The sequence below is a fragment of the Rhodnius prolixus genome, unplaced genomic scaffold, assembly GCF_049639745.1.
Source record: "Rhodnius prolixus isolate KJV_2025 unplaced genomic scaffold, Rpr scaffold_5, whole genome shotgun sequence".
In the NCBI taxonomy this organism is placed as follows: domain Eukaryota; kingdom Metazoa; phylum Arthropoda; class Insecta; order Hemiptera; family Reduviidae; genus Rhodnius; species Rhodnius prolixus.
This window is the reverse complement of record NW_027411624.1, coordinates 2,173,645-2,238,990: the sequence shown is the minus strand read 5'-3', so window position 1 is coordinate 2,238,990 and position 65,346 is coordinate 2,173,645. Positions and strand designations below refer to the sequence as shown.

The 65,346-nt window shown below is 36.1% G+C and overlaps 2 protein-coding genes across 3 annotated transcripts; both read left to right on the top strand.

Moving 5' to 3' along the window:
- Positions 1 to 10,461: 10,461 nt before the first annotated feature.
- On the top strand, positions 10,462 to 13,909 carry LOC141458988 (uncharacterized). The gene is made up of 5 exons (XM_074137629.1): positions 10,462 to 10,932; positions 12,148 to 12,289; positions 12,374 to 12,500; positions 13,013 to 13,112; positions 13,262 to 13,909. The coding sequence occupies exons 2-5, from the start codon at positions 12,169 to 12,171 to the stop codon at positions 13,439 to 13,441; spliced, it is 528 nt and encodes a 175-aa protein (XP_073993730.1). The 5' UTR covers positions 10,462 to 10,932; positions 12,148 to 12,168; the 3' UTR covers positions 13,442 to 13,909.
- A 17,145-nt stretch (positions 13,910 to 31,054) lies between these two features.
- On the top strand, positions 31,055 to 55,267 carry LOC141458299 (odorant receptor 47a-like). 2 transcript variants are annotated; one of them, XM_074136075.1, is made up of 10 exons: positions 31,055 to 31,364; positions 48,342 to 48,600; positions 50,647 to 50,788; positions 50,877 to 51,069; positions 52,144 to 52,336; positions 53,515 to 53,738; positions 53,962 to 54,061; positions 54,145 to 54,252; positions 54,335 to 54,490; positions 54,915 to 55,267. In XM_074136075.1, exons 2-10 carry the CDS (start codon positions 48,589 to 48,591, stop codon positions 54,972 to 54,974), a joined length of 1,188 nt encoding a protein of 395 aa, XP_073992176.1. In that variant the 5' UTR covers positions 31,055 to 31,364; positions 48,342 to 48,588; the 3' UTR covers positions 54,975 to 55,267. The 2 variants fall into 2 exon arrangements, with proteins under 2 accessions (XP_073992176.1, XP_073992177.1); XM_074136076.1 differs by lacking the exon at positions 31,055 to 31,364 and having other exon boundaries at positions 47,407 to 48,600; positions 50,931 to 51,069; positions 54,915 to 55,246.
- The last annotated feature ends 10,079 nt before the right edge of the window (positions 55,268 to 65,346 follow it).

The following is a 65,346-nucleotide window of genomic DNA, read 5'->3' as shown; positions in this document are numbered from 1 at the left end:
GTAAGTTTAACCGTGTACATGACCGTGAGACAGTCAAAGTAACACTGAGCCAAAATTTAGTATTACCTAATTGGTTTACTTACTGCAGTATCCCTCCCACTCTATCACCAATTTCACAAACATTCATCGATTGGAAATAATTTTTAGTTAAATATTCGTTTTATTTGAATACAAAAAACATTATAACGCTTTCTTAAGATGATTTTAATTTTTAAAATTTGTTTTTGTCCATTACTCTTATATAATACGAAGAATTTCAAATAAAATATAATATACAAACACAATGATCTAGTATGCAGGTGGAGTCAGTCCTCGTTACCATAGCAATGGAACCGTTAAACAACTCCGGTTCCAGCTCCAGCAATTTCTATTGGCTAGATTCAGTGAACGAAAAAATGGAACGAGTCCGGTTTCAAAAGGATTTAAATCACTCCGGATTCGACTCCACCAACTCCAGTGGATTTAACCAATGAAAATGCTAGAGCTGGGCCGGAGTCGTTTAACGGTTCCGTTGTCATGGTAACTACGACTGACTCCACCTGCACACTAGATCATTCTGTGTTTGTATATTATATTTTATTTGAAATTCTTCGTATTTTATAAGAGTAATGGACAAAAACAAATTTTAAAAATTCAAATCATCTTAAGAAAGCGTTATAATGTTTTTTGTATTCCAATGAAACGAATATTTAACTAAAAAATATTTTCAATCGATGAATGTTTGTGAAATAGGTGATAGAGTGGGAGGGATACTACACTAAGTAAACCAGTTAGGTAATACTAAATTTTGGCCCAGTTTTACTTTGACCGTCTAGCTGACATGTACACGTTCAAGCTTACGCCAATGAAGATGAGAGTAAGAGTGTCCAGCGCTAAGTTTAAGATTAAGCACACAGCTTTTTCTTTTTGTAAAACAATAAGATAATATTTTAAAAGCTTGATATTCAATTCTTAGTTAATAAATATTATGAGTAATTATAATTTTGAAGGGTTAGAATTTTTATGGAATAATTTCCTACCCATTTCCGTTTCTCTACCTTGAATACTCTTGAAGTAAGTTAACTCCAGTCTTCTAGTGGTCAAGCTAGATAATGACAAAACTGCATTGCTTTAATTTATATTTGACTAGCCTATTTTTGTGTTAATATTTGTATTACGTTGTTAATTTTATATTTATCAGAGCAATTGGAAATTAGGGATAGTACTCAATGTGTGTTAAAGAAATATAGTTTTGTTATTAACTGGGAAAGCTAACATTTAATGATATAATAATATAATAAATTGCGTGACATTTGTTCTTATGTTTAATCGTTCCAAACCTTCTGCTGCCTCATTTTCATTTTTATTTGCCTAAATTTTTTGGGGCGGGGCGGAATCACTTTTTTTAAAAATAGGGATTTGAATCAACTCGTTCCACCATCGGACTCGTTCCAATGGAACGAGTCCGCTCAAATAGCCCATCACTAATAAACACCATTTGGGCAGAGTGGTTTGTTCAGCTAGGTGCAACCGGATCACATCTTCATTTTAAAATGGGCAAAAAGGAGTAAAACTGCATTGGCAATATCTAATCCAACAAGAAGTCTCAGGATGAAGATTTTTGTTTTGTATGCCTCAAATTCTAGATTGTTGGCTTTTTCTCTTTAAGCTGAACTTTGCATCCATGCAAATTCAAAATTTTTTAAGAATTTTTAAAAAGAAGTAGTGCTGCTATAGTGTAATTCCACCGTTATTTTATGTACAAGCACTCTACAAAGTATTAGCTCTTCTAAATTTGTTCATAATGCCTAGGTGAATTTAATTGTGTTTAAGTTCACACTTATGCGGCATTTTCTTAAAAAAAAGAAGAAAGGTTTATATACTCACACGACATTCCCTTGCAACTTAATTAAATGTTTAAGCTCCTGTCTACCACATGTTCTTCCAACTTCATACAATTTAAGATTCATTAAGTTTTGCTACCATTATACACTTAATAAAACGTGCTTTTTCTGAAGTTCAATCTTACAAAAAAGCTACTCCAACTAACCACGAGAATCATTTAAAACGATTTTTTTTTCTTGATAAATTTTAAAAGTAATAAATCTATGTGATGTAGATCATAGCGTTTTACCAGGAGCCATTTTCCAGAAAAAGTACCATCCATTGTGTGAAAACAACACCTGTAGACGGGTTTTCTTCATCAGCCACTACTTAAGAAACACGTAACAGGTTATAAGGTTAAATTAAGAAAGACTTTTTTTGCAACATCCAGCCCTATGCTAGTAAATGGTTATTTCAGATTAAAAATTTGTTATTTTCTGACGACCTAGGCCTAAATTCAGAATTTTCCTACTAATAAAACAGTCCTTTTTTCGTTAAGCAAGTTCAAAAATCGGAATGCTGGCGAAGACCCAATAAAACAACTAATTTTTTATTAAATAACCATTAAATTGAACAAAGCAGGATGTGTCACAACAGATCGCCTTTTTTTCCATAAGAAAAGTTAAAAAAAAACACTGGAAAAAGTTGAAATACTGGCCTACATACCGCAAAAGAACTGATCTTTAATCTCCAATATTGATTTATTGAAGCGGGCTGGCTGAAACAGACTAGGTCCTCCTCTTTCCACACTACAAGTTCAAGTAAGTTGGAATACTGGCCTACATACCGCAAAAGAACTGATCTTTAATCTCCAATATTGATTTATTGAAGCGGGCTGGCTGAAACAGACTAGGTCCTCCTCTTTCCACACTACAAGTTCAAGTAAGTCGGAATACTGGCCTACATACCGCAAAAGAACTGATCTTTAATCTCCAATATTGATTTATTGAAGCGGGCTGGCTGAAACAGACTAGGTCCTCCTCTTTCCACACTACAAGTTCAAGTAAGTCGGAATACTGGCCTACATACCGCAAAAGAACTGATCTTTAATCTCCAATATTGATTTATTGAAGCGGGCTGGCTGAAACAGACTAGGTCCTCCTCTTTCCACACTACAAGTTCAAGTAAGTTGGAATACTGGCCTACATACCGCAAAAGAACTGATCTTTAATCTCCAATATTGATTTATTGAATCGGGCTGGCTGAAACAGACTAGGTCCTCCTCTTTCCACACTACAAGTTCAAGTAAGTTGGAATACTGGCCTACATACCGCAAAAGAACTGATCTTTAATCTCCAATATTGATTTATTGAAGCGGGCTGGCTGAAACAGACTAGGTCCTCCTCTTTCCACACTACAAGTTCAAGTAAGTTGGAATACTGGCCTACATACCGCAAAAGAACTGATCTTTAATCTCCAATATTGATTTATTGAAGCGGGCTGGCTGAAACAGACTAGGTCCTCCTCTTTCCACACTACAAGTGCAAGTAAGTCGGAATACTGGCCTAGATTCACTGAAAGAACTTATTTTTAATCTAGAATAACTAATTGGTGGGGCTGGGATGGATGTTACACCTTAGGTCGTCCTTTTTGCGTAGTGCAAATTCATAAAATTTTGGAAAAAGTCGAAATACTGGCAAAGATTCAGAAACGGCATTTTCAGAAATTGTTGTTGTTGTTGTTACCTTTTTTGTAAACTGCGTAACGCCTAAACGCGTGAATCGATTTTCATGAATGAGGTGTCATTCGATTCGGAATTTTATGTAGATGTGCCTTTTGGGGGGTCTCGACGCTGTACATCGAATGGGAGAGGAGTTAGCCCCCTTTATGTAAGGCCCCCTTCAAAATTATTATTACTAATTACTCTGTAAATGTTGGCCCGATTTTGATAAAATTTGGTAGGATGATAGGGTTAGAGCTCCCCTAGGTAACATTAAAGCGACGACCTGCTCTTACACTGGTTAAGGGGAAGTATAGCAATTGTTTCAAATTATCGACACGTCAACCGATTTTCATGAAGTGTCATTCGAATCGAAATTTTGTACAGATTTGCACTTTCTGCAAAACTCTCCTCATAAGAAGGGGAGTTTGCCCCACCAAAGTAAGCCCTTTCTAAAACTATTACCAATATTTCTACTATAACGCTTAGTCCGATTTCGATAAAATTTAGCACGAAGTAGTGATTAAAGCTCCTCTACATGGCTGTGAAGTGCCATCATGCTCTTACACTTACTAAGAGGAAGTACTGCAATCGTTAAAATTATCAATGGGTGTACCTATTAATGAATTGTCGTCCTATTCAAAATCTTTGCTTCTTTGCCTTTTAGGGAGAAGTACTGTAATCGCAGTTTATTTTTCTTACTTCTCTTAAAAGGAAGTACTGAAATCGCAGTTTAATTTTGCTTTTTACGTAAAAATAACTTCCTATTTTATTCAAAACGCTTTCTCAAAAAAATGGTTATTGAGGATGGCAACTATAAACATTCTTTAAAAAGATCTCTCCAGTGGTAGTTACGGTTCCGACTTAACACTTTATCAGGTTATAATGATAGAATTGCTTATTCCAAATTTTAAAAAAATCTGTAAAGCAGATTCGTAACTTTGCAAAATAGATAAAAAGGAAAATCTATCCAAAAGGTACAAAAATCTCCTTAATAAAAACTTACAGTTTAAAATGTTAAGTATAAGGGTTGATTAAACGCCAAAAGGTACACAAATCAGCAAGTACCCAACATTTCATTCATGTTTAGTTTATATAACCTGTTAATTTAAGTAATTTTGCTGCAATAACTTTTCCTTCACATTTTTTAGAATTTATTAGATGTCACAGACCCTTATGCTGGCCAGTTCATTCATAGTATTATTTTGTTATAATTATGATAAAATGCATATTATATCTTCGTTTGTAAATGGGTACTTTACTTTAAATCTATTCAAAATTATTCTTCGGATTTATCTTTATTATGCCCTTTATTCTGAGTAGTCACATATACATGCATGTTAATGTAGAAAAAGACCAAGTCAGAGTCGGCTACTGTTTAAATTTGAATCACGGATTTAACAGAATATTTCAGTCTTGAATTCGTCTTACCGAAATATTCGTGAGCACAAATAACACACAGTTAATAACAAGTACATTATTCAACAATTATTTATTTCTCAATAATTTAATTTAGTCCCCTATTATTTTACTATTTTACTTATAGTAAAATACTGTCTCAAAAATATGCATATGTTATTTATTTTATATTACATATATACAACTTGTGGGAAGAACAGCTTCATTGAGAGTGTAAATGAAGAAAACTATATTATTTGCGATAAAGCCAGATAATTATTACCTATTATTATAAACGTTTGACTACTACATAAAATAACAATTACTTTAATCGAAGAATGAACTTAAACCGACGATTTTTATTTAAAAATAAAATAAATAAATAAAATAAACAAAATCATTGATGTATGTTGGTGCAAGCATTTTTTAAAAAAGTGAATTTTTTTAGCCTTATAACTTTTTTTATTTTTTATAACGTTTTCTTTTTAACCTGTAATTAATAGTTTGACTATTATAGATTAATAGATATTTAAGTCAATCTATAGTGCTACTTGAACAAATATTTTGTAGATGAAAATGGCCAACATAAGGGTCTGTGACATCTAATAAATTCTAAAAAATGTGAAGGAAAAGTTATTGCAGCAAAATTACTTAAATTAACAGGTTATATCAACTAAGCATGAATGAAATGTTGGGTACTAGCTGATTTGTGTACCTTTTGGCGTTTAATCAACCCTTATACTTAACATTTTAAACTGTAAGTTTTTGTTAAGGAGATCTATTTACTAGAGTAGGGGTGCATGTTGAATACTTAGTGTAATTTTTTTCACGTCCGTCAAGTTGAAAAAACCGAGAAAAAGTCAGAATATTGACCTAGATACACTAACTATATGAACTGATTGAAGTGAAAAACCAAGACCTTGTCGGTTACATCCAGCCCTGCTCTAGTCCATTTCTTCTGTCACAGACCAAATTATGATAAAGATACCGGTAGGGAGTATCATTGTTCCAATTAGTAATGCCATATCCAGAGTTAGTAACAAACTACCCTAACTGATTTTAGTTTTTAAAAAATCTACTAAAGTGGATATTTTTGCACTATGTAGACTCTTATATGGGGATACCCACATAGCCTAATCTAAACAGATGATCTTTCCAGAGCTGTATTCCCACTTAGAAAATAGAAGAGGCCTAACTTAACAAGTACTGAGGATAGTTTATTTTGGTCATTTCTGTCAAAAAATGAAATATAGTAATATGGGGAGGAACTCCGCATCCACGAAATGTATTAAAATCAGAAATAGACAATACGAATGATCGCTGCTCGGATGTTTACTACAAGTCACTGTTCATATTTACTGAAAATATTAGTAACTTCCTTCATTTATTTATACTGTTTTTAGGAAAGCTATAAGACAATGCAAATCCAATTTCCTTTCTGTCGCATAAACAAAGCACCGCAGCTGTTTTCTGAATGTTATCATTTCATTAAGAACAATTTCAATGTTTTGTAACAGTTTTTTTTGAAATGTTTTTGTACTTTTGACGAATTTTCAGAACACAAGTTGGTTAAGAAAAAAGTTTTATTGCATTGTGTTTTGTAGACAAAACTTTGAATTGAGTAAAAAGGAAGCAGTTCCTTCATACAGAATTAAGTTTGCTTGTAATTCTACTATAAACTAATATTTTTCTTCAAGCTTTTGTCTAGCTGTAGTTGTCAGTTTTGAATTTTTAAAAACAGAAACATTTATGCTCATCTCAGGTCAGTTACAGATAATTATCCCTGATTGCATTCGTAACCAGTAGACCAGAGTAGTCCTAAATAGCGTGGTTTCTCTCGCAGCGACACTCTTTACGTGCCAAATTTTTGTATTTTGTTGTGATTTCCCCAGTGGGTCTCTTTCTATATTCCGATTTACTCTGATTGCGAACAGCTGTAATTGTACCCTCCGGGAAAATGAACAAAAAGAAACTGGTATACTTAAAAAACGCATGGATGAGATTTACACGTTTGGTTTATTAACAAGTTATTATCCTTCTTCATACTTATTGCGTTCCAAAAATAAGTAGAAAGTATTGTTAACATAACCCAAAGTCAACAAACTGACAAGGAAACTGGTAAATTGGAAATAGTGCCTTTTTTACCAATCTAAAATAATTTAATGCTAAATAATATTTGCTTATGTAGGGAAATTGGAATGTGAGTGGCCGCCCGGTTGAGGGTATCTGAGAAGGTATGACTGCTAGGGGTGGCAATAAAGTTGCAGGTAGCAAGGGACATTCCTTTTTCTATTCCATTACTGTGTGTGGTGTGTTGGGCCTTGTGTTGGCGTTAGAATCTTATGTCTTATGTGAATAAACTATACTTATGATAGATTGGTGCTTATTTCAACCCTTAGATATTTAAAGTATTAATTTGTGTTTTGTTTTCTTTAGTTTTCCTTTAACTCATTTTACGAGTATATTCTACACTTAAGATAATTATAATTTACATGTAAATAAATTTCGTTAATTCATTTTTATAAAACAAAAAAATATAATAAAATAATAAGACTAAAATATGAATCCAATTATTTACATACAAAAAGAACTTCAAATTGAAAGCTTGATGGAAACCCAGAAACTGCGGCATGAGGTGCAGAACCTTAACAGTTTGCATATCAGTCTCAAGAGTACTTTGCTCTCTTAATGCGAGAGCTGTCATATCATATCTACTCAGAGTATCCGGTTTAACAGTGATTGGAACGTTAACAACTTCTTTTACCTCCACTGGCCATAGTACTGGCCACACTGCTACCAAATTATGTGATAAATCGAAAACTTTTAAATGAGGAATTAATAAGAAATGCAATTAAACACTAACGTTTGTATATGGAACTCACACGGAAACTAATTTAATAACTGAACGAAAGCGGAACACTAATTAGACATTCATACACTTAGGAGAAATATTGATTGAATTTAGTTAAATAATAAAATAAGACTACAGATGTTTGGCGGGAACCAGAAGCTGTACGAAAAGAAGATTATACGAATGTTCAGTATCAATTTAAAGATCACAGAAAAAAAATTATATCATGCCCAAATATTTTGAAAGTAAATAGATAAATAAACTAATTAACGCTAAATGAAATAGGGTGATCCATTTAAAACGCACCAATCACTAATAACTTTTTAGGAAAGCAGAAATCCGGAAAACCCCTTTAAATAAACCATATGTTTTGTTTAGTTTTCAAATTTTCCACCCTCGATACTGTTACCCTACACTCCGTTGCCCCGGCGTAGCTTCCGTGGAGACGGGGGTGGGCCGAGGTGTAGACACACACAAAAAAATATAAACCAAGAAAAGTAAAATAAGATCAACAAAAACAAAAAAAAGAAAATATATAGGTGTATATGTGGTGCTTGGGCGCCACGCCGTTTAAAAATAGACTTCCGCAGCAAACGGCGAAATCCACGGGGTAAGGGGACGAAGGTAAAAAAAACAAACAAAAAGGCAAGTGGGAGTAAGTAATACGTATAATAACAAAAAAAACTATTAAGCATAAAAAAAACAAAAATAATGACAAATGCAGCTCTGTTTACTGGTTCAGTTCGAACGTTACGTTAATTACGTAACTAGGTACTTAATAATCTATCTGGACACAACAATCTTACTCCCTAAATAAAAAAAAAGCATATTTACAAAAAAAACGTATTTACATGAAAACTGTTATTTATCATTGAAAAAAAAACCTTTCTTAAGGAAAAAAACACAACCGGAAGCTTCCTGAAACTTTTAAACCAATTAAAATGAAAAGAAATTACAAATAATAAAAGAAACTACTTTTCTAAAAGAAAAGCCTAATATAAAAAAAATTATATACAACAAAACAATAAATCAAACTAGGAAAAATGATACAGAATAAAACAAAAGAAATAAAATTCTGTATCTATAAATAGCCTGTAAGAACCCTTCTCCTACACGGGAAATTATCTTATTTAAATGTTCAAAATAACAGAAAACTCACCCCAAGCCTGACTTTTTTTCTTTAATAGAGTAAAGGACTATTTACAGTGTTCCGAAGCGCCGTCTTCTTTCTTCGGGATCCCACATGAAGATTTTCCTGTGCTTTTCCTTCTTCCCTTTCCGTTGTTTCTTCCGTAGAGCGTAATCCCCTCGATGGGAAACCTTACCAGAGGGCTGTCCTATGCCACTAGTAACGCACTCACTTTACGGAATTTTCCCAATTTTCCTAATACGAAAAAAATTAGAAAATCACATCCGGCAAGCCGATAAAAAGGGAATCCAGTGCACCACTTCTCTCAAGCGCTACTTCACTCACACTATCTCTCTCGCGAGCTCCGCGCACCCCCCCACGCGCCGCTGTGTTTACATCTTCGCCGACAAACCTAAGTCCAACTTTACTCTATTATACTCTATTGTACATATCAATACGTACACATAAATGTATTCTTGGCATGCACTTGTCATTAAATCCAATTATTTAAAATTATTTGAAATTAAAATGGTTACCAATTTTTGTTTCCGAATTTTATTCGGTAACAATACTGTATCTTCATTTTTGGCGGAGTTACGGGCAAAAACCTAATCGTGGTTTCATAAGGACCACTGGTTTTGACAATGATTATGAAAACTACATAAAAAATTGTGAAAAATGCCGTTAACCCCGTTTCGATATCCCTAATATTTGTCGAGATATTTAAGATCAAAGTTACGATTTTATCTATTCGTGATCGGTTTTCAATATTAAATTAATATTGAATATATATATATTATTAATACGGACCTATGATTACGGTAAGAATATCTTATCAGGGAGGGGCGGGTGAAGGTCTAGTGGTCAAGAGCGTGGCTTTGTAAGTGGAAGATCCCCGTTCGAATCCCGCGTATGCAGTCATTTATAATACTTAATACAGTATAACACTTTTTTAAAGAAAATGTAGTCATATGCGAGATTCGAACTGGGGATCCCCCACTTATAAAGCCACGCTCTTGACCACTAGACCATTACTAAGAGAGAGAGATTCTTACCGTAAAGATAGGTAAAGAGATCTTGCATAGGGAGTACATTAAAATGATGTGATGGTTGCTTTTATTTGATGATTAAACAAATTTATCCTGATTCTCCCATAACCATTACATTACACTACATTTTTTTAAATCTTCAATTATTATTATTTGTGTTCTTTGCGTCACAAATAACCATTTTTGCAGACAGATGACCTCCCAAAACGTATATTTCTGGTGGAAAATTAATATTGAAAACCGATCACCAATAAATAAAATTGTAGCTTTGATCTTAAATATCTCGACAAATATTAGGGATATCGAAACGGGGTTGTCATTTTCCACTATTTTTTATGTAGTTTTCATAATCATTGTCAAAACCAATGGTCCTTATGAAAACCCGATCAGGTTTTTGCCCGTAACTCCGCAAAAAATGAAGATACAGCATCGGAAGTGGAAAATTTGAAAACTAGACCAAAAAAAAACATATAGTTTACTTCGTGGGTTTTTACAAAATTCCGCTGTCCTAAAAAGTTATTAGCGATTGGTGCGTTTTAAATGGATCACCCTGTATAACCTCACCCCCTTCAGAACATGTCAAATGCTTATCTTTAATTTATTCACGATTCATTTATATAAATGTGTATCATTCTCTCTAATCATACATGCTGAAGAGCTCTCAAATATTTCTCCAGTAAGAAACAATAACTACTGGAAAAAAAAAAAACTAACCTGGAAAATGGAATAACAACTGTAATAGAGTGACATGTACCCCTGAGTAATAACAGCTTTTTAAAGAAGATGAAGATAAACACAGGCATTAAGAAATCGTCTTCAATTATTCAACAGTCATGCTAGACAATCGAAGAAAACAATTTTTTCTAGACAAGCACGATTGATTTTGCCATATCTATATATTTACCACCAGCCTACTCTTACAAGAACCCAGCAGGCAGTAGTTGGCAATAAGCTGAAGTTGCAGCTTTTAGTGGACATACTCGTGAGTATTTGTATTTTATTTTTCATCTCTCTACAGCGTAGAGCCATTGGTTCCTCAACCTCGTAGCGCGGGTGCAACATTTGAAAAGTGGTAGTTAATACAAGAAAGGTTTACAAAAAAAATTAAAAACAAAAAAGTATCACGTGAATTTGGAAAAGGAATCAATACAAATTTGGTAATTGTAAAATTTAAGTGAACGTGCGCAATATTAAACCGTAGTAGGTTGAGAGATATCAGTATTAGTTTATTCTAACGCAAAGAGATAAGCACGATTGAGTTATTTAGTTCTAATTTTTAATAAACGATGCCGAAGAAAGTCTCGCTAGCTGTTGACGTCTAGCTTCTGTGCGGTGTTACATGCAAATCTGTGAGGGTAAAAAAACCTGCAGTTTCGGACATCTTCATAAAACTTCCAAAACATCACAACTCTCTTCCCAGTCCCTGTAAGAAGAAACTAGAGAAAGAACCAACTAGCCAATGTAGTTTTCAGTTAAAAAACTAAGTTGTGTATTTTTTTGGTCCGAGGCAACCATTACAATGATTTTCTAACAAAAATCCAATTAATTTCGCTGTTTTTACCCCTCGTTTTTTAGACCTAATCGGTTATGAACATTCATTTGTTAACAGAGGTTGATTAATGAGTTTGAGTTATAATATTGCCTTTAACTATGTTTCTGTTTCACATTTTTCTTGCTGACAGTTGTTTACATAGTAATTACTGAAAACTCTCAACTACATCTGGCCTTAGTTAAATTCTAAAAGTGCCTACTTTCGGTTTTCTAATTTCTCCATCATTTTGTGATCTTTGCGGATGTTGATTGTAACAACTCGTTGCCGTTTCTTGTGGGATTTGTAGAAAGAAGGACGGTCAGTATTTTTGGAAAAGCCAAACAAGTAACTACCATCTGTTCGCCTTTTCACGTTAAAAGATACTGGTGTCTCTTACGTATATATTTTCCCGTGAAGAGTGTCGCAGCGAGAGAAGTAATCAGGTATCATCATTACTTGCTTGATTAGCATCATCACACATGACTCATCCTGCCTTTCTAGCTTAGGTCTCAAGTTCTAGATGAAAAATTCCAAGACTAGCATTATAAGGTTGTATCAAACTATTTCTTGAAATTTCCTCACTGGGCATTCAACTAATAACTTTAAACATAAAAGGACATTAATACCAAAGCTTTGAGTAAAGTTAATATCGCTGCCTCGTTTCAGGTTTCTCATCGTCACGATACCATGAACCTTTACTGGATTATTCTTAACCTCGTTGCTTTAATGCTGCCACAAGATAAACCATTGTTCGCTTTACAATCTGCTTATGAGTTTCTGAATACTATAGAAATTTATTTATATTTAGGTGAGTGACTTCTTTTTTTACTAATATGATAAAAAACTAGAATTTTTTTAACTTACATCATAAATATTTTCTCATATTTAATAGTGGACGTTGTGAGCAACGATGAACACCTGCAAGAAAATGTTGCATGGTCGCCTACATCAATTCATGGCAATATCTCAGCAATTGAGGTCACATTTCTACTAGAACTTCTACAGCAGCTAATACACAGGTTATCAGTTTTGACCATAGTTGTTAATTTGTTAATAGCGACTGTAAGCCGATTAAGCTAAACATGCATAAGGCTAGATTAGACTATGGGAGGCTCCCGATCAACGGAAACCAAGAGACCATTTATTGTTCTAACTCCTTGAAGGTCTGAAAGATTTGAGATTAAAGTTTACCCACCTGATGTTCGACGCATCATATTTCTTTGGGTTCAAGTTGCCAAAGATCTCATCTAACGATTGTGCTGAAAACAGACTGGAGTAGTGAAAAACAGCCCAGCCTTATTGACCTCTCTATGGATGTTTTCTAAACCTTTTGAGCAATATAAAAAGGCTAAGCAAAATTTGGGCTAATACTCAGACTTGCCGAGATTAAGACCTCGGATGTAGGTACTTACGGATCAGCGACCAGGTCATCACCACCTTGTCGGTTAGAGATAATAAGTGACCGCTTGCTTAATTGCATTTAGATGTAATTTTTCTCAAAATGTTTAAATTTACAAAAATTAATTTTCAGATTAATATCTGATTACATAAAATTGTTTATGGATCAAATTAGTTTGGTTATATTGAAATCATTATTGCGACCGGAAGTAAATTTTAATACAATGATTCAGGTGATTTAAACTACATTCATTTAATTAAACCTAAATATAATAGATCAACTATTTTTAAATTAAAATTAATCACTTACTTTACCAGATGAATTACTTACATAATTTTTGATTGTTATGTATATATTTATACATATATGTTTTTGTTTTAGATATCTGAACGAGGTAATCCTGTAATGATAGATTTTATTTACAAATATTTTATTGATTTTATACTCGAATTAATTGACATTCAGTTTCAACTAGATTTGAACATACGAAACTGGTTGCAAATGAAATTCCATTTCCATTATGGAGTTAAGTTAAATGTTGTAATTAAATTTGTACCATGAAAGCTTGATTTTATTACATAATTAGCGTCCAAAAAAATCTGATACCACAAATGGAAACTACCATGTCAATTAGGATTGCTACTGGAACTGAATCATCGGCAAACCTCAGGTTGTAGAGCATTCCTAGCATTGTAGTGATAGGCTCGGAGATAAAAGGATCATCCTGTCTTATTCCTTTCTTAGAATTAAGAACTTTTCCGAGAGTAACACACCAGTCAGGAAGCTCTTTGCCCAGCAGTATCTTTTTTTGCTGGAATATTGCTTTGTGCTAATGGCTGTTTAGAAAAGTCGAAGAAGCCCAACATTTGAGGAGAGATCATTTTAAAACCTTCCACACTCCCAGACAGTCAGAACAGAAGACACACCATCCTTTTCGTAAACTTGTAAAACATTCTATAATTGAGAACAGGCATAAACCCTGACGAAAAAAGAACTAAGCGTTCAGCGTACTGGACTCCCACGCGGAGGTCCCGGGTTCGAATCCAGCTGCTGGCCCTTAGATTTCCTCTTCCTAGGAGCTTCTTACAGCTCACTGTCCGGTGATGGACAGTGTTGTCCGAAGGCCGGCAGTACATTGAAAAAAGCTCCGGGCACCAATAACCTTAGATGTTGACGCGCCTTAAATCATTAAAAAATAAATAAATGTAATAAATTTAAATCTGGTTAAAGAAGTAGATTGTTTATTGTACAGTATCATTCCAGTTTTATGTTGGTAACTATTTAGGTGAAAAAAGAATAAAGACGAGGATTTTGGGTGGTGAGACAAGAGAGACGACCACGTGTGTTAACTTTATTAAAATCTAAAAACCAAGACACTTGCCTACACATGTAAAGGTTATGTTCAATTATTAAATAAAAGTTATTATGAAGACAAAAGCTGGAAATACCTAATAAAATAAAGATCAAAACCCAACATGTTTTTCTTAAAACGGATGTTCTAACAAATAAATAACAACTTAAAAAATGAATGAAAAAATATTTACATGTAAATAAACTAACCTTTTGCAATTATCCAAGAAGATAAAAAAAATACTATTCTGAGTATAGAATTAACAAGAAAAAGCTCTCTGTACCAACAAAACTAATAAAACGAAGAGTTAATTAATCTAACGTTACTTAAATATATATTTTAATTTCATAACTTTTTACTAATTTAGATTTGTTTGAATCATTGTAAGTTGGAAGCTATTGTAAACATTATTCCACTTGTCTTCATATTGAAACCTCCACAAAAAGAGAAAGAGAAAATATCAAATGTTTTAAAGGCGGACAATTAAACAGTATTGTCTTTAACGTTTTTGCTTCTTTCTTAAAATCAGCAGCTCTGTGTGATCAATTGAATAATAATTACCAACAGCAGGAAACCCTAACAAATTACTCAAAGGGAGCTTGATTTGCATATTATAAACTTGAGCTTTTAAATTAAGATATTCTTATGAAACGCCTAGGATATTTATTGTTCTGTATAATGTATTGTGTTTGGAGTTTAGGACACGATTTACAGCCAAAGAAGAGCAATAATTTCTTAATCTCAATACTAAACCAGGAAGAAAGGGCTAGATGGAACTTGAATTCTGCTGAGAATTTGCTAGCACCACCATCTTGTAAGGATTTTTAACTGCATTAAAAAGCAATTACATTGATTGGCATTACGATCCTTTTCAGCCATCACAGCGCTTCATGACTCTGACTTTGTTTAGATTGGAATAATCAATTTAAAAAAAATAAAATTCTTCAAAACTTAATTCAGATTAAGTGATAATGCCTCAACCGTTAATTCTGTAACAAAAAATTAAATTTAGCTTTAAGGTGCTAATAAATTACATTAAAATTCTGTGTATGAATATTTTGTGGTTGTTTGTGTTTTCTGGTAATTGGTTCCGTCTGAAATTTGGAGTTTATTTAAATTGATAGTATCTTTCAAAAAAAGGGAACTCCTCCTGACTTTACCAATTATAGCAGAATAGCTCTAGTAACCTGTATTTGTAAATTATTCTCGCATATATTACTAAATTGTCTTACCTAATAACCAGAACAGAACGGTATTTTACCAGAGAAACAAATGGGTTTACGTTCGCATAGAGAATTTACAGATATGTTCACAAGGTGTTTACCCTCTCATCGATATACATTGTGAGGAGGATCATTGAATGTTCTTAGGGGGCATCCATAAAAGACTTAACACCACTATGGGAGGGGTAGAAAAATTGTGACACTTTGCGACAAGAGGGGGTTAGGGGGATAGAATCAGCGTCACGCTTTTTTAAATCACTTTTTCATTTCCTTTTTTTTGAATAGCGCGCGTTTTGTGTACCATATGATTTTCGTTTTCATCGACTGGGTTATCGATATGTCGGTATATACAAGAGCGCTACCCAAAGACTGTTGTTTTGCATTGGTTTTTATGGCTGCCCGCAGTGAATTCGTTGTACTAAAATTATCGCAATTGATTCTACCGTTTGTTGACAATAAGATCGGAAATTTATATTATAAAATGTCAGAAAATCTTTATCAACGTTTTTACAAAGCTGTAAGAGTAGCATATCCTTCAATACAAGGAAAATATCTGCCGATCAAAGTAAACGAAAAATGGAATGAATTAAAAAAGAAATCAAAAAATTTTGTAGATTTGAAGGAAATTACGGAAACAGATTCAAAAATTGTCTGAAATTGCAGCAGGAAGTAAGAAGAAATTAGATTTCTTTTTTTTAAAAGTAAGTTCTTTGAAGCAGATATATTTTTCGTATATAATCTTAAATATGCGTTATTCTTAGATATAAATTTTATTACTTACACTGGGCCAAAAAAGTCTGTGAACACTAACCTAAATTTTATTACTTTTATTATTATCTTAGTAGAAACTTCTTTTATTTCCAAATGAAATATACTATTCGATAGAGGAAAACCAGAGTTTTCATTTTATACTCAATCTTTTATTTTTGTTCAACAGGAATATCACAATTAAATGTTTAACAAAACAACACCACAAACGAGTGCAAAAAAAGTCTGTGAACACTTTGCAGATAATAAATAATTCTTACATATTGTACGTGTATTATAAATTTTAAAAACTTGTAGGACCTCCTTTGTTCCTAATCACTTCCACCAAGCGAGCTTTCATCGATCCTACTAATTTTGTGGACGTCAACGTTGGAATTTTATCCCATTCTTCTAAAATAGCGTTTTTTGACTGTCCTCGGTTTCTTATTTCTCTTTTATTTATTTGGCGGCTGATTTCATCCCACAAATGTTCAATTGGGTTAAGGTCTGGCAATGGTGGAGGGGTGTTTAGGCGCCGAGGTGTATTATATAAAAGCCATTCCCGAGTTTTTAGTGCGGTATGTTTCGCGTCATTGTCTTGTTAGAACAGGAAGTTCCCTGTTCCCTCCAACCCTATTTTTTTTGAACTTTCTCTTAAATTACGTCTTAATATATCCACATACATATATTGGTCCATCTTACCATTAATTAGATCTAACTTGGCCACTCCTTTAGCACATCTTACATCTTACCATATATATATTACAAAAAAACATTAAAGTATGTTGGAAAAGGAAAAAGAAAGAAAAAAAATCGATTTTTTTTTCTTAAATATATTTATTGTGTTATAATTTCATCATCAACATACAAGCATATATATATATATATATATTTTATGTAAAACTAAAATTATTCACTCTTTTAGACAAGTATACTTCGATGTGATTACAATTGTAAATTTCATCTAATTTGGTAATAATATTATAACATAAACTTGAGATATTACAACATTTGCAAGTATCCGGGCCTTCCTCGCATTTAGGATTTGACCAACAACAATTAATATAGTGAAAGTCTTTATAATCACCTTTTTTTACATATGCGTGTGATAATGTTTCCAATTCTTGCATATTGTTGTATAAAAGCATAAATTGAATTGCTTGCTCAGGTCCTAAAACAAGTTTGTAGAAATCGTGTTGAAATTGATGATAGAAAGGGTGAGTCATAACCAAATTCCATTCTTCCATTATGTAATTTTCTAGTCACAGAGTGTTCGTATAAAAACTGAACTCACAATGGGGGGGGGAAAAAATCCCCTCAGGAGAGTTAAATAAGAACAACAATAACGGAAGTGGTTAACCATAAAGTGGTGGGGATATCATAGTTTATTAATAAATTTTTTTTTTTTAAGTACATATCTGTTCAGGTAAAAAAAATATGTTCTACACTAAATAATGGACATTTAATACAGTTAAAACACCAAAATAGTTTATCATATATAATACTTGAAAGAAGATCACTATTGTTTGTATACATACAGGTATAATAACAATTCCAAATAATACCTTTAGGTGGCGGTGTGAGCAAGTTACAACATTTAACACAAAAATTATAATGTGAATTGGTATTAGTGAATAATATATCTCGACCATTATTATTATTATTTTTTTTAATGATTTAAGGCGCGTGACATCAAAGGTTATTGGCGCCTATTATTATTATTATTATTATTGTTGTTGTTGAAAAGAATGTTTATTTTTCTAAAATAATACATATTAATGGTTATTTTAATTGATTTAAAGGCCTTTGGGCTAGCAAAAGCTAAAATTTTGTTTACTTTAAAAAAATATCTATTTTTTTGTTGTTTAATGTGTGTTTATTTGAAAAACTTAGTTTATTTGTGTTACTAGTGTTTGATAATAAATCTTTGAACAAATTAACATTTAATTAGTGCTTTAAGGCAAAATGCCACTTTGTGGCATTTCGTCCAGTAATGCTACTTTACCTAATAATGCGGCTAAATCTAAACCTATGGCTGAATCGCAGGTTGATTCTAAAAAGCGTAGGAAAGAAGACAACTGTTTTGAAATTACAGTGAGTACTGATAATAGCTATGAACCTCTGTCGGATTTGGAAAGCATGGATGAGGACTCTCCTCCTCCTCCTGTATCTAGAGCGTCTACTGTGAAAAAGCCTGAACGGATTCCTCCAATAGTGGTGTACAGTTACTTCAAAGATCACAGTGCCTCTTTAAAAGCCCTGAGATCTGCATGTAAACAAGATTTTGATCTCAAATGTAGACGTAACCGATTAATTTTTCTTGCTAAATGTAAAGATGACTACAAAAAAATTATACAAGAAGTTACTTCTGCCCAATTGGAGTATCACACGTACACACTAGCAGATGAGCTAAAACATACGCTAGTTCTTAGAAATATACCACCAAACGTCACGTGTGAAGAAATTAAACAAGACCTGGCTGATAAAAATGTTACGCCTGTTAAGATTACGCAGATGTCGAAAAAAGAAATGACTGGTCGAATTACTAAGTATCCACTGTTCATTGTCACCTTTGATAATTCAGTGAATATTAATGAAATAATTAATTACAAAAAGGTATGCGGTTGTATCATCAACTGGGAACGATATAAAAACTTTTCTGGAATCACTCAGTGTTACAAGTGTCAGTCTTTTAATCACATTGCCAAAAATTGCTATCGCAATCCCAAGTGTTTGACATGTGCCGGAACTCATCTTACGGTAAATTGTCCAACTCCTGATAGTCCTCCAGTTTGTGTGAACTGTAACGGCGGCCACGCTGCTAATCACCAGGGTTGCCCTGTACTACAGAAACATCTTAAAGCTCGCCCTTCAATGACTGCTGAAAGGAAGTTACCTTCTAAGCCTCCATTTCTTTTAAATGCTTCTGACTTTCCTTCTCTACCAAAATCAAGTTTCTCTAATATTACTGCACCAACTAACTCAGCATGGGGTCCTTCTGGGAGGTCCAACAATCTCTCCCATACTTCCGCTACTGCTTGGAAAAGCCTAGCCTCAGATAACAATGCTTCTGATTTTTCAATCATACAATTATTGCATGAAATTAAATCTTTCTTCTCTTCTTTCAATCTTCTAAATATCCTCTCAGGTCTTAAAAATTGTTTAGAAAGGCTAAAACAAGCACCCGATACCTTAAGTAAAGTCAACATTCTAGCAGATTTTATATTTAATTTAATATGATGCCCTTAGTTAAAATAATGAGCTGGAACGCTAGATCCGTTATTAACAAGTTCCTAGAATTATCTCATTATATTCAAAAGTACAATATCGACATTACTGCACTTTGTGAAACCCTATTAAAAGGTAAACATAAACTGAAATCTAATGGCTACTCAACTTATAGAAATGACACAGGTAGGGGAGTGGCTTTATTAATTAAAAAAAATATTAAACATTTTCCTATATTACTTCCTCCATTGAAATCATTAATAGCTGTAGGTGTCATGGTAGAGTTTGAAAATATAGAGCTCCTAATACTGTCGGCATATCTGTCACCATCTCTCAGACTTGACTGTAGAGATTTGCGCGTGCTTTTTGATTTGCACAAGCATGTAATATTGGTGGGTGATTTAAATTGTAAACATGCTGCTTGGAATTGCTTCACTAATAACAGAAGTGGTAAATCTCTGCTTGAATTCTCCTTTAAATTCGGTATTGGAATTTTAGCACCTGACAAGCCTACCTACTTTCCTGATCGATCAAATGCCCGTCCTAGTGTGCTTGACTTCGCTCTAATAAAAAACTGTAATTTTAGTATTACAACAACCTCTCATAGTGCTCTCTCTTCTGACCATAACCCTGTCATTTTTAATTTAACGAACAAAGTAAATGAATTTCAATCGAAGAAAGCTTTCAACTTCAAAGCTGCTGATTGGAAAAATTTTAGGTCCTTGGTGGACGAAAAATTAGATATTAATCCAATCATAACTAACTATCACGATATTGACACATTAGCGACCAACCTCCAAACCATACTATTAACGGCTGCATTGGATTCAATTCCGCTTAAAAAATCAAGGAGTAAATCTGAAGAATTGCCGCCTCTAATCCTGCTATGTATAAAAATTAAAAATATTATCAAAAAGGCGTTTTCTAAGTACCGTCACTCCTGGATTAAGAGAACGCTAAATAAACTTATATCCTTGATATCAAGACTTTTGCAACTGCACAGAAACGCTAGCTGGAACAACTTTCTTTCGCAGCTATCTACCCATGATAACAAACTTTACAGAATTGTTAAAGGAGTCCGCAAAGGAACGCCTAACATACCGCCACTCTCTTTAAATAACAATCCTCAGACCACCTCTCTAAACAGCTATGCCTTTAGTTCTCACCATAAAGCTTCGACGTTGGCCGACTTCTTTCAGAATGTTCACATCAGGAACGCAGATCTAGGCGTTCCTTCGTTCACCCGTAGTGTAATATCTACGAACAAACAGTTTCTTATTCCAAATGTAAAGCACGACACCTGCAAATTAACTTCTCCGAAAGAAATCAGAAATATTATTTCCAAATTAAAAAATAACAAGGCTCCTGGTGTAGACGGTATTCAGTCACGAATGATTAAAAATATATCTCGCAAGTGTTTAATTCACTTGACTAAGCTAATTAACTATATTTTAATGTTTGGATATTTTCCAGAAATTTGGAAAACTGCAAAAGTGATTGTCCTCCCCAAGCCTGGAAAAGATCACTCTCTACCCAGTAGTTATCGACCAATCTCTTTATTACCCTGCCTTAGTAAAGTCGTTGAACGTGTTGTACTAAAGAGACTAAATGCATTTATTGAAAGTAATAATTTACTATCTCAAGTGCAATACGGATTTAGATCTTTTCACTCCACTACTGCGCAGCTAGCAAGAGTCACGGACATCATTGCGGACGGATTTAATGTGAACAAGCACACAGGAATGGCATTGATCGATGTTGAGAAGGCTTTCGATTGTGTTTGGCATGATGGTCTAATCTATAAAATGATCCAGAATGGCTTCCCTAAATACTTAATTTACTTTGTCAAAAGCTATTTGACTAGCAGGAAATTTTGCGTAGCAGTTGATGATGCTACTTCTAACCTCAGGCCAATTTTAGCCGGTGTGCCGCAAGGTTCGGTCCTTGGACCAACTCTCTTTAACATTTTTATTAACGATTTAACCAAAATTAAACTTAAAGCCAGTAGTGCGTTGTTTGCCGATGACACTTCCTTTTTCATATCCTCCTTCAGAATTGACACTATAGCCAATCATTTGTCAATAGCTCTTGCTAAAAGTTTCAAGTACTTTAAAAAGTGGAGAATCAAACCTAACCACACTAAAACGGAGCTGATGCTATTCTCTCGAAGAAGACCCACAATCAACCATACTGTTACAGTAAATGGAGTCTCTCTACCATGGCAAAAAGAAGTTAAATACTTAGGATTAACTTTAGACTCAAAACTAACGTACACAAAGCATGTAAATAATGTATGTAGATTAGATTAGATTAGGGCGGCCTCAGGGCCTACGCCACTGCGACCCCTTTGGGTCTATTGTGGCTCCCCTAACTTTAAAGCTCACCCTCCAGACCTGTCCTTTTAATTAGACTCTTAATGCTGGAGAGCGACTCTTGGGTAAAGCTCTCAGGCCTTGGTTTTTCCTCCCCGAGAAGTAACATCCTTAGCCACACGAGCCCCTCACACTGACACAACACATGTAGTGCCGTTTCCTCCTCTTCCTGACAGAACCTACAGAGGCTATCATCTGCCAGGCCCATGCGATGCATGTGTTTTCTGAGTCTGCAGTGGCCAGTTAATAGGCCTACAATCATCCTGATAGCCCCACGGCCTTGACGGATTAATTCTGCAGTCAGCCTCGGCGAATAGACTTTAATAAACTCCTTCGCCTGTCTCTGCCCAGTGGTGGCAAGCCACCACTCCTGAGACCTACTCTGCACCCATAAATTAATGGTCGCAGTCTTAACACACTTCGGAACCCCAAAACAGGGCTCCGGGCCAACGAAGTATCTCGCAGAGCCTTTCCGGGCCAATAAATCTGCCGCTTCGTTACCCTTATGTCCTGAATGACCAGGTACCCAGACCAGAAAGACCTTATTTTGGTCACTGATTTCCTTCAGGGCACCCAGACAGTCCCACACCAGTTTTGAGTTAACCTGATAGGAACTAATTGCCCGTAGAGCAGCCTGACTATCCGAGAAAATTACGACCTTAGAATTAATAATTCCTCGCCCTTCAATCTCGGTAGCACAGAACCTAATTGCAGCTAGCTCAGCCTGAAAAACTGTAGCTAGTTTCCCTAGGCTAACCGAAAAGCTACATTTCGGCTTCACCCCGTATACTCCCGCTCCCACACCCTCCTCCATCTTGGAGCCATCAGTGTACCACATTGAATCTCCCACCACTGGGGGTCCACGTCTCCAAGCCTCCCGGTCTCCAATACAGACTTTGAACGGCTTGTCGAAGTTATATTTGGGAGTCATAAAATCCGAAGGCAGACCCAAAATAGGATCGGCCTCCAGCTCCTCGTACAACTCTTGATATGCTCCTCCATGCCTGACGGTAATAGGAGCTTGTCCTTCCATAAGCCTAACGACAACGGCCCTTGTGACGCCCTGAATGTATATGTGCAATGGGGGCAGATTTAACAAAACCTCCAAGGCCGCAGTAGGGGAAGTCCTCATGGCACCAGTGACACTCAGGCAAGCTAGCCTTTGAATACCACTGAGCGCCCGGACTCCACCCACCTGCAAGGTTTTTGCCCACCAAGCCACCGCCCCATGTGACACCATGGGTCTTACTACACTCTTGTAAATCCAGAGTGTCATCTTAGGGCTCAGTCCCCAACTTTTCCCACACAGCCTTTTACAGTATCCTAAAGAAACTTTTGCCTTGTGGGAAATCATGTTTAGGTGAGAATTCCACGTGAGCCTTTTATCAAAGATAACCCCAAGATACTTGGCCTCCATGGACAAGGGGATAGTAACTCCCCCCAAAATTGGTTGCACCAATCCATCCAGATTCTTCTTCCTAGTGAAAGGAACAACCCTAGTCTTTTGCGGATTGATGGAGAGACCCTCTGCTCTACTCCATCTATCCACAATATTAAGCGCTCTCTGCAAGCGCTCCGAAACCGTAGAAGCGAATCGTCCTCTAACAACCACTGCCAGGTCATTAGCAAAACCCAAGCAGTAGAAACTTTCCGCCGTCATTTTCACCAAGAGGTCATCGACCAGAACTGTCCACAGAAGGGGGGACAAAACCCCCCCCTGCGGGCAACCCCGCGCCACCCTAACCTCTACCGAACAATTGTCTAATGTGGCCATAACAGTGCGGCCTAATAAATTAGACTTGATCCACTGACAGATAGTTGGCGCCAGGCCTCTTCTTGACAGGGCATCAATTAACGACATAGGCGAGACATTATTAAAAGCCCCTTGTATGTCTAAAAACGCGGCCATTGCAAATTCTTTGTCCTCTTGGGACTTTTGAAGTAGCCTGTTAAAGTCATCCAACGCAAGATCCACAGACTTGCCTGCCTGATAGGCATATTGACGATCACTAAGAGGTTGAATTCCTAGGATATCGTCCCGAATATGTCTGTCTATAAGCCTTTCCAATGTTTTAAGTAGAAAGGATGACAGACTGATCGGCCTAAATGACTGCGGTGCTTGGTCCCCTAATCTCCCAACTTTGGGAAGAAACACGACCTTCACCTTTTGCCAAGTTTCTGGGATGAACCTCCAGGCCAAACAGCCTCTGAGAATTCTACACAGGAATGGCATCAACGCCTCCCCGGCCTTTTGCAAAAAGGCTGGATAAATTCCATCCGGCCCCGGAGATTTAAAGGGCTGGAACCGTGCGATCGCCCATCGTAACTTGTTTGGTTGAACGATGTGCGTCGCAATCCTCCAATCCGCTCGTGAAGGCCTTCTTAATGTATGTAATAAGGCGCTAGGCGTTATGTGCAGTCTGTTCTCCTTGCTTAATAGACACTCATCCTTGGACTTCCAAAATAAAAAATTAATATACTATCTCTACATTCGACCTATACTCCTGTATGCAGCCCCAGTCTGGTCTCAAACTTGCATAACCAATCATAATAAAATACAGAGAGTGCAAAATAAATGCCTGAGATTGATTGGTTCGTTTCCCAGATGGACGCCCATAGACTACATGCACGCAGTAATTGACGTTCCTAGCATCTCCACTACTGTTTACTGTCTCTTAGAAAAATTCGTCTCCACTTGTTACAATAGTCCGTACCCTCACATAGTAGCCATTGTAAATTACAATATAAACTCTCTCAGTTATAAAAAATATAAATATAAACGTTTAAAGCATCTTTTGTAACACCCACCTGTATATCAAGCTGAGGTTTTTTTTTAAATTTTTTCCTTAATATGTAAATATGTTCCTTTAAACTGTATTAAATATAATTTGATGGGTGTATATAGGCGATAAGCTTGAAACCTCTATTTCATTTCAAATTTGTGTACTTTGTGTAAAGTTTTGTAAATAAATAAATATTATTATTATTATTATTAAATTGATTTAAAGTGTTGTAATAATAAAGATGTCTTGTCTGGATAACAATACATTATAGCAATATAATCTGATATTGACATTGGTTTACCAGCAATGAATTCCACATTATCAAAACAATATAAATCTATAAAACATTTTTTTATACGTATCTATACAAAAATAAGAGTAAACATTGAATAATTTACAATGGATAGATGAAGGTATTTCCAATCGGGAAATATCGTTCCTTTTATTTAAATTTAAACTCACCCTTTCTATCATCAATTTCAACACGATTTCTACAAACTTGTTTTAGGACCTGAGCAAGCAATTCATGCTTTTATACAACAATATGCAAGAATTGGAAACATTATCACACTCATATGTAAAAAAAGGTGATTATAAAGACTTTCACTATATTAATTGTTGTTGGTCAAATCCTAAATGCGAGGAAGGGCCGGATACTTGCAAATGTTGTAATATCTCAAGTTTATGTTATAATATTATTACCAAATTAGATGAAATTTACAATTGTAATCACATCGAAGTATATTTATCTAAAAGAGTGAATAATTTTAGTTTTACATAAAAAAAAATATATATATATATATATGCTTGTATGTTGATGATGAAATTATAACACAATAAATATATTTAAGAAAAAAAAATAGATTTTTTTTCTTTCTTTTTCCTTTTCCAACATACTTTAATGTTTTTTTGTAATATATATATGGTAAGATGTATATTCCCAATTCTATGTATTATTATTATTATTATAACTTTTAAGATGCTATTTTAGGTGACATTAAAAGCAGAGTTGGGCAAAATTTTTAGTCGCGACTAATATTTTTAGTCGTGACTAAAAATGTGATTAAAAATTTAGTCGCGACTAATTAGTCATGACTAATTCAGTCGTGGTCACATTTAATCATGATTAAATTAGTCGTAAGCGCGACTAAATAAAATAATCATGATTAACATTAGTCGTGAATTAGTCGTGACTAATTTTTTCAATCACAAACCATAATGGGTGGGATAGGGATTCAAGATTATATTTAGCGCATCTAACTCTAAACCCGGCAGCTTGTCAAAATACTTAATTCTAAGTGCGCTAAATGTACGACGTTCCAACAGAAGATGCTCAAGCGTATCCAATGAGCCACCTTTACAGAATGAGCAATTTTCAGTAGGGTTGAAATCATGTTTATCATCTTTAAACACTATTCTTGGGTATTTTTTATTTGCCAGTCGGATCTGTGCTATTGGTTTAAGAAAGTGCAACGGAAGTTTTAGGGACAGATAAAACGGTGCGGAATTGTACTGACTCACAAACCTAATGTAGCAGTTGTATCTTGTTTTGAATAAAGATTCTAGATCAATACTAATAAGATGATTTTTGTAAGCATTTAATAAATTATTTTTGTATTTTCTTATTTCATTGTAGTCCTGAGAGGTCCATAAATGAGAGGCTCCTATTTTAGTTAAATAATTGTATAAAAAGGAACACCAGTTATAAGGAATTTGAGTATTACCAATTAAGTTTATGAGACGATTGAGGCATAATTTTTGAATACGATTATCATTCATTCCAAGCAATGTTATCCACCATGATAGAACCCTCTTAAATATGTGATAGTTGATATGAATTCTGTTTAGTTCATGTCTAAGTAACGCATCAGGAGTTGATTTTGGCAGCTGTAAGAGTGATTTGAAAAATTTAATTTGTACTTTTTCCAAGATGTCCGCATAAGGTGACGCCCAAATTTCCCCACAATATAGCAATACGCTATTTACCATCGAATCAAATAGTACTTCTTTAGTCCTCCATGTATCTGATTTTCCTTTGGATAGTATTTGTTTCACGTTTGCAGCTACAGTTATGCTCATTGATTTCTTATATTCACTTGCCCTTCTAAATTTTCCACTTGATGAAAATATGATACCGAGATATCTGAATTCTCTGATCAGTTCAATTTCTTTCTTCTTGAAAATAAATTTCTTCTGTTTTCCTAATTTACCCTTATGAAAAGGTATTATTTTACTTTTGGCTACATTAGCATTTAACAAGTTATTTTCACAATATTTTTCAAGCAAATCCAGTTTTAACTACACGTCTATCCAAGAGTAACCTAGCAGAACTATATCATCAGCATAAAGAAGCATGATGACATCCTCCTTTTCGTTAATTGCTACGCCTGTCACACCATGGTCCCTAAAGAAAGTTACTACATCAAACAGAAAAATGGAAAATAAGGAAGGGCTGAGGTTCTCTCCTTGCAGTACCCCCTCTAATACCCTGAACTCCTTTGTCTGTCTACCATCGCTTTCTATAAACACAGAGGCATTATCATAGAGATCCTTCATGATGTTTACAACCTTACCGTAGATACCAGCTTTGTTGAGTTTGTTCCATAGTATTGTGTGTGATAGGGAATCGAAAGCCCTTTGCAGGTCTATAAATATTCCATAAATTTTTGCCCCTCTTTTTCTTAAATTTACATTAACTACTGCAGATAAAGCAAAAATTCCGTCCCTACATCCTCTGTGCTGACGAAATCCAAGCTGCTCCTCAGGCAAGATGTCCTGCTGCTCAACCCATACATTCAGACGATTAGCAATTATTCTGGTAAATATCTTCACCACATTATTAATAAAAGCTATGCCTCTATAGTTAGCTGGGTCAAGTGGGTCTTCTTTCTTATGTATCATCTTCAGTTTAACGCTGCCCCAACTGGTTGGTACTTTTTCTTTCTCCCAAATCGTTTTATACATATAATGTGTGTTGAATTACAACTAGACTGAGTTTCTCTGAAAAAGAAAAGAGATTTATTTGGCATTAACAACATTCTTAAAACATTAATTTTCAATACATAATTATTTAACTATTCTTTAATACCTGAAAAAGAAAAGAGAAACGACACTCAAAGCCGATAATTCATTTCACTCTTTTCAATCCTAACCTGTCCTTTTTTTCCTACCCACTCTTCACTCGAAGCTACGAGCATGCGCAGAAAGACGGGGTTGGAAATTAAAATTAAATATCTTACATACAAATTAAACAAATAATAAACCCAATTCGGTGGTAGTAATTTAAAACATTCGTTAGTTATTCCGTCGTTACCAGGAGACTTATTATTTTTAGAATGTTTTATGCTTAATAACAATTCTTCCATGGTAAGATCATTATCCAAAAAAGGGTGCTTATTGGACATAAGAGGCCTAATTGGTGTGCAGCTCAAAGGATAAGAAGTTGCTAAAAAATTCCCCCATGTTTGTATGTCGATGGGACATTTCCTAAATAATGATTTTTTTCTCAAACTATTTACGACGCACCAAAAGTCTTTACCATTTTTCGTATTCATTAGCTTTAATTTATTTATTTCATAATAATTAGTTTTAGAAAGGGATATTGTTTTCTTATAATGTTTTTTTGCTGCTATAAATTTATCAACATGCTCCTGCTTGAAACCCGATTTTTGACAAAGTTTAAATGTATTTTTAACTTCCTTTTTTGCTCTAAAACAATCGCCATTGAACCAGTTTTTATTCTTGTTGTATATACAATTGTTTGTTCTAACTACCTTCAGACCACTTTCAATTGCCGCTTTATCTATGGAAAGGATTAAATTTTCATTTAATTCATTAATTGAAGGACTATTAAAATAAATGTTATTAGATTCATCCAGAATCTTATTAAAGCGTACTATACATAAAGGTTCTTTGTTAAAAAATGAATATGTTTGTTTACCGTGTAATTTATACGAAACAGTTAGATGATTAGCATTTACATTTAATAAAACTGGTAAATGATCAGAGATTTCAGGAATTTTTAAAACTTCAAAATCCAGTTGTGAATCGAGAAAAAGAGAATTTATCCAAATATGATCTATTACACTACATCCGTTTCTACTGATATAAGTGTAAGAAGCTCGTCGATCTGCATTAGACCTGCCGTTACAAATTAACATGCCAAAATCTTCCATTATTTCTATAATACGATTACCCTGACTATTAATAACTGTATCCAATGTATATCTAATTCCATGAAAAGAAGAATTCATAAAAATATCATCATAAAAACTATTCAAATTTGATATGCGTGCATTGAGATCACCTGCTATTATTATTTTACATTCATTATAATTAGCGAACATTTCAAACAATAAATCGTTAAACATTTCAAGTGTAGATGAACTTATATTAGGCTTCAGGTAAACTATTTCTATAATTATTAGATCATTATGAATAACACACTTAAAGAAAATCCAAGAGTTTGAGCAACTGACAATTTCCCCATTCTCAACAGATCTTTTATTAATAAAAACTAAAATACCGCCTGAGGGTCGACCAACTAATTCATTTTTTTCAGCTAAAATATTTAACGTATTAAACTCATTACAAAACTCCGGGATGCGAAAAGTGTCAGTTGTCAGCCAAGTTTCGCAGATACCCAATATATCCAGATTTTCAAATAAACAAATATTGTTCTTATCTAGTTTGAAAATATTATTGTATCCACTGACGTTCCAAAAAGCAAGTTGAAAACCTCCTAGGACACGTTTGCTACTTCTTTTTTTTTCTTGGGTTGACGAAAAAATCTATCGATTCTCTCAGTAGATTGCGGCTTGCCCCGTTTTCCTCTACCACTCCCTCTACTCATCTCGGAAGCGTCCGAAGTGTCAGATTCTTCACTTATAAGAAGAAAATTCGACTTTTCAGATCCCAAAGGGTTTAATTTAAAACATTCGTTCAGATCATTTTTGTTTCTGATTATTTTTGGTGCTGAATTTTCTGTAATTCGTACAAAAAGTTGACCATTTCGCACCCAAACAAATTTTAATTCGTCTGATTTTTTAAGAACGCGGGCTTCTTTGAACAGCTGATTAAGTTCTGGTGACAACAATTCGGAAATATAAATTGGGGAATCAGAATCCTCTTCTACAAACAACCCTCTAGTCAGACGAATCTTATTATCTTTAAGAAACTTCATAAACAATATTTTATCTCTACTTTTAACAAACATTACTACAACTGGCGGAGGATATTGGGGATTTCTAACTTTCATACGATAGCAATTTAGAATGAAATTTTGATCAAAATCAAAAGAAATATGTTTACATATTTTGTCGAATATTTTAAATGGGTTCTCGCCTTCACTAATCGGTAAATTTGAAATTTTAATTGCATTATAATAAACTTCTTGTTTTAACTGAGTTATCTCAGTTTTTAGGGTAATATTTTCTTTTTTAAGTTCATTGTTATAGCTTTTTATTTCGTTAATATCTTGCCTAAATTTCTTAATTGTTTTTTTCAAGTAATTTTCACTTGAAACAAGTGATAGCGAGATTCGCTTATTTTATTCATTTAAATTTTTTATTTGGTTTTCAATAGAAGATAGTGCAGAAAAAATATTATTTAGTACTGACTCACCAACGCCTATGAGCTTATCCCCTCCAGCAGGCACACCTGTGCTCTCAATGTTTATGGTATCAACACTCATTCTCCCCACCACTTAAATATTACTGAACTAATGGATTCTTTAATAAAATTTATTAAATTAAAAAACGTTTTTATCACTAAACTAGTCGATAAATTTTCTTGAAATCACACACGCGTATGCTTCAATTGCTTTTCTTCGAGGTTGGCAATTTTTAAGTCATTCAAACAATTACAACTTTGAAAATTCACTATTTTAACTCAGAGCGATGTGTACTGTCTCACGGTCAGTGTTGAACCCCTACTGAAATAAATAATTAATTTCGAATAGTTTATCTATTTCCTTTATGCTATTCATGCCCTCTGTATATAGGAGACGACGCACAGTATCATTGTATCCTTAAAGGAGACTGCAACTGATCAGGTTCTGTAAGCGCAATGAACGACAGTTACGTGGAAGTTAGCTAGATTTTCGTGAAAACTGCTTGCGATTCAATGTATTCTACGTATGGTAATAAACTCATAAAAAGCAAAAGACATCTTTACCGGAATAAATATGATTAGCTGGTGGACCGAAGTTAAAAAGGTGAAGGCGCAGAATGAGAAAAATGAGATAAAAATAATTTAAAAAAAATAATGATTATTTCCAATATTTGCCATTTCAAAAATTATTTCGATATATTGGAAATAACCTTGTAAAATAAATTCATTTGGTAATTTGTAAAAATACTAAAAAAGCAATTTATTTCCAGACAGTTTCATGAAAGCAACATTTCACTTATTTATTTGAAACAAAGCCCTGTTGAAACAATCTGGTTAAAACAACTTGAAACCAAAGTTCGAGACATGCGATTCTGTTGGTTAGTCCGAGCATGACGACAGCGCAGAATAGTAGTGATAAACTCTCTACAATTAGTGTATTTCACTTTTTCATTATAGGTCACAGATTCCAAGATTGTGATTAACAAATCGGCAACCAATTAAGTGGTTTTTACATTTTAGTTAGCAATGCGTGAACTGATTGTGACTTAGTTTTTCACCAGTTTGAAAGATTTATGTACGTCTGAATCTAAGTTTAGAGACCATCGGAGCAAGTTATTAAGGATTATAGATGAACGCGGATTGAGGATTATCATTCTCCATACATTTATGGTAAATAATTATTATTCCCAGGGAGTGAACTGCAATTGGCTCCGTTAAAAGTTACGGATTGCTAAGTGCTACTTGAAAAAGATTCTGAAAGTCGGATTTAATTGGGGTATAATTTCTCTTGAACTGAACCACTGGCCTTGCATCCTCAGGTGCTCCCTAAAGTTCTCCCTTAGCATATGTTTCTGTTTTATCTTATTTTGGCTGATTTTCATTTCATAGCGTTGGGTCAATGATTAATGTTTCCTTAAGATATTTTATAGTGGTCAATTGGAATAAAACAGTGGGATCAGAATCATAGCAAGTAAACACCTCTGTGCACAATTACACCACTATCCCTTCCTACTATTCCTTAACTCCAAAAGTTAAGTTCTAATTCATGCTTAATATTTTGGAAGGAATCTAACTATTCCTATAGTAATCACTTCGGATAGTTTAAGCAAAATCGTAGGATCCGTCTGCATGAAAATATCTAAATACTGTAAAATCTACTTTTAGTTAAGAGACACTTTCTTTAAATTCAAAAATTCAGTTTCACTATCCTGATGGTAAGTCAGTACGATAGACAGAAATGACTCTTTAGAGACCGTACATATATGCACACACAACTCGCTTTGTAGAACAATGTTCGCGAGTACCCCTCAACATTTCAGAACTTGTTATCATTAGGACTGGTAGCAAAGTGGAGCAGGGCGACAACAATCAGATATCACGCTTAAAGATTATTAGGCACTATTGGGCCCTAAAAATGCCTCCAACGAACCAGGAGCGTACTCATCCTGCTCAGCGCCTCCTTTATGCTGCAAATGGCACCGCTATAAAACTTATGGTGAGCGCACGATATCATTAAATTTGGGACTTAGGCGAGCGTTTGACTGGACTTTCATCATCGTAGACGTGAATCATCATATTATAGGAGCAGACTTCTTGGATCATTTCGGGCTTCTGCTGGACATACAAAATCGACGCTTGTGTGACAGACAGACATTGTTTCACACTCATCACCTAGAAGTCATAAACAGCAAGGACTACCTCTCAGTCTCAACAATAGATCCTCATCATCAATATAAGATGCTGCTCTCAAAATTTCCGAGTCTTTTGTGGGGAAAACCCTACTTTGGCCCCACAGACATACAGGACTTTCACTCCACCAAGACAACAGGACCGCCCGTAACAGCCCGTCCACGACGTTTACTCCGCTAAATTGAAACTGGCCAATTGGAATTTAAACAAATGTGTGCCTTTGGTATCTGCCGCCCTTCTCAGAGTTGTTGGGCAAGCCCTCTTCATTTAGTACCTAAAAAGGATGGCACCTGGAGACCTTAAGGAGATTATCGAAATTTAAACGCCATAACAGTGCCTGATCGTTATCCGATTCCCCACCTCCACGCTTTTACTAATCAACTCCATGGCAAATCTATTTTCTCTAAAATAGATCTCGTGAGAGCTTTCCATCACATACCTATTGCGCCTGAAGACATTGAGAAAACAGTCGTAATAATACCTTTTGAACTGTTCGAGTTCTTAAAATTACCATTTGGACTGAGGAATGCCGCCCAATCGCTTCAAAGATTTATTCATTCAATTCTTAGAAATCTAGACTTTGCATATGTCTATATTGACGACATCCTCGTAACCTGAACAACGCCAGAAGAACATGAACAACACCTAGTACTGTTTCGCCGACCGTCACGTTTCAACATTAACATTAATTTAGTCAAAAGTATCTTTGGAGCAAAGGAAGTTTCTTTTCTTGGATATACTGTGTCCAAACAAGGAAATTGCCGCTTCCACAAAGAGTGCAGATTATTAATGATTACCCCGAACCCGATACAATTCAAGACCTTAGAAGATTTCTAGGACTTGTCAACTTTTATAGAAGATCCTTACGGGATATTGCCCCAACTTTGCAATTATTGTACACATTACGATCGTATGTCAAGACGTCAAAAAGCGAGACACCAGAAGCTAAACAGGCCTTTTTAGATTGGCAATTTACGTAACCAGTTATACAGGGTGATCCATTTAAAACGCCCCAATCGCCAATAACTTTTTAGGAAAGCGGAATTTCGAAAAAACCCACGAAGTAAACTATATGTTGTTTTCGGTCTAGTTTTCAAATTTTTCACCCCCGATGCTGTATCTTCATTTTTGGCAGAGTTACACGGCCAAAAACCTGAGTGGGGTTTCATAAGGACCACTGGTTTTGACAATGATTATGAAAACTACATAAAAAACTGTGAAAAATGACGTTAACTCCGCTATCAGGGCGTGGCCGGACCTCGATGGAAGATGCGACAAATAGAACTCGTACTTTCCGTTTTAAACGGTATACGTTGGAAAAAGTTTCATCAACAATTACCTTCCATAACTTTTGCAGCACATATGTAGGTTATTTTGCAGCTTCTCTTGGAAATTGTAAAGTGCTACTTTTTCTTGCATTCTCTCACACACACACTGAAAGTAGTTGACGAAAGTTATTTTTGACTGGAAATAGTCATAGAATATTTACGTAAACCGACCATTGCAAAGATTCTGCAGCTGATTAATTAATTAGTAGTTTGTTGGCGAATTTCTTGCGAAGCGATCTTAATAATTTAAGATAGAGCACTAGCTCAATATGAACCAACTTGCTCAAACTGCGGAAAGTTTCAAGACAATTTTCGTTAAGGTTCATAAATGATTGCTGGAAAATTTCCCACGAAGCGACGGGTATCTCAGCAATGATGCACCTGCAGAACTTGAAGTTGAAAAATCGTACAAAACTCATTAGATTAAAGTGTGCTGTAAAGGTAATATTTATTTTAAAATAAGCGTAATTGTGAAGTTTTTTTTAGTGGATTTAATCGAGTTGGTGCGAAAAATATTTAAGATACGGTCGTAAAATTGGGTAATAAAAATAAAAATAGACTTTCCCAATTATGAACAATAGCCATTCATCTCGCCGCTGTAAAATAGTTAACATACTTCAAAACTTGTTTTATTCAACAAAACTGATAAAACCTGCAAATATACATAGCTGTGGCTGGAGGTGAGAAATGTCTAAAGCAGCTGTTAAGAAGTTAGGAAATGATCGATTATTCCGCTTGAAAATATAAGGAACTAGAACTAGGGGTCCATTAACCTGGCGGCACTTTGGTTGAATTTTGAGACAAAACTTTTGCACCGAGCTCGAAACACATTGCACTCTTATGCACCACCAAAAAAAAATCTAAATTCGCCAAGGAAAAGCCACAATAAGCAATTAAAGTTTTTTTCCCGCCAAAAAAAATTTGGCCGGATTTGATTGAAACTTACTTCATTATGTTAAGTACACTTTGCACTCCATTGCACCACTTAAAAAAATTCATTAACTTTAATAATTACGGAGATATGGCCATTCAAAAGATCAAAGGAATTTGCCGCAAACACTGAATTTCGAACCGCGACTTAGTATACAGGTAGAGGAGAGCTAGCACCAGCTAGAACCACAAAAAAAATCTAATAAAATATGCACACATTCAGAAATATAAGGAATTAAAGTGCTAAAAAAAGCATTAACTTGGCGGCACTTTGGTGGAATTTTGGGTAAAAAATTATTGCACCCTGCTCAGAACACTTTGCACTCCTATGCACCACCAATAAAAAAGCTAGCACCACCAAGGAAAAGCCTCAATTTTCCATTTAAAGTTCCGCGCGAAATTTAAATTCAAAAAAAATGAGTCTTATTTGCGGGAAAATTGGAGCGCTTTTTTCCAAAATAGCAAGTACTAGTATTAGAACAACTAGCCCCACACAGGAAATGCCAAAAATTAGCATATTTTCAAAGTAATTTACAAATTATTCAACCGATTTTCCCGCCAACTTACCTTTAACCGGAAGTGCTCTAAATTGAATTGAAACTCATCCTATTTTGTTCATGGTAGCTAGCACCAATATGCACCACAAAAAGAAATTTTGAATTTACACTAAAAGCTGATATATTGATAATAAAAGATGCACTGACAGACGTGACCATTAACTTTGCGGCACTTTGGTGGAATTTTGAGAAAAAAATTATTGCACCCAGCTCGGAACACTTTGCAATGCCAATAATAAGCCAGCAACACAACGGAAACTGTAAAAATTCACCAATTGTACGCCAAATATAATTTTAACCGGAAGTGCCCTAAATTGAATTGAAACTCATTCCATTTTGTTCGTGGTAGCTAGCACCAATGTGCACCACAAAAAGAAATTTTGAATTTACACTAAAAGCTGAGATATTGATAATAAAAGATGCACTGACAGACGTGACCATTAACTTGGCGGCACTTTGGTGGAATTTTGGGTAAAAAATTATTGCACCCTGCTCAGAACACTTTGCACTCCTATGCACCATCAATAAAAAAGCTAGCACCACCAAGGAAAAGCCTCAATTTTCCATTTAAAGTTACGCGCGAAATTTAAATTCAAAAAAATGGAGTTTTATTTGCGGGAAAATTGGAGCGCTTTTTTCCAAAATAGCAAGTACTAGTATTAGAACCACTAGCCCCACACAGGAAATACCAAAAATTAGCATATTTTCAAAGTAATTTACAAATTACTCAACCGATTTTCCCGCCAACTTACCATTAACTTGGCGGCACTTTGGTGGAATTTTGAGAAAAAAATTATTGCACCCAGCTCGGAACACTTTGCACTCCTATGCACCACCAATAAAAAAGCTAGCACCACCAAGGAAAAGCCTCAATTTTCCATTTAAAGTTACGCGCGAAATTTAAATTAAAAAAAAAAATGAGTTTAATTTGTGGGAAAATTGGAGCGCTTTTTTCCAAAATAGCAAGTACTAGTATTAGAACCACTAGCCCCACACAGGAAATGCCAAAAATTAGCATATTTTCAAAGTAATTTACAAATTATTCAACCGATTTTCCCGCCAACTTACCTTTAACCGGATGTGCTCTAAATTGAATTGAAACTCATCCTATTTTGTTCATTGTAGCTAGACCAATATGCACCACAAAAAGAAATTTTGAATTTACACTAAAAGCTGATATATTGATAATAAAAGATGCACTAACAGACGTGACCATTAACTTTGCGGCACTTTGGTGAAATTTTGAGAAAAAAATTATTGCACCCAGCTCGGAACACTTTGCAATGCCAATAATAAGCCAGCAACACAACGGAAACTGCAAAAATTCACCAATTGTACACCAAATATAACTTTAACCGGAAGTGCCCTAAATTGAATTGAAACTCATTCCATTTTGTTCGTGATAGCTAGCACCAATGTGCACCACAAAAAGAAATTTTGAATTTACACTAAAAGCTGAGATATTGATAATAAAAGATGCACTGACAGACGTGACCATTAACTTGGCGGCACTTTGGTGGAATTTTGAGAAAAAAATTATTGCACCCAGCTCGGAACACTTTGCAATGCCAATAATAAGCCAGCAACGCTACGGAAATGGTAAAAATTCACCAATTGTACGCCAAATATAATTTTAACCGGAAGTGCCCTAAATTGAATTGAAACTCATTCCATTTTGTTCGTGGTAGCTAGCACCAATGTGCACCACAAAAAGAAATTTTGAATTTACACTAAAAGCTGAGATATTGATAATAAAAGATGCACTGACAGACGTGACCATTAACTTTGCGGCACTTTGGTGGAATTTTGAGGAAAAAATTATTGCACCCAGCTCGGAACACTTTGCAATGCCAATAATAAGCCAGCAACACAACGGAAATGGTAAAAATTCACCAATTGTACGCCAAATATAACTTTAACCGGAAGTGCCCTAAATTGAATTGAAACTCATTCCATTTTGTTCGTGGTAGCTAGCACCAATGTGCACCACAAAAAGAAATTTTGAATTTACACTAAAAGCTGAGATATTGATAATAAAAGATGCACTGACAGACGTGACCATTAACTTTGCGGCACTTTGGTGGAATTTTGAGAAAAAAATTATTGCACCCAGCTCGGAACACTTTGCAATGCCAATAATAAGCCAGCAACGCAACGGAAATGGTAAAAATTCACCAATTGTACGCCAAATATAACTTTAACTGGAAGTGCCCTAAATTGAATTGAAACTCATTCCATTTTGTTCGTGATAGCTAGCACCAATGTGCACCACAAAAAGAAATTTTGAATTTCCACTAAAAGCTGAGATATTGATAATAAAAGATGCACTGACAGACGTGACCATTAACTTGGCGGCACTTTGGTGGAATTTTGGGTAAAAAATTATTGCACCCTGCTCAGAACACTTTGCACTCCTATGCACCATCAATAAAAAAGCTAGCACCACCAAGGAAAAGCCTCAATTTTCCATTTAAAGTTACGCGCGAAATTTAAATTCAAAAAAAATGGAGTTTTATTTGCGGGAAAATTGGAGCGCTTTTTTCCAAAATAGCAAGTACTAGTATTAGAACCACTAGCCCCACACAGGAAATACCAAAAATTAGCATATTTTCAAAGTAATTTACAAATTACTCAACCGATTTTCCCGCCAACTTACCATTAACTTGGCGGCACTTTGGTGGAATTTTGAGAAAAAAATTATTGCACCCAGCTCGGAACACTTTGCACTCCTATGCACCACCAATAAAAAAGCTAGCACCACCAAGGAAAAGCCTCAATTTTCCATTTAAAGTTACGCGCGAAATTTAAATTAAAAAAAAAATGAGTTTAATTTGTGGGAAAATTGGAGCGCTTTTTTCCAAAATAGCAAGTACTAGTATTAGAACCACTAGCCCCACAGAGGAAATGCCAAAAATTAGCATATTTTCAAAGTAATTTACAAATTATTCAACCGATTTTCCCGCCAACTTACCTTTAACCGGAAGTGCTCTAAATTGAATTGAAACTCATCCTATTTTGTTCATGGTAGCTAGCACCAATATGCACCACAAAAAAAAATTTTGAATTTACACTAAAAGCTGATATATTGATAATAAAAGATGCACTGACAGACGTGACCATTAACTTTGCGGCACTTTAGTGGAATTTTGAGAAAAAAATTATTGCACCCAGCTCGGAACACTTTGCAATGCCAATAATAAGCCAGCAACGCAACGGAAATGGTAAAAATTCACCAATTGTACGCCAAATATAACTTTAACCGGAAGTGCTCTAAATTGAATTGAAACTCATCCTATTTTGTTCATGGTAGCTAGCACCAATATGCACCACAAAAAGAAATTTTGAATTTACACTAAAAGCTGATATATTGATAATAAAAGATGCACTGACAGACGTGACCATTAACTTGGCGGCACTTTGGTGGAATTTTGAGAAAAAAATTATTGCACCCAGCTCGGAACACTTTGCAATGCCAATAATAAGCCAGCAACGCAACGGAAATGGTAAAAATTCACCAATTGTACGCCAAATATAACTTTAACCGGAAGTGCCCTAAATTGAATTGAAACTCATTCCATTTTGTTCGTGATAGCTAGCACCAATGTGCACCACAAAAAGAAATTTTGAATTTCCACTAAAAGCTGAGATATTGATAATAAAAGATGCACTGACAGACGTGACCATTAACTTGGCGGCACTTTGGTGGAATTTTTAGAAAAAAATTATTGCACCCAGCTCGGAACACTTTGCAATGCCAATAATAAGCCAGCAACACAACGGAAACTGTAAAAGTTCACCAATTGTACGCCAAATATAACTTTAACCGGAAGTGCCCTAAATTGAATTGAAACTCATTCCATTTTGTTCGAGATAGCTAGCACCAATGTGCACCACAAAAAGAAATTTTGAATTTACACTAAAAGCTGAGATATTTATAATAAAAGATGCACTGACAGACGTGACCATTAACTTGGCGGCACTTTGGTGGAATTTTGGGTAAAAAATTATTGCACCCTGCTCAGAACACTTTGCACTCCTATGCACCATCAATAAAAAAGCTAGCACCACCAAGGTAAAGCCTCAATTTTCCATTTAAAGTTACGCGCGAAATTTAAATTCAAAAAAATGGAGTTTTATTTGCGGGAAAATTGGAGCGCTTTTTTCCAAAATAGCAAGTACTAGTATTAGAACCACTAGCCCCACACAGGAAATACCAAAAATTAGCATATTTTCAAAGTAATTTACAAATTACTCAACCGATTTTCCCGCCAACTTACCATTAACTTGGCGGCACTTTGGTGGAATTTTGAGAAAAAAATTATTGCACCCAGCTCGGAACACTTTGCACTCCTATGCACCACCAATAAAAAAGCTAGCACCACCAAGGAAAAGCCTCAATTTTCCATTTAAGGTTACGCGCGAAATTTAAATTAAAAAAAAAATGAGTTTAATTTGTGGGAAAATTGGAGCGCTTTTTTCAAAAATAGCAAGTACTAGTATTAGAACCACTAGCCCCACACAGGAAATGCCAAAACTTAGCATATTTTTAAAGTAATTTACAAATTATTCAACCGATTTTCCCGCCAACTTACCTTTAACCGGATGTGCTCTAAATTGAATTGAAACTCATCCTATTTTGTTCATGGTAGCTAGACCAATATGCACCACAAAAAGAAATTTTGAATTTACACTAAAAGCTAAGCATATATTGATAATAAAAGATGCACTGACAGACGTGACCATTAACTTTGCGGCACTTTGGTGGAATTTTGAGAAAAAAATTATTGCACCCAGCTCGGAACACTTTGCAATGCCAATAATAAGCCAGCAACACAACGGAAACTGTAAAAATTCACCAATTGTACGCCAAATATAACTTTAACCGGAAGTGCCCTAAATTGAATTGAAACTCATTCCATTTTTTTCGTGGTAGCTAGCACCAATGTGCACCACAAAAAGAAATTTTGAATTTACACTAAAAGATGAGATATTGATAATAAAAGATGCACTGACAGATTTGACCATTAACTTGGCGGCACTTTGGTGGAATTTTGTGAAAAAAATTATTGCACCCAGCTCGGAACACTTTGCAATGCCAATAATAAGCCAGCAACACAACGGAAATGGTAAAAATTCACCAACTGTACGCCAAATATAACTTTAACCGGAAGTGCCCTAAATTGAATTGAATCTCATTCCATTTGGTTCGTGGTAGCTAGCACCAATATGCACCACAAAAAGAAATTTTGAATTTACACTAAAAGCTGAGATATTGATAATAAAAGATGCACTGACAGACGTGACCATTAACTTGGCGGCACTTTGGTGGAATTTTGAGAAAAAAATTATTGCACCCTGCTTAGAACACATTGCACTCCATCAATAAAAAAGCTAGCACCACCAAAGAAAAGCCTCAATTTTCCTTTTAAAGTTACGCGCGAAATTTAAATTAAAAAAAAAATTGAGTTTATTTGCGGGAAAATTGGAGTGCTTTGGTATTAGAACCACTAGCCCCACACAGGAAATACCAAAAATTAGCATACTTTCAAAGTAATTTACAAATTACTCAACCGATTTTCCCGCCAACTTACCATTAACTTGGCGGCACTTTGGTGGAATTATGGGGAAAAACTTTTTGCACACTGTACGGAACACATTGCGCTCCTATGCGCCACAAAAAAAAAGTTTCTACTTACACTAATAGCTGAGATATTGATAATAAAAGATGCACAGAAAGACGTGACCATTAACTTGAAGGCACATTGGTGGAGTCTTGGGGAAAAAATTATTGCGCCAAGCTCAAAACTAATTTTTGGCAATTTCTTTGTGGGGCTAGCTTTTCTAATAATAATGCTAGGTATTTTGGAAAAAACGCACCAATTCGCCCGAATATAGGGACCATTCTTTTTAAATATAAATTTCGCGCTTAACTTTAACTGGAAAATTGAGGCTTTTCCTTAGTGGCGCTAGCTTTTTCATTAGTAACGCATAGGAGCGCAAAGTGTTCCGAACAGGGTGCAATAATTTTTTCCCCAAAATTCCACCAAAGTGCCGCCAAGTTAATGGTCATGTCAGTCAGTGCATCTTTAATTATCAATATCTCAGCTATTAGTGTAAATTCAATATTTCTCTTTGTGGTGCATATTGGTGCTAGCTACCACGAACAAAATGGAATGAGATTCAATTCAATTTAGGGCACTTCCGGTTAAAGTTATATTTGGCGTTCAATTGGTGAATTTTTACCATTTCCGTTGTGTTGCTGGCTTATTATTGGCATTGCAAAGTGTTCCGAGCTGGGTGCAATAATTTTTTTCACAAAATTCCACCAAAGTGCCGCCAAGTTAAAGTTAAGTTGGCGGGAAAATCAGGTGAATAATTTGTAAATTACTTTGAAAATATGCTAATTTTTGGCATTTCCTGTGTGGGGCTAGTGGTTCTAATACTAGTACTTGCTATTTTGGAAAAAAGCGCTCCAATTTTCCCACAAATAAAACTAATTTTTTTTTAAATTTAAATTTCGCGCGTAAATTTAAATGGAAAATTGAGGCTTTTCCTTGGTGGTGCTAGCTTTTTTATTGGTGGTGCATAGGAGTGCAAAGTGTTCCGAGCTGGGTGAAATAATTTTTTTTCTCAAAATTCCACCAAAGTGCCGCCAAGTTAAAGGTAAGTTGGCGGGAAAATCAGTTGAATAATTTGTAAATTACTTTGAAAATATGCTAATTTTTGGCATTTCCTGTGTGGGGCTAGTGGTTCTAATACTAGTACTTGCTATTTTGGAAAAAAGCGCTCCAATTTTCCCACAAATAAAACTCATTTTTTTTTTAATTTAAATTTCGCGCGTAACTTTAAATGGAAAATTGAGGCTTTTCCTTGGTGGTGCTAGCTTTTTTATTGGTGGTGCATAGGAGTGCAAAGTGTTCCGAGCTGGGTGCAATAATTTTTTTTCTCAAAATTCCACCAAAGTGCCGCCAAGTTAAAGTTAAGTTGGCGGGAAAATCAGTTGAATAATTTGTAAATTACTTTGAAAATATGCTAATTTTTGGCATTTCCTGTGTGGGGCTAGTGGTTCTAATACTAGTACTTGCTATTTTGGAAAAAAGCGCTCCAATTTTCCCGCAAATAAAACTCCATTTTTTTTTAATTTAAATTTCGCGCGTAACTTTAAATGGAAAATTGAGGCTTTTCCTTGGTGGTGCTAGCTTTTTTATTGGTGGTGCATAGGAGTGCAAAGTGTTCCGAGCTGGGTGCAATAATTTTTTTTCTCAAAATTCCACCAAAGTGTCGCCAAGTTAATGGTAAGTTGGCGGGCAAATCGGTTGAATAATTTGTAAATTACTTTGAAAATATGCTAATTTTTGGCATTTCCTGTGTGGGGCTAGTGGTTCTAATACTAGTACTTGCTATTTTGGAAAAAAGCGCTCCAATTTTCCCGCAAAAAAAACTCCATTTTTTTTTAATTTAAATTTCGCGCGTAACTTTAAATGGAAAATTGAGGCTTTTCCTTGGTGGTGCTAGCTTTTTTATTGGTGGTGCATAGGAGTGCAAAGTGTTCCGAGCTGGGTGCAATAATTTTTTTTCTCAAAATTCCACCAAAGTGTCGCCAAGTTAATGGTAAGTTGGCGGGAAAATCGGTTGAATAATTTGTAAATTACTTTGAAAATATGCTAATTTTTGGCATTTCCTGTGTGGGGCTAGTGGTTCTAATACTAGTACTTGCTATTTTGGAATAAAGCGCTCCAATTTTCCCGCAAATAAAACTCCATTTTTTTTGAATTTAAATTTCGCGCGTAACTTTAAATGGAAAATTGAGGCTTTTCCTTGGTGGTGCTAGCTTTTTTATTGATGGTGCGTAGGAGTGCAAAGTGTTCCGAGCAGGGTGCAATAATTTTTTACCCAAAATTCCACCAAAGTGCCGCAAAGTTAATGGTCACGTCTGTCAGTGCATCTTTTATTATCAATATCTCAGCTTTTAGTGTAAATTCAAAATTTCTTTTTGTGGTGCACATTGGTGCTAGCTACCACGAACAAAATGGAATGAGTTTCAATTCAATTTAGGGCACTTCCGGTTAAAATTATATTTGGCGTACAATTGGTGAATTTTTACCATTTCCGTAGCGTTGCTGGCTTATTATTGGCATTGCAAAGTGTTCCGAGCTGGGTGCAATAATTTTTTTCTCAAAATTCCACCAAAGTGCCGCCAAGTTAATGGTCACGTCTGTCAGTGCATCTTTTATTATCAATATCTCAGCTTTTAGTGTAAATTCAAAATTTCTTTTTGTGGTGCACATTGGTGCTAGCTATCACGAACAAAATGGAATGAGTTTCAATTCAATTTAGGGCACTTCCGGTTAAAGTTATATTTGGTGTACAATTGGTGAATTTTTGCAGTTTCCGTTGTGTTGCTGGCTTATTATTGGCATTGCAAAGTGTTCCGAGCTGGGTGCAATAATTTTTTTCTCAAAATTTCACCAAAGTGCCGCAAAGTTAATGGTCACGTCTGTTAGTGCATCTTTTATTATCAATATATCAGCTTTTAGTGTAAATTCAAAATTTCTTTTTGTGGTGCATATTGGTCTAGCTACAATGAACAAAATAGGATGAGTTTCAATTCAATTTAGAGCACATCCGGTTAAAGGTAAGTTGGCGGGAAAATCGGTTGAATAATTTGTAAATTACTTTGAAAATATGCTAATTTTTGGCATTTCCTGTGTGGGGCTAGTGGTTCTAATACTAGTACTTGCTATTTTGGAAAAAAGCGCTCCAATTTTCCCACAAATTAAACTCATTTTTTTTTTTAATTTAAATTTCGCGCGTAACTTTAAATGGAAAATTGAGGCTTTTCCTTGGTGGTGCTAGCTTTTTTATTGGTGGTGCATAGGAGTGCAAAGTGTTCCGAGCTGGGTGCAATAATTTTTTTCTCAAAATTCCACCAAAGTGCCGCCAAGTTAATGGTAAGTTGGCGGGAAAATCGGTTGAGTAATTTGTAAATTACTTTGAAAATATGCTAATTTTTGGTATTTCCTGTGTGGGGCTAGTGGTTCTAATACTAGTACTTGCTATTTTGGAAAAAAGCGCTCCAATTTTCCCGCAAATAAAACTCCATTTTTTTGAATTTAAATTTCGCGCGTAACTTTAAATGGAAAATTGAGGCTTTTCCTTGGTGGTGCTAGCTTTTTTATTGATGGTGCATAGGAGTGCAAAGTGTTCTGAGCAGGGTGCAATAATTTTTTAACCAAAATTCCACCAAAGTGCCGCCAAGTTAATGGTCACGTCTGTCAGTGCATCTTTTATTATCAATATCTCAGCTTTTAGTGTAAATTCAAAATTTCTTTTTGTGGTGCACATTGGTGCTAGCTACCACGAACAAAATGGAATGAGTTTCAATTCAATTTAGGGCACTTCCGGTTAAAATTATATTTGGCGTACAATTGGTGAATTTTTACAGTTTCCGTTGTGTTGCTGGCTTATTATTGGCATTGCAAAGTGTTCCGAGCTGGGTGCAATAATTTTTTTCTCAAAATTCCACCAAAGTGCCGCAAAGTTAATGGTCACGTCTGTCAGTGCATCTTTTATTATCAATATCTCAGCTTTTAGTGTAAATTCAAAATTTCTTTTTGTGGTGCACATTGGTGCTAGCTACCACGAACAAAATGGAATGAGTTTCAATTCAATTTAGGGCACTTCCGGTTAAAGTTATATTTGTCGTACAATTGGTGAATTTTTACCATTTCCGTTGTGTTGCTGGCTTATTATTGGCATTGCAAAGTGTTCCGAGCTGGGTGCAATAATTTTTTTCTCAAAATTCCACCAAAGTGCCGCCAAGTTAATGGTCACGTCGGTCAGTGCATCTTTTATTATCAATATCTCAGCTTTTAGTGGAAATTCAAAATTTCTTTTTGTGGTGCACATTGGTGCTAGCTATCACGAACAAAATGGAATGAGTTTCAATTCAATTTAGGGCACTTCCGGTTAAAGTTATATTTGGCGTACAATTGGTGAATTTTTACCATTTCCGTTGCGTTGCTGGCTTATTATTGGCATTTCAAAGTGTTCCGAGCTGGGTGCAATAATTTTTTTCTCAAAATTCCACCAAAGTGCCGCCAAGTTAATGGTCACGTCTGTCAGTGCATCTTTTATTATCAATATATCAGCTTTTAGTGTAAATTCAAAATTTCTTTTTGTGGTGCATATTGGTGCTAGCTACCATGAACAAAATAGGATGAGTTTCAATTCAATTTAGAGCACTTCCGGTTAAAGGTAAGTTGGCGGGAAAATCGGTTGAATAATTTGTAAATTACTTTGAAAATATGCTAATTTTTGGCATTTCCTGTGTGGGGCTAGTGGTTCTAATACTAGTACTTGCTATTTTGGAAAAAAGCGCTCCAATTTTCCCACAAATTAAACTCATTTTTTTTTTTAATTTAAATTTCGCGCGTAACTTTAAATGGAAAATTGAGGCTTTTCCTTGGTGGTGCTAGCTTTTTTATTGGTGGTGCATAGGAGTGCAAAGTGTTCCGAGCTGGGTGCAATAATTTTTTTCTCAAAATTCCACCAAAGTGCCGCCAAGTTAATGGTAAGTTGGCGGGAAAATCGGTTGAGTAATTTGTAAATTACTTTGAAAATATGCTAATTTTTGGTATTTCCTGTGTGGGGCTAGTGGTTCTAATACTAGTACTTGCTATTTTGGAAAAAAGCGCTCCAATTTTCCCGCAAATAAAACTCCATTTTTTTTTAATTTAAATTTCGCGCGTAACTTTAAATGGAAAATTGAGGCTTTTCCTTGGTGGTGCTAGCTTTTTTATTGATGGTGCATAGGAGTGCAAAGTGTTCTGAGCAGGGTGCAATAATTTTTTACCCAAAATTCCACCAAAGTGCCGCCAAGTTAATGGTCACGTCTGTCAGTGCATCTTTTATTATCAATATCTCAGCTTTTAGTGTAAATTCAAAATTTCTTTTTGTGGTGCACATTGGTGCTAGCTATCACGAACAAAATGGAATGAGTTTCAATTCAATTTAGGGCACTTCCGGTTAAAATTATATTTGGCGTACAATTGGTGAATTTTTACCATTTCCGTAGCGTTGCTGGCTTATTATTGGCATTGCAAAGTGTTCCGAGCTGGGTGCAATAATTTTTTTCTCAAAATTCCACCAAAGTGCCGCCAAGTTAATGGTCACGTCTGTCAGTGCATCTTTTATTATCAATATCTCAGCTTTTAGTGTAAATTCAAAATTTCTTTTTGTGGTGCACATTGGTGCTAGCTATCACGAACAAAATGGAATGAGTTTCAATTCAATTTAGGGCACTTCCGGTTAAGGTTATATTTGGCGTACAATTGGTGAATTTTTGCAGTTTCCGTTGTGTTGCTGGCTTATTATTGGCATTGCAAAGTGTTCCGAGCTGGGTGCAATAATTTTTTTCTCAAAATTTCACCAAAGTGCCGCAAAGTTAATGGTCACGTCTGTTAGTGCATCTTTTATTATCAATATATCAGCTTTTAGTGTAAATTCAAAATTTCTTTTTGTGGTGCATATTGGTCTAGCTACCATGAACAAAATAGGATGAGTTTCAATTCAATTTAGAGCACATCCGGTTAAAGGTAAGTTGGCGGGAAAATCGGTTGAATAATTTGTAAATTACTTTGAAAATATGCTAATTTTTGGCATTTCCTGTGTGGGGCTAGTGGTTCTAATACTAGTACTTGCTATTTTGGAAAAAAGCGCTCCAATTTTCCCGCTAAAAAAAACTCCATTTTTTTTTAATTTAAATTTCGCGCGTAACTTTAAATGGAAAATTGAGGCTTTTCCTTGGTGGTGCTAGCTTTTTTATTGGTGGTGCATAGGAGTGCAAAGTGTTCCGAGCTGGGTGCAATAATTTTTTTTCTCAAAATTCCACCAAAGTGTCGCCAAGTTAATGGTCACGTCTGTCAGTGCATCTTTTATTTTCAATATATCAGCTTTTAGTGTAAATTCAAAATTTCTTTTTGTGGTGCACATTGGTGCTAGCTATCACGAACAAAATGGAATGAGTTTCAATTCAATTTAGGGCACTTCCGGTTAAAGTTATATTTGGCGTACAATTGGTTAATTTTTACAGTTTCCGTTGTGTTGCTGGCTTATTATTGGCATTGCAAAGTGTTCCGAGCTGGGTGCAATAATTTTTTTCTCAAAATTCCACCAAAGTGCCGCAAAGTTAATGGTCACGTCTGTCAGTGCATCTTTTATTATCAATATATCAGCTTTTAGTGTAAATTCAAAATTTCTTTTTGTGGTGCATATTGGTGCTAGCTACCATGAACAAAATAGGATGAGTTTCAATTCAATTTAGAGCACTTCCGGTTAAAGGTAAGTTGGCGGGAAAATCGGTTGAATAATTTGTAAATTACTTTGAAAATATGCTAATTTTTGGCATTTCCTGTGTGGGGCTAGTTGTTCTAATACTAGTACTTGCTATTTTGGAAAAAAGCGCTCCAATTTTCCCGCAAATAAGACTCATTTTTTTTGAATTTAAATTTCGCGCGGAACTTTAAATGGAAAATTGAGGCTTTTCCTTGGTGGTGCTAGCTTTTTTATTGGTGGTGCATAGGAGTGCAAAGTGTTCTGAGCAGGGTGCAATAATTTTTTACCCAAAATTCCACCAAAGTGCCGCCAAGTTAATGCTTTTTTTAGCACTTTAATTCCTTATATTTCTGAATGTGTGCATATTTTATTAGATTTTTTTTGTGGTTCTAGCTGGTGCTAGCTCTCCTCTACCTGTATACTAAGTCGCGGTTCGAAATTCAGTGTTTGCGGCAAATTCCTTTGATCTTTTGAATGGCCATATCTCCGTAATTATTAAAGTTAATGAATTTTTTTAAGTGGTGCAATGGAGTGCAAAGTGTACTTAACATAATGAAGTAAGTTTCAATCAAATCCGGCCAAATTTTTTTTGGCGGGAAAAAAACTTTAATTGCTTATTGTGGCTTTTCCTTGGCGAATTTAGATTTTTTTTTGGTGGTGCATAAGAGTGCAATGTGTTTCGAGCTCGGTGCAAAAGTTTTGTCTCAAAATTCAACCAAAGTGCCGCCAGGTTAATGGACCCCATGTGTACTAACTTACCCCGACATTTTCAACAGACATTTTCAAGACATGTTTAATTCAAACAGAAAGAAGAAGAAAAGCGTGGAACGTTTATTACTGTTTTAAAATTCACAATAAGTCACAATTACCAGCCCTTAACCTTAGTCACTAACTACTGACATTAGAGTTGATTAAATATTTAGTGGTGATGCTACAAAAGTCAGTGGGTGGTAATTAAACAACGATTTTATTGATGGACTTTTATATACTCGGCTGGTTTGGCGTCTATCTCTACAGTTCTATTCGACAGGCATTTCTGAAAAGACGAACAAAATGGTTACTTTGGTAATTATATTCTTTTTATTATTATTTTCTTGATTTTATATATTATTTTTTATTTTCCTTATTATTCACTTGATCTTCTTAAGTCCATCTTGAACAAAGTATTAAAAATTTCTTGCATTTTCTGAAGTCAATCAATGTTTATTTGTTTAAGTTACATAACCCATACAAAGAGTCGAGTTGTACATCTATATATACAGAATAATAAAATGAAATTAAATAGCATCCATTCTGCTTATTAATAATAATAAAAAGAAAAAGAAGCAATTTTACAAAGGAACCATGTACAAATACTAAAGATGTCTCCTAAGATTATAAAATAAAATAAATAATAGTCGATAAAGATAGAGATAGAATTTGCTTTAAAACGTTTGGTGAATTCAACGTTACACGATTTCACTAGGTAAAAAGAGTGTTTTGAAGGAAACATGAAGTTTCATAGCTCCCTCTCTAGAACCCAGCTGTAGACAATATAAAGTTTCAAAACGAATGGCTTGTTAGGTCCAAGTTCAAATATTCTTAACTGAATATCTAAACAAATTACAAAAATATTCACAAGTTTTATCCTTAAAAATTTTCGCAAGGTGTTAGAAACAAATAATATTTAAAAATGGCTCTATATAAAAAAGCTGAGCTTTTAAAATTTGCCCATCTACACGGGTGAGAAGTTTAAAGTTTTTTAAAATGATATGTAAACTAGAAATGTACTGTGATCGGTGGAATTTACGTGTGAATTTGGCGAAGTCTAAGATGATGGTCTTTCCTAGGGGAGGTCTAGCTGGTGATGATAAATGAGTATACAAAAATCAATGCATAGAAGTGGTTAACCAGTACAACTATCTGGAAGTGTTGCTAACTCCTCGGCTAGCATTCCAGGCTCGCCTTGCTAATAAGGCTAAATATGGTAAACTAGCCATGAATCTAGTACGGAAGCGTTTCATTCAAAATAAATTTATCTCAGTGAACTCCAAGTCCCGGGTCTTCAATACGGTTACTCGAGTGATGCTCACATATTGTGCGCAGGTTTGGGGTTTTAAACAGTATGAAGTATAGGACAAATGTGAACGCTTCTATTTGAAACTGCTTCTGAGCGCACCCAGTTACACTCCGAACTACATGTTGGATCTGGAATTTCATAGAAGTAGTACATTTGAATATTACCTGAATCTTCATATGGGATATATTGTTGAAGATGTATTAAGCTATGACGATAAACGTCTTCCTAGGTTTCTGGCACACGAGGTAGTTAGATATAACGCGTTCTGGTTTCGGGAATGGGCAGACCTTGCACAAAAAAATGATTATAGCTTGGCCCTAAATTGGGAAAATAGGGAAATGTGGTTGGGGGAAAGGAGACATTTTTTCAAAAAAAAGTAAAGCAAGTTGAGCTGGAGAGAGCAAGGGCTAGGGCAAGTCATTCAAATTTCAACAGCCAAATATGCTTGGGTAATTGTAGCTATTTTTACAATGAAAATAATTTAGATTCCATAAAATGGATTTTTAAACTGAGGTGTGGACCGTTGCATTTGAATGCCAAGCCTTGGAAGAAGGAGGATCATAGGCGATGCTGTTCGTGCAATCTCGGCCAGATGGAGGATCACTTCCACTTTATTGCCATTTGCCCAGTTTTGAGATTTATAAGGAGAAAGTGGTTTGGGTTATCAAACCTCTCCATGGTACAGTTTGAAAGATTGATGCAAATTTCATCCTCTTTGTTGTGAGCTGACATTTTCACGTTTTGGTACAAAGCTAAATAAACTTTTATTCCTTGATTTTCAACATCCTATTTGGAGGACAATCAGTGCAGGGTAAGGTACATCAGCTTTGAGAAAAGAAAGCTGAAAAAGAATTTAAATTTGATGAAGCTTTTCCAGAACTAAAGTTTGACTCTTACTTTGTGATATATGAAACGATCACGTTTCTTTAACAACCTTTAGCAAAAACGTTAGCTAGGAGGTTTTCGGACACAAAGAAAAGTTAAACACAAGATATTTTTAGTTGCTTCATCATTTCTGTGTATTAAAAATCGACATGTTGTGCGTGTTCTAGAACGCTGATGGCGTCTCCCCATTAAGAATGGTGTATTCCTTTCACAAACTGACCGACGGTATGGAGGAAGAAGGTCAGCTTAGGTTTTTATTAAACTTGGGAACTCAGCTCTTTATCTGTGCATACGTAACCATGGTTACAGGTAAGTAATATAATTTTAATTTAATTCTTCTATTCTACTCACAAAATGGAGAACTTGACCCGATTTCGCTTTGTTGAAAATGTTTTAGTTTTACCGTGGTACCAGCGAAAGGATTTTAAATTTACTGAATTTTTCTTCACAGGCATAGAATTGATTTGGGGGCATGGTAATTTGTATGAGATAGTCAACGCATTGTCAACATTCACAGTCGCTATCAATTACTTGACCAAAGTTGTCATTATACTCATGTATCGGAGGGAAATCCGTCAACTTTTTGCCAGGTAGAGGTTAACTCATGGTTTACAATAACATGTACAAAGTAGATTGAATGAAATTAGCTTGATTTCTATTTAATTAATTTGCTAAGATTTTCTTGGAGTTTGGAGTCAATAAATTACAGAATAAAGCGAGACCTGTTCTTCTAGGTATTGCAGCCAATTATTCGTTCTGAATCCTCTTCTTCATACCAAACATAGGGTTATCCTACCTGTATTTTGGTGATTTTTTTTTTCCGCTGGATTCCAGGGAAGTCTAATACATATATGTGGCAATTTCAATGCTATCATACTCGATGTAAGAGACCGGTTCATCTCAACTTCGCAAGGCTGGACCCAATCAAGTGGGAAATTCAGCGGAGATGTTTACTAAGTATATATGCTCAATAAGGAAGGAGCAAATCAGATTTAGTACGGATCAAAACGGGGCAGTTCCGTTAAGAGATGTGCTGTTTAACTTGACCAGCAGAGTCTAGTGAAAGTGATTCGTTTGACGCATGAGGTTTATCCTGCTCTAACACTCCAATAGGAAATGAAAAATGGATCTTGAGTACCCACTTCAATTTCCACCTTTATTACTACTCGCTAATGAATTAAGCCACACTAATGAAAACCAAACTACGGTTGTAAGGAGGTTGTTGGTCTCTCATTTAGTTCGCATTAAAGCACGTCAAAATCTAAATTTATTGACACCCGATGAATTTTTCAGTTTACTGCCAGCCTTCGGACAGTGTCCTCACGTAAAAGACTGTACTGGTCATCAACCGGACAGTGAGCTGTAAGAAGTTCCTAGGTAGAGAAAATCAAAGGGCCAGCATGTGGGTTCGAACCCGTGATCTCCGCGTTTGATCCAGTGTTCGCTAACCACTCAGCTAATTCCTATAATAATTTTATTCTGAAGAGGTTTTCGGGTTGTTGAATCATTAGAACAGTTCTACTGCAGTTGTAATTGTAAGTCCTGCTCTTTTAACAAGAACCATTCACTTCGATTCCTACATATGAAAAAGAAAGCTATGTACTTTTTTTTTTTTTTAAGCAATCAATTGTCGCTAACAATACACATTCACATTTATTTTCCAGATTGGAGCATCTTCATATGGAATTGCTTAAAGATGAAGATCAGCGCCATATTATTTTGGATATGGAAAGATTTTCTAAAATGTTTCTAAGGTTTTACAAAATATCATTAAATTTTTATCCAATCTTGTCACTAATAACGAATTTCATAAATGATTATAAGACCGATTTCAGAAAGATTTATTTATCGCTAAAGGTAAATATTATTATTTGTAAAGAGAAATATTACTTTTTTTGGTAAGACGTTTTGAAAAATTAAACTGTCTAATTTAAATGATTTTGCATCTAGATTTTCCATTAGTTAAATGTTAAATAACAGTATTAATCCTTTACAATTAAAGACAAATGTAAATGCCTTTGGATTCAAAGTGCTGGATTGTATTGTTGGTATTATTCGATTTCTTCTTCACTGATGTTTACAACGTTGGTTAAATTAATACGATCGAAATTAAATAAAAAAAATCTTGCTACGAAGGACAGAATGAACGATTTGAGACAAACATTGATTAGGTGAATAGAAGAATGTGGCTAAAAACCAAATCCTCTTCGCGCTCTAATCGTTCTGTTGTGTTAAACCTCCGATATCCATGTTGGGCCTTAGAGTGCAGAAAACCTTAGCGATGGGACAAATCTGGTGTTTTTCTATTCTTATTATTTTTACATAAAAGTGCAAGGAGATGAAAAACTAAATGTTAATAGGCTGGGATACCGCAAGGATGCCAAGGTCCCATGAAGTGAAAAGGATAATCCTACAGGTGTTTTCTACTTCTTAAGGAAATTAGGAAAATACAGGGCTTGAGATTTTCTTCTCTGAAGGATTGAACCCTGAGCCGTTCAAGTCTTTAAGTCACTCCTTTAAAAGCACAGATGGCCTTAAAGTTTGAGACAGACAAAGATCTTTCTGGGGTATTACAAACCGGTATAGCTGTAAAATTCGGCCATGATTGAGCAAAAATAGTAGAGTCAAAAAACGGTTGGGATTACAATTACCGCACAAGCTGCGACAGGTAAAATCAAAGATATATTAAGTAACTTATACCTTAGGGTGCAACTTTATACAATATTACAGAAGCTGGAACGTCTGCTAGAAACAAAGTGCGATCCGTAGTAAATTTCTAGAGCTGACCACAGATTAGAACTGCCACTTCTTTCCTGCCACCTCCGGATGAGGGAACTCTTCTCTCGAAATTTCCCAATCATCGACAAACTCTTCACAATCCTGTGTACAATTCTTCATAGTTTTGTATTTTTATCTCGATTTCATAAATTCATTCAGTTGCCATTGGCCATGATTGTTAGTCTAACAAATTAAATTCCAGTTTCTTAATTATTTAAATTAAACTGAAAATCTTATTAAACTCTCTTTCTCATCAGCTCTTGACGCCCTGGACTATTAGTGACATATGGTCATATTCTGCAGGCGCTATGTTAATTTTATGGATATCCGTTATGATGCTCTCCTCCTTTTTCTCATTCATAGCCATGGAATTAGCTTTCACATTTGAAATAACAGCCTTCTTAAAAGTTTTACAAGGCAGATTGAATAACATGAATGAGAAAGATGAGAACATCTATGGCCTGCATAGAGACATTATCAAGTGAGTATTATGTGCTGATAGCTTTAATTTTGAAGTAACTCTTTTGATTTAAATATTAACATCTTAGGGGTGGTCTTATATTTAAGATAAAACAATTCTAATTTTTTACTTAGTTAAACTCAGAATTCTTGGATTTCTCTCATGAAGCATTCTTATATAATTTCAATTTCAAAGGTAAAATGATTTTTCTTTCGGCACATCACAAAATATTTCTGTATTTCAGATTAGTGACAGATTTTAACGCACTATTTTCCGGCCAAATGTACTGGGATATATTGGTTTCATCCATCCAGCCTTGTGGTTCTGGATTTATTTTAATTAAGGTAATTAATTCATTACTTCCGATTGCCCAGCATTAAGACTGAGTAGAACCTCTTTGGTTTATATTTATTTTGAAAATTTCTAGGCGCTTAAAAGGAAAGATCCTGAAGCCACCGAACTTTTCTACAAAATGATTTTGGTAGTCATAGGCCCGTTTATTTTGTGCGCATGCGGACAACAGATAAGTACAGAGGTATCAGTTTGTTTTTAACTTGAATCTTACTTTCAATTTGAAATTTAAAAGTAATAATTAACTAAACAAAATCTTTCTATAGTCGGAAAAACTACATGAAGCATCTTACATGATTCCCTGGTATGAGCAAACTCCACGTAAGAGGAAAAATCTAATTCAGATGTTGACAGTAACTACAAAACCTAGCACTATTAACTTCAAAGGAATTATTGTCTTTAACTACAGCTGTTTTGCTGCGGTAATGTATTTATTTTTCATTTTGTTTTTCTTTGTTGGCATATTTCAAAAAATATTGTGCGTGATGGAGTCATAAATTTAAACAAATATAAGCGTTTCTGAAGCACTAAACAATAGTAATTTTAAGAATAATTTGGGGGTTTAGTTATCAGATTTTGGTAATTTTTTTAAAAAGTATTTTTTTTTTTTTTAATTCAAACGTAAACTGAACCCGTTAATATGGTAACTTTATTGCTCCTATCGAATACATTGCATACTTGAGGAACTCTCACCGTTTCCGAACTGACAAACATTAGCTCAGTACAGTAACTGGGCACTAGCGAATAGTCTTAACTGATCCGCGACCATTGTCGAGCTGGAGACTGAAACTGGATAAACTTTCCCATCGCTGTGAATTCAGTTAATCAATTTCATTTCTTTTTCAGGTGGCCCAAGGGATATACTCCTATCTGATGATGGTCAATAAATTTGCAACTGATGACTGAACACTACGGTTAACTAGTAATACCATCTAATCTAAGCAATTACAATAGATCTTTTTGCGATTATGAGAACAGTAAAAATGTATTGATTTAAAGAATAATTTCAAATTAAATTGTACTGAAAATAAATAATTGATTGCAAATAGTGTAACTAGTTCCTTAACACTATTTTCGTCCCACTGTATATAGGAGTATCAGCGCAAACAGTTGCTAAGACTAATATGCATTTTTACCAGAGTTGCTTTATGATTGCATGATAGCATATTGGAATGTATGGCCACGGAGACCAGTGCCGAAAACTCCATAAAGGTAGAGCAATCCGTTAATACCTTTTAATATTTTTTTTATGAAATCAGCAAGTATTCTGATTGCTGACACAATTCATTTCAGAATGTTCACAGTTTGAAAATATTTTTTCACACAACATGAAAAGAATTAATAATAAACTAGGGCCGAAGTTAATAAAGGAGACAGCGCATAGCACCGAAGGTTACCAACTGAAAGACCAAGTAACGGAATGCGTTTTTTTTTTTTTTTTTTTATGGTTTTCCAAAACTTTGCAATAAACTTAGCGTCTCTATTCGGAGCTGGTGTGCGACTGTTCACAAATCCTTACGAGAACTGGTTGTCAACAAAGGATCTTTTCGTCAGGTAGCCCGGGCATTCTTGTGCACCTATCCAGTGCGGTGATCAGAGATTGCGCGCATAACTCGACATGGGAAGCTTTAAGATAAAGCCAAAGTTTGGTAAATGTTTTAAAAATAATTATTTGAAATAATATTTTTCAAAATAATTAATTTCAAATAATTGTTCTGGAAATTTTATTTCAATTTGCTTATTTTAAATAAAATTATTTTGAAAATAATTCTAGAAATAAATGCAATCAGATCTGATCCACTAATCTGGGCCTTTTATCACATTTCTCACCACCTGGACCTCCATTCTGTCAACATGGGCCCACCAGCTTAATATTATTTAGTACGGATTATATTCGATTATTTGAAATAATTCGAATGAAAGAATTTACTTTCAAACCGTTTTATGAAATCAATATTTCACTAATTTATTACAAATAAAGTCTAACTTTGGTTAAAACAACTTAAAACCAAAGTCAGCGGTATGAATTTCTGTTGGCTAGTCAGAGCGTGACGTCATTGCAAAATAAAGGCGATAAACTCTCCACATTAAATATTTTTACTTATTTATTATAGGTCAGATTGTGATACCGAATAGAATACAAATTTAGTAGGTTTAACATTTTAGTTCCAAAAGCGTGAATTGCTAGCAACACAGCTTTTCATCAGTCTAAAAGGCTTATGAATGTCTGAATGTAAGTTTAAGATTAATAGCATAGTTCATCGTATCATGTCATTAAGGATTCTACGGGGATTAGGTATTACCATTCTCCAAGCATATTTATTCCCAGTGAATGAACTATAATCGACTTCACTAGGAGTGTCACGTTGAAAGACCTACTCCTAAACGATTGTGAAAGCCGCATGTTGATTGGAGTATGATTCCTCTTGAACTAAACCACAGGCTTTGCACCTTCAGGTGCTCCCTAAACTTCTCTTCATAAGAGGGAAGGTATCCTTAGCATATGTTTCTGTTTTCTCTTATTGTTTGCAGATGTTAATTTCATAGCGTTGAGTCAATGATTAATGAATGTCTCCTCAAGACATTTTTTAGGGGTCAATTGAAAAAAAAAAAGGGTTGCACTTAAAGACAACAATGTAGAAGATTCCTGGATGATCACGCCATGTTCACCAGTACTATGGTAACTTGTTTACTGTAAGTCTGAACGAATAGTTTATCTCCGAATGAGTGCAATCTGTTAGAGAAAAAGATATCTGCGTCATGCAAACTGAAGCTTCTTCCCATTTTGGGATCGTTAATATTTGGCAATCCTTCAACCAATTCAATGCTCGACTTTCTAATTCAATTTAGACTAGAAATATTTTGAAAAATTATACAGGGATTTCTTTCGCTGATGCTATTTCTAAGTTCTTTAGATTAGATTAGATTAAATTTTGGGTGGCCTCAGGGCCTACGCCACTGCGACCCCTTTGGGTCTATTGTGGCTCCCCTAACTTTAAAGCTCACCCTCCAGACCTGTCCTTTTGATTAGACTCTTAATGCTGGAGAGCGACTCTTGGGTAAAGCTCACAGGCCTTGGTTTTTCCTCCCCGAGAAGTAACATCCTTAGCCAAACAAGCCCCTCACACTGGCACAACACGTGCAGTGCTGTTTCCTCCTCTTCCTGACAGAACCTACAAAGGGTATCATCTGCCAGGCCCATGCGATGCATGTGTTTTCTGAGTCTGCAGTGGCCAGTTAATAGACCTACAATCATCCTGATAGCCCCACGGCCTTGGCGGATTAATTCTGCAGTCAGCCTCGGCGAATAGCCTTTAATAAACTCCTTCGCCTGTCTCTGTCCAGTGGTGGCAGACCACCACTCCTGAGACCTACTTTGCACCCATAAGTTAATGGTCGCAGTCTTAATACACTTCGGAACCCCAAAACAGGGCTCCGGGCCAACGAAGTATCTCGCAGAGCCTTCCCGGGCCAATAAATCTGCCGCTTCGTTACCCTTATGTCCTGAATGACCAGGTACCCAGACCAGAAAGACCTTATTTTGGTCACTAATTTCCTTCAGGGCACCCAGACAGTCCCAAACCAGTTTTGAGTTAACCTGATAGGAACTAATTGCCCGTAGAGCAGCCTGACTATCCGAGAAAATTACGACTTTAGAATTAATAATTCCTCGCCCTTCAATCTCGGTAGCACAGAACCTAATTGCAGCCAGCTCAGCCTGAAAAACTGTAGCTAGCTTCCCTAGGCTAACCGAAAAGCTACATTTCGGCTTCACCCCGTACACTCCCGCTCCCACTCCCTCCTCCATCTTGGAGCCATCAGTGTACCACATTGAATCTCCCACCACTGGGGGTCCACGTCTCCAAGCCTCCCGGTCTCCAATACAGACTTTGAACGGCTTGTCGAAGTTATATTTGGGAGTCATAGAATCCGAAGGCAGGCCCAAAATAGAATCGGCCTCCAGCTCCTCATATAACTCTTGATATGCTCCTCCATGCCTGACGGTAATAGGAGCTTGTCCTTCCATAAGCCTAACGACAACGGCCCTTACAACGCCTTGAATGTATATGTGCAGTGGGGGCAGATTTAACAAAACCTCCAAGGCCGCAGTAGGGGAGGTCCTCATGGCACCGGTGACACTCAGGCACGCTAGCCTTTGAATACCACTGAGCGCCCGGACTCCACCCACCTGCAAGGTTTTTGCCCACCAAGCCACCGCCCCATGTGACACCATGGGTCTTACTACACTCTTGTAAATCCAGAGTGTCATCTTAGGGCTCAGTCCCCAACTTTTCCCACACAGCCTTTTACAGTTTCCTAAGGAAACTTTTGCCTTGTGGGAAATCATGTTTAGGTGAGAATTCCACGTGAGCCTTTTATCAAAGATAACCCCAAGATACTTGGCCTCCATGGACAAGGGGATAGTAACTCCCCCCAAAATTGGTTGCACCAATCCATCCAGATTCTTCTTTCTTGTGAAAGGAACAACCCTAGTCTTTTGCGGATTGATGGAGAGACCCTCCGCTCTACTCCATCTATCCACAATATTAAGCGCTCTCTGTAAGCGCTCGCTGTATAAGCGAATCGTCCCTTAACAACCACTACCAGGTCATCAGCAAAACCCAAGCAGTGGAAACTTTCCGCCGTCATTTTCACCAAGAGGTCATCGACCAGAACTGTCCACAGAAGGGGGGACAAAACCCCCCCCCTGCGGGCAACCCCGCGCCACCCTAACCTCTACCGAACAATTGTCTAATGTGGCCATAACAGTGCGGCCTAATAAATTAGACTTAATCCACTGACAGATAGTTGGCGCCAGGCCTCTTCTTGACAGGGCATCAATTAACGACATAGGCGAGACATTATTAAAAGCCCCTTGTATGTCTAAAAACGCGGCCATTGCAAATTCTTTATCCTCTTGGGACTTTTGAAGTAGCCTGTTAAAGTCATCCAACGCAAGATCCACAGACTTGCCTGCCTGATAGGCATATTGACGATCACTAAGAGGTTGAATTCCTAGGATATCGTCCCGAATATGTCTGTCTATAAGCCTTTCCAATGTTTTAAGTAGAAAGGATGACAGACTGATCGGCCTAAATGACTGCGGTGCTTGGTCCCCTAATCTCCCAACTTTGGGAAGAAACACGACCTTCACCTTTTGCCAAGTTTCTGGAATGAACCTCCAGGCCAAACAGCCTCTGAGAATTCTACACAGGAATGGCATCAACGCCTCCCCGGCCTTTTGCAAAAAGGCTGGATAAATTCCATCCGGCCCCGGAGATTTAAAGGGCTGGAACCGTGCGATCGCCCATCGTAACTTGTTTGGTTGAACGATGTGCGTCGCAATCCTCCAATCCGCTCGTGAAGGCCTTCTTGGCACCTCCGAGCAAACCTCCTCGCATCCCGAGGCCGATAGCCGAGTGGATCCTGGAAAATGGGTACTCAAGAGTAATTCCAGGGTTTCCTCCATCGACTTAGTGTAGGTTCCGTCTTCTTTAACAATGAAACCTACTCTGCCCGCAGTACCTTCTTTCGCCAAGACTTTATGTATTCTGGCGCATTCTGGGGTATCTTTAATATCCTCACAGAATGACCGCCAGGCGCTTCGCTTGGCCTTCCTTATTTCCTTATTGTACTGCGTCAGAACTTGTCTATATGAATCCCAGTCTTGGTTGTATTTGGCCTTATTGAATAGCCTTCTCACCTCTTTTCTCCTCTTTTCGAGGTGATTATTCCACCAGACTGTTTTCGACCTTTGCGGTCTGATCTTATCCCGGCAGTTTTCCTGATAGGCCTCTAGTATCGCCTCATTAATTTGGACCACTGCCTGTTCAATGCTCTCCGTCCTTCTAACATCAACCTTGAAGCTTGATAGGGACTCTGTGAGCGTTCGGTTAAATCCTGCCCAATGCGTTTCTCTAGGGTTTTGCAGCCTCTTGATAACAAGGGGCGGGACGCATATATCGAATCTGATATGTCTATGATCAGAACAAGACGGCTCATCCGATACATGCCAGTTAACTACGTTATTTGACATGCAACGCGTGGCAAGAGTTAAATCCAACACCTCCCTTCTAGTTGCAGTCACGAAAGTCGGGACTGATCCTATATTAGACACATGCAGCCCCTCACCAGAAATGAATTCTAAAAGTAACTTACCTCTGGCGTTGTCGTCGGTGCTCCCCCATGCAGTGTTGTGTGCATTGGCGTCACACCCCAGTATCAGCTGCAATCCCTCTCTCCGGCAGTGGGCAACAATGTCGCCTAACAGAGACGGGGGGCAGTCCTCATCACCGGGAAAATAGGCCGAGCAAACTATAAGTTTTCTTGGTCCTCCTTCGGTGTTGATGTTGAGAAGTGCTGTAACAAGATCTCCGGAGCAAAGCTCCGGTATTAGAGTACAGCTCATTCCATCCCTAAACACTATACAGGCTCTAGGTCTAGTAACGGACTTGCTGTATAGTGTCTTCCCCAGCTTGGGATTAAGGCCCCGGACAAGCCCCCCATGGCACCATGGCTCCTGCAGTAGGGCCAAATCTAGCCCTTCGCTGTCAAACCTCTTACACACCACAGCCGAAGCAGCCCTAGCGTGATGGAGGTTTGCCTGCACCACTTTAAGTACCATGTAAAGCGTCCGAGGTGGGTGGAGCGACGTCCTGCGTCTCCAGGACTCCCCCCCGTGTCTCCGCGGATTTTATCATTCGACCCTGGCCTTTAGGCCTCTGGGGTAATGATCCGCTTCCACACGGGAGGTCGCCCATGGAGATCTCCATCGCCTCCACCCCTTCCTCCTTGGGATATCCTTCACACGTGGGCAATACGGACAGAGCGTTACTGAGGGCCTCCATTTCCCCCTCCAAACCACTCTGCCCCCCTGGCGAAGACTCATTATCACTATCTTTATCAGGGCCTGTGGCCTTCGTCACCAACTCCTCCTCATCCCTTGATGACCTAGCCTCTTCCGGGCCCTTATACTTTGGGGTCTTAACTCTGAACTTGATTTGTCCCCAACCGAAGAAAGAAGACATATTCAGCCTCCTTAATTCGTCTATTGAAGCCCTGTCCATGGAAAACGTCCACACTCGACCGCCTTCCACGGGTTTACAGCCCCAGACTTTCCAGTTGTCGGTGCGCCACTTGTCATTGCCCACCTCCAACCGTCTAAGCACTATGTCAGCCTCCAAACTATTACCCTGCTCATCGGGGATGAATACAACTGCGGTTTCAGGCCTTGGTATATCCTCCCCTAACAGCGGCAATAGCTTGGCCCCCTTCCAGGGTCTAAGTTTTGGGACAATGTCCCTAAGCCATTCTGCACTGATTTGATCAGCACAGGTGGCCAAGACAAACCCCGGCCTATACATGCATTTGGCGAGCCTAACCTGCATGCTACCCTTTGGGATTTGGTCATATTCCTTCAGCACAGCGTATTGGATGGCGGTAAGCCTCTCCGGAGCCAGCTGAGCCTCGGGGTACCCCTCCTGCACAATGGCAACTTTGACAAAGGAGAGGGCCTCGCTGTAGGATTGCTCCCCAGCCCTGGCCTTGGCCTTCTTTGCCGGCTGCCACTGTTGTGGAGACTCCCCCTCCGACCTGGGTCTTTTAGCTGCCTTAGAGGTATGCTGAACCCAGCGGTTAAAATTGTCCCTTAAGACCTGCCTTTTGGCCTGTATGTATTCTTTCCCAGCCTTAATAAGGGCAGCGACTCTCCTTTTGGAGCTTCCCGAGATTTTTGCCGAATGCACTTCAGCATCCGCCATCATCTCGATAGCCTCTAGAGAGTCCGCCCTAAAGCCTTGGGATCCCCCCTTAGTGTCAGGTGTCCTGGGGTTTTCTGCCCCGGCTATACCGACAGGAGGAGCATTCCCCTTCCCTTTGCCTCTACCGGGTCCTAACCTTCTACTCTTCTTTCCCCTATCAGCGCATACAGGTCCTGTGGCCCCTGTTGTGCTAGGGTGCACCACTGCCTTGGCCTTACTAGATGCGGAACCATCGGTTCCTCCATCCTGGCCTGTGGCAATATTTGGTGCCTCTAGGTGTAACGTATGGAGTTGTTTATGTGGTGCATGTTGTTTATGTTGTTTATGTTGTTTTGCCTTTAGTTGTGTCTGCTGTGGTCGTGGTTGCTGTTGAGGTGTTTGTTGTTGTTGTTGTTGTTGTTGTGTGTTTGTGTTAGTGTCGGTGTCAACATTTTTAGTTTTTAAATCCTTCTCCATAAAATTCCCACGAGTAGCTAGGGATCTAAAAGTCCGCCCGACCAGAGCCCCGCGTGGCCGGGTAAGGCTACTTACTACCGGGGGGTCGCCTGGTACCCCGGAGGATCCGTTTTCGGCACTTCTAAGTTCTTTACTGGCCTCTTATTACAAAGACTGGAATATTAGCGAAAGCTGAATAATATTTTAAGTGAACTACAGGCAGGTTTTAGGAAAAGCTATTCTATTGTAGACAATATAATTGAGGCGCCACGGTAGCCGAGCGGTTAGAGGCGAGACCTGCGAAGCTAATATGTTTTGTGGTACTGGGTTCGATTCCCGGTCTTAGGCCTTGGATTTTATTTAATGGTTAATAAAAGAAATTCGGCGCCAATAACCTTAGATGTTGATGCGCCTTAAATCATTAAAAAAAATAAATACAAGAAATTTACAGTAAAGTATGTTTGTTAATCGCCTCCGTCCACGACACCTAATTGGTAATTGGACGTTAAGCCCCGCCTGAAAAAATAAGCGATTACTTGTTTACTTTTTCTTTTTTACAATATAATTGTCTGAACAAGGTAAGAAGGAAGAAATGGCTCCTTAGAGGTCATACATGACACACACTGAAAGTATTTGATGAAAGTTATTTTCTACAGGAAATGGTCCTGGAATGTTCATGTAAATGGATCAGTACAAAGATTCTGCAGCTGGTCTATCAGTCAGGCCTTTCAGCTAAAGTTTATTGGCGAATTTCAAGCGAAGTATTTATTAAGGGTTCATCTATGACACATAGATGGATCATCACTGGTTCCTTTACTAACACATCCACAGCCAGCTGGCTACAGAAGGCTCCAAGAAAGCGCAACTTGCTCAAAATTCGGAAAGTTCATAGACCATTTTTGTTGAGACTCATAAAAGATTATAGGACTATTTCCTTCGAAGCGACGGGTATCGTAGTAAATTTGCTCGTGTAGAGCTTAAAATCGAGAAGCCTACAAAACTCATTAGATTAATGAGTGCAGTAGATATTTATTTTGAAGTAAGCGTACCCGTTAAGTGTTATCAGTGGATCCGTCTGGGTTAGTGCTAAAAATACCATATTGAAGAACATGCAGAATTTCGTAATAACAGTAAAATAGTGGATAATGCGCCTTTCAAGTTTTTCAAGATAGAAACTTTTTTGTAGAAGAGATCGCTAAAGTAGAACAAACCTTCTTCGCGATTACCTCGCAACATTTCAGAACTTGTAATCATTAGGATGGATTGCAAAGTGGCGCTGGTTTAAATTGTCAACTGCAACTATCACTATGAAGAACTCTGTTAGACCCATTATATGTGACATTTAACAAAGTCAAAGTTGGAAGGCGGAGTGGACAATGAAATGGCTGACAGACTGTTTAAGAAGATATTCGAAGATCGTACTGAACCACTTTCCTTGGGCACTGTACTAAAATCGTACGTTACTTCCTTCGAATAAAGAAACTTATCGAAACCTGGATATGAAATAGGATATCCAGTGGGGATATAGGATATACGTGGGCGCCACGATAGCCGAGCGGTTAGAGGCGAGACCAGCGATGCTAATACGTATTGTGGTGCTGGGTTCGATTCCCGGTCTTAGGTCTTGTATTTTATTTAATAGTTAATATGAGAAATTTACAGTAAAGTATGTTTGCTAGTCGCCTCCGTCCACCACACCTAATTGGTAGTTGGACGTTATGCTCCGCCTAAAGAAATAGGCGATTACTTTTTTTTTTTTTTTTTACTTTACTTTATAGGATATACGTGATATTACATGTTCTCTGCATATTAATGGCCTGATCTACAATTTAGTATTCCCTTATTACATAATTACTGCTCTAAAATGATTTAAATGCAAATACTTCTAAAGCAGTAATTATACCGTTCACTAAATCTGAACATTTTTAATTTAATCAAACAATTAGTAATCAACCTTTACTTACTGACAAAACGTTCAACTATTTGTCTAATTCAGCTAAGTTCAACGAAGCATTGAGATAATAAGAACCAGATAGTTATCCAAGTGTAATGAAAGTGTTGGCGACGGACAAGTCTGATTGTACCAGTTTTATTAAATAGATTCTGAAGTACTGTGACGATGTTAGAGTGTAATTAAGGTTTATTAAATATTTATTACGTAAAATAGGACAAGAAGAGATTAGCCAGTGTTACTCAATGTTAAATGGAAACTGTTCTTTCCGTAGATTTGGAGAAACAGATCAACAGCATTTATTGTTTGGTTAAAAGGTGTTTAAGGAAGAGGTAGAAAAAACTAAACACACCTAATATACATATTTTATTGAAATTAATACCAATTTTAATTACTATCTCCTTAACAAAAACTTACAGTTTAAAATGTTAAGTATAAGGGTTGATTAAACGCCAAAAGGTACACAAATCAGCTAGTACCCAACATTTCATTAATACTTCATTGATATTATTTAAGTAATTTTACCGCATTAATTTTCATTAATATTTTTTAAGAATTTATTAGATGTCACATACCCTTATGCTGGCCATTTTCATCTACAAAATATTTGTTCAAGTAGCACACCATTTAACTTAGATTGACTGTAATATCTATTTATCTATAATAATCAAACTATTAATTACAGGTGAAAAAGAAAACGTTATAAAAAACTAAAAAATAAAAATTATGAGGCTAAAAAATTCATAAACGTTTTTTAAAAAATGCTTACACCAACATACATCAATGATTTTATTTATTTATTTTTATTTTTAAATAAAAATCGTCGGTTTAAGTTCATTCTTCGATTAAAGTAATTGTTATTTTATGTAGTAGTCAAACGTTTATAATAATAGGTAATAATTATCTGGCTTTATCGCAAATAATATAGTTTTCTTCAATTACATTCTCAATCTAGGTATTCATCACACAATGTTGTATATATGTAATATAAAGTAAATGAGATATGCATATATTTAATACAGCTAATTATTCCAGTATTTTACTATAAGTAAAATTAGGGGGACTAAATTAAATTAAATTAAATTACAATAGAGAAATCAATAATTGTTGATGAATAATCTACTTGTTATAA

What these genes read in the sequence shown, in the direction of transcription:
- LOC141458988 (XM_074137629.1), top strand. Translation starts at nt 12,169, where the DNA reads ATGAACCTTTACTGGATTATTCTTAACCTCGTTGCTTTAATGCTGCCA. An exon ending in CTACAGCAGCTAATACACAG is followed by an intron (nt 12,501 to 13,012) that starts GTTATCAGTTTT and finishes ATTAATTTTCAG; the next exon opens with ATTAATATCTGATTACATAA. An exon ending in ATTTTAATACAATGATTCAG is followed by an intron (nt 13,113 to 13,261) that starts GTGATTTAAACT and finishes TTTTTGTTTTAG; the next exon opens with ATATCTGAACGAGGTAATCC.
- LOC141458299 (XM_074136075.1), top strand. An exon ending in ATCCGTCAACTTTTTGCCAG is followed by an intron (nt 51,070 to 52,143) that starts GTAGAGGTTAAC and finishes TTTATTTTCCAG; the next exon opens with ATTGGAGCATCTTCATATGG. An exon ending in ACTACAGCTGTTTTGCTGCG is followed by an intron (nt 54,491 to 54,914) that starts GTAATGTATTTA and finishes TTTCTTTTTCAG; the next exon opens with GTGGCCCAAGGGATATACTC.